The sequence below is a fragment of the Camelus bactrianus genome, chromosome 9, assembly GCF_048773025.1.
Source record: "Camelus bactrianus isolate YW-2024 breed Bactrian camel chromosome 9, ASM4877302v1, whole genome shotgun sequence".
NCBI classification, from domain to species: Eukaryota; Metazoa; Chordata; class Mammalia; order Artiodactyla; family Camelidae; genus Camelus; species Camelus bactrianus.
In genome coordinates, this window is record NC_133547.1 from 1,593,314 (window position 1) to 1,664,267 (window position 70,954).

At 48.8% G+C, this 70,954-nt stretch overlaps 1 protein-coding gene across 23 annotated transcripts; it reads left to right on the forward strand.

Annotated features, from left to right (window-relative positions):
• The first annotated feature begins 19,837 nt into the window (after nucleotides 1-19,837).
• PEG3 (paternally expressed 3) lies at nucleotides 19,838-46,286 on the forward strand. 23 transcript variants are annotated; one of them, XM_074368959.1, is made up of 11 exons: nucleotides 19,839-20,011; nucleotides 22,788-25,909; nucleotides 31,419-31,494; nucleotides 32,112-32,174; nucleotides 34,095-34,260; nucleotides 34,626-34,712; nucleotides 35,443-35,601; nucleotides 35,684-35,793; nucleotides 37,199-37,301; nucleotides 38,067-38,159; nucleotides 38,293-46,286. In XM_074368959.1, exons 4-11 carry the CDS (start codon nucleotides 32,124-32,126, stop codon nucleotides 42,759-42,761), a joined length of 5,238 nt encoding a protein of 1,745 aa, XP_074225060.1. In that variant the 5' UTR covers nucleotides 19,839-20,011; nucleotides 22,788-25,909; nucleotides 31,419-31,494; nucleotides 32,112-32,123; the 3' UTR covers nucleotides 42,762-46,286. The 23 variants fall into 23 exon arrangements, with proteins under 23 accessions (XP_074225055.1, XP_074225056.1, XP_074225057.1 ...); XM_074368945.1 differs by having other exon boundaries at nucleotides 22,788-22,857; nucleotides 24,286-24,329; nucleotides 25,023-32,174; XM_074368960.1 differs by having other exon boundaries at nucleotides 22,788-22,857.
• The last annotated feature ends 24,668 nt before the right edge of the window (nucleotides 46,287-70,954 follow it).

Genomic DNA, 70,954 nt, shown 5'->3' on the forward strand with positions numbered 1-70,954 from the left:
TGGGACCAAGTCAAACTTAAAAGACTTTGCACAGCAAAGGAAATCATAAACAAACCAAAAAGACAACCTATGGACTGGGAGAAAATATTTGCAAATGATGCAACTGACAAGGGCTTGACTTCTAAAACATACACACAGCTCACTGAATTCAATATAGAAAAAACCTGAATAATCCAATCAAAAATGGGCAGAAGACCTAAAGAAACATTTCTCCAATGAAGACACACAGATGGCCAACAGGCACATGAAAAGATGCTCAATATTGCTAATTATCAGAGAAATGCAAATGAAAACTACAATGAGGCACCACCTCACACCATTCAGAATGGCCATCATTCAAAACTCCACAAAGAGTAAATGCTGCAGAGAATGTGAAGAAGAGGGAGCCCCCTACACTGTTGGTGGGAATGTAAACTGGGGCATCCACTATGGAAAACAGTATGGAGTTTCCTTTAAAAACTTAAAATGGAGTTACCATATGATTCAGCAATCCCACTCCTGGACATACATCCATAAAACTCTAATTTGAAAAGATACATGCACCCCAATACCCCAATATTCACAGCAGCACTGTTTACAAAAGCAAAGACATGGAAGCAACCTAAATGTCCATCGACAGATGAATGAATAAAGATGTGGTGTGTATTCATATATATATATATAAATGGAACATTACTCATCCATAAAAAAGAATGAAATATTGCCATTTTTAGCAACATGGATGGACCTAGAAATTATCTTACTAAGTGAAGTAAGTCAGACAGAGAAAGACAAATATTATATGATATCATTTATATGTGGAATCTAAAAATTAATACAAATTAATTTATTTACAAAACAGAAACAGTCTCCCAGACAAAGAAAACAAATTTATGGTTACCAAAGGGGAAAGGGCAAGAGGGATTAATTAGGAGTCTGGGATTAACAAATATATACGATTATATACAAAGTAGATAAACAACAAAGTCCTATTGTACAGCACAGGGAACTATATTCAGTATCTTGTAATAGCCTATAATGGAAAAGAATCTGAAAAAGAATATGTTTGAATATTTGAATCATTTTGCTGCACACCTGACACCAACACAATATCGTAAACTGACTCTACTTCAGTAAAAAAGGCTATGGAGAATGGACTCGAGGGAGTAAGATGCCAGGGAGACAGGACGTGACTGCAGGGACCTGAGCTGAGGTGGAGTGGCCTTCACTGTACTGGAAACAGTGAGATCAGGTCTGAGGAAGGAGCTATGTCAGGAGGCAGAACTGGCAGGGCTGGCGGTGGATGGGATCTGTCAGGTGTGGAGACGGGACTGACAAGGACAACACCCAAGTTGCTGCCTTGGCCCCTGAGAAGAATTACAGTCAGTGCATGGGGCAGTGAGTCCCCTGGAAGACCAAGATCATGTTTAAAGGTGCATTTCTGGGCAGCGGACTTCTAGCAGGAGGTGAGGTCAATTGTGTCTGTTCTCTGGGAAGAAAGAGGTTAACTCCTGAAAGCAGGGCTGGCTACATAGTTTGTAGGACCTAGTGCAAGATGAAAATTGTCCAAAAAAACATGAAAAAGTATGCATTGAGGGTATTAAAATATAATGCTTCTTCCTTCCTTCCATGCTCTCACTCATGACATGTTCTTGTATTTTCCCTTTGCTGATTGACGCTGTGCCCCCTTGGGTACAGGGGTAGTTACAAGGTGAGTGTAGACCCTCCCAAGCAGTTGGGAGCCCCCTCCACAATTCAGATGTGCATGCAAAGTCCACTGGCTGTTCGGTTCCTATTCTATGCTCTCCAAGGAACCTCCTGATTTACCTTTATTTTGAAGTGGTCAACAAACCCACAATCTTCCAGTCCCTACAAAGAATTTCTTCTCACTGCTCCCTTTGTAAATCACTAGCAACAGCGGCTGATGTTTACTGAGAGCTCCTTTGTGCTAAGCACAGGACATACATTATCTCATCTAAGCATCAGAAGAGACAATGGGAGGCTCTAACTCTCTTGCTTTATTCCTTAATTGGCAGACAAGATGGTCATAGTCCAGGGACACATCTAGTTTGGCATCCCAGCAAAGATAATACCCTTCCTTATAGCCCTCAGGGAAAAGTTCCAGGTAAGTCTCTGAATGGCTTATCTGCAGACATAATGCTCATGCCTGAACCAATCACTGTGGGCTAAGCAATAGAATAGACTGACTGACCAGACCTGAGTCAAACACTAACCAGTTTCCCATAGAAAAGAAAGCTTCTGTGGCAAGAAGCACAGGGAAGGAGTATTGGGCAGAAGAGTAAGAGATGCCTGCAATACTATAAATTATGTTTTTAAATGTAGATGAGACCAACTGGCATTTTCAGTTAATTAGGCCAATAAATTCTCCTTTTCATTTAAGTCAATTTTAGTTGAATACCCTGTTTGTTGTAACTGAAGAACACTGATTGATTTGTTTACATATATTACCTCTCTTTCCACCAGAAGTAAACTCCATGAGTTTTGTCTTTTTGCCTAAAACAGTGCCTGGCACCAGAATAGGTACTCAGAAAATATTCACTGTGTTTGTGATTATCTGTCTAGTATCTGACCTTATTCCTACCAGGATCGTTTCCATGCAGCACAACATTTTATTTTGCTTTTTAAACTCACCTTGTAACCCCAAGACTCTAATATATGTCTCACATATAATGGGCTCTCAGAATATAGTGAGGAATGAACAAATAAATAACAAAATAACAAAAGAAAGAAAGAAAGAACAGAAGAACAAAAACAACAAATGTTGGCAAGGATATGGAGAAAAGGGAACCTTCGTACACTGTTGGTGGGAATGTAAATTGGTGCTGCTACTGTGGACAACAGTATGGAGGTTTCTCAAAAAACCAAAAACAGAACTACCTCTAAACGTTCTCAGAAACAATGAACATTTACATATGTGTAAATTTTAAAAATATGTGCAGTATGTTGTGTATATGTATTTACATGCAATACATTGTATATGTGCAGTCAAATTATAAAAATCCTACCTAATAAAACTGAAAAAAAAAAAAAAAAAGAAAGAAAAAAGAACTACCACTTGACCCAGCAATTCCACTCCTGGGTATATAACCGAAAAAAACAAAAATACTAATTCAAAAAAGATACATGTACCCCAATATTCACAGCAGCCTTATTTACAAATGCCAAGATATGGAAGCAACTTAAGTGTCCATAAACAGATAAATGGATACAGAAGATATGAGATATATCTATATCTATAGATAGATAAGATAGATACACAATTGAGTACTACTCAGCCATAAAAAAATGAAACTTTGCCATTTGCAACAACATGGATGGTCTTAGAGGGTATTATACTAAGTGAAATAAGTCAGACAAAGACTGTATGATCACTTATATGTGGAATCTAAAAAATACAACAAACTAATGAATATAACAAAAAAGAAGCAGAGTCACAAATATAGAGAACAAACTAGTGGTTACCAGTGGGAAGAGGGAGGAGAGAGGGGCAATACAGGGGTAGGGGATTAAGAGGTCCAAACTATCCTGCATAAAATAAGCTACAAGGATATATTATATGACCCAGGGAATATAGCCAATATTTTATAATAACTATCAATGGAGTATAACCTTTAAAATTGTGAGTAACTATATTGTACACTTATAACTTATATAATATTGTACACCAACAAGACTTCAATAAAAAGATCATAAAAATAAACAAATGAATAAATGTCTCTGCTGCTGGACTCTAAGAACAGGAAGGTAGAGACCATAAATGTTTTGATAGCAATTGTATCTTCAGGATCTAGCGATGTCAGACACATAGAAAGCCACCTTCCCTCCGATCATTATTAGTTGAATGATAATCTAAGTGAATTATTAAGTAGTAAGCACACATAATGTTAATGTCACCAGTGCTTGCAGCAGCTCCTGAACTGATAACCTGTGACTCCGTGAAGTCTGCAGAGGCATTCCATTCAAGGACAAATTTTAACACAAACAAGTCTTGCATAAATCACTAAAGGAAGCATCTTTAGGGCTTCGGGCAGTCCTCCCCATCCTCCAGCCAGGTTAGGCTGACGTCACTGCTTCCAGCTAGTTCCCCTTCAAGAGCTCTTAGCTCTCCTTAGCTACAGAGGCTGGTTCAGTCTGTTACCATGGAAACTGCAGCTGGAGTGAGGAAAGAGAGGGAGCCTAAGGAATGAGAAAAGGCTGAAAATTTCAAGCTCAGGAGGCAGACGGTGTGTGAAATCAAAAAACCAGACCAGGACACAAAAATATTCTCAATAGATATTTTTGGAGTGACTGAATGAAAATGTGGGAACTTGAACAAGTGACCACCTATCTCTGAGCCTCTTTCCTCCTTAGTAAAAGAAAAATTATAATCCTACTGCGTAAGACGTTTCAATTAAGATAATGGGAATACAATCCTCAGCACAGGACTAGGCTCTATAAATCAAAGTATCTCAAGCATAGTCTTCAGTTCTGCTTTATAATTGTTTGGAGGTACTTATTTATACCTTCCCTTGCCTTCTTTTTAAGAGGAATGAGATCATCTTCCCTCCGCACCTTAACACATCCCCTTCTCACTAAGGTGGACTGATAAAACATAGGAAACTCGTTATGCGACAAGTTCATGCTAAAAAAGTATTTGTTGCTTACGTGAAACTCGGATTTAACTGGACTATCCTGTACTTTATTTGCTAACTCAGGAAACCCTACTTCTCACTCTAGGCTATACTGTGAAGATGAATAGCTGGTTTTATCAGCCTATGTAGTTTACTTACTCTTCGTGCAGCACGCGTGCCCTTTTATGTGCCCTCTAAATAACTTCAGCCATTTGAGAAATATTCTTTGAGCCCCTATTCTGTGCCAGGCACGGTTTAGATGCAATGGATACTTATACGCACAAACGCCTGCCCTCAGACTTTTCACTCTAGTCATGGAGTCTTTTCCCATGACATTATGAAATCTATCCAAAACATGATCTAATTGAATCCTAAAACTGAAATTTATTTTTAAAGGATCAACCCATTGCTTAGATCATGACGTAAAAGTAACAAGTCCGAAAACACACTTCACCAAGCTCTGCAGCAGACGGTTGGGTACACCTGGCGGATGTCTCACATCTGCCGTTGCCCCTCATCTGCTTCCGGTTCCCCGCGAGCTCCTGAAGGCAAGGCTGGTCTCCATCTACCGATGGTTTCCCAGGCGCCCTTGCGCAGGGGGCCCGCACGGCGCGCCTGCGCACTAAGTACGCACTCATTGACCAGGAAAATGCGTCTTCCGGCGCTGTCCCTATCTTTCTCCGTGAGCCTTAGAGACCTGCGACCCTAAGGCCGTAGTACATAGAGGTCATGGTTCTACTGACTGTTCTCGGCTGAGGGGCCTGGCGACTACTCCACAGCCACGGAGGAATAACGGAAACGGCGACGGTCCGGCTTGGGCCTAACGGGCAGGCCGGTGCCGGGGCGCATGCGCAGATAGCTCGGCCCCGGCGCCATCTTGGGCCGTCGCGAGCCGCTCTCACCGTTGGCGTTGGGGCCTGCGAGGTCGGCAGGTTGGCGTCAAGGGGCCGCGCGGGACGCGAGCTTTCCCTCCCTTGCGGCGACTTTGCCGGCGTCCCCGGTGACCACACAACCCCGGTTGCCTGGCGCTGTGCGCCCCGCCGGGCTGTTTCTCGGCCGGGCCCTCCAGCCTCCCCAGCCTCGCCGCCGGGGTCTTCTGAAAAGCCAGGAGCCTTCCAGGAACAGCTGCTGAAGACCGCGGCCCGCTGTCTCCGCCCCTTCCGCTCTAGTGTTTTCTCTGCATTTGGGATTTCCAGTGATTCCCACCGGCTTGAGTAAGAGGACGCTCGTGAGACCGCAGCACGGAGTCTAGGAAATGGCTTTCCATAAGAATCGGTTGTTGGACTATCCAGGCTCTTGTCTTTTAAACAGCTTTACTGAGGTGTGAATTTACGTACGTTAAAGCTTACCCATTGTAAATGTACAACTCGATGGGGTTTTGGCTTTTTTTTTTTTTTTTAAAGCACTTTTGTGGAGTTGTGCAGTCCTCACCACAATGCCTCCAGAGTTCCTTCAGATCCGTTTGCAGTTGGTGGTGGCTCCCAGCACGAAGCAGCCATCCACGAGTCTACTTTATGTCTCTTTAGATTTCCCTTTTCTGGACTTTTCGTGAAAATTCAGTTGTACAATACGTGATATTTTGCGGCTGGCTTCTTATACTAAGCATAAGGCTTTTGAGGTTCATCCACGGTATGGCGTTTAGCAGGAGTTCGGTCTCGTCCCTTTAGAAGGAGGATGGTTTGGGTTCAAAACTGCTGTGCTGTGATTTTAGGTGAATTGTGAAGACTGCTGGCTGTGGTCGGGCACAGGAGGAATGCCGCTGCCCCCATAACCACCACCATAAGTTTGGCTCGGTTTTGTCTGTATCTGTTTTCCCCAGGTCGAGCATGTTTAGTTAGGATTTTCAGATTTACTACCATGGAATCATAGGGTGTCCATTAAGGATGCTACCATAGTTTACTGCCTGCCTTGGCTTTGGAGCAAGGTCTTCTAACTTGTTAGTCGTGAGACTCTGAATAACCATTCAACCTCTCTGTCTCAGTTTGCAGGGAACAATCATTCCTAGGTCAGATGAATAGTGATTGCCCTGGTACACAGTCCAGCTGAAAATGTCAGCTATCCTTATCTTGCAGGGATTCTTTTTGGGAGGAGAGATGGTGGTCAAGAGATGGATGCTGTTGCAACCTCCTGGGCTAGGGTATAAAATTTGTTGAGAAGCCTGTTTTTTGACTTAGATCAATTTGTGGCACATAATTATTTGCTCCCTGGGAGTTGGTAGGAATTTCATACCCTCCCCTCCAAGATTATTTTGATAGTTTTGGTACTTTATATTTATAATCTCAGGAAACTGTGAATTTCCTCAGTATTTGCAGATTTATTAGCTTAAAATTAAATGATGTGGTATTAAGAGTGTAGTCTCTGAAGGCAGAAGCTAGCATTAGAGACCTAAGCTCTTACCAGCTTTGGTGCCTTGGGCAATGTGTTTAACCTCCCGAGGCCCCATTTCATCCACAGAATTGAATAACAATGGCACCCTACTTTTCCTGGTTGTCAGGAGGATTAAATGGAAATCTTTTATTTAGCACAGCACCTGGAATCATAGGGAAAGTCCTATAACTGTCAGCTGTCATTATTTTCATCATGCGGAGTTCTTTCCAATTAAAACAATTTAGAGATTGTAAACCTCTGTGAACCAGTCAATTAAAAGGAACTGGGAAGCCCTCCACTGTTTTCTAGGCCTTGGAACACACTGTGGAACAGAGAAATTTGTTCCTTGAAAGTTGGAAGGAAGTTTCCATTCCTATTCCAGTTGCCCTTTAAAGACATGCTTTTTCTTCCTTTTGGGGAGTACTTTTATATACCCCCTCTCCACTTCACTAAGAGTTTTAAATTTAATACTAAAGAATGGGGGTCTGTAAACCTTTTCCGTAAAGGGCCAAGTAGTAAATACTTCAGGTTTTGTGGGCCACGTGGTGTCTTTCAGAATTACTCAGGTGAGCCACTGTAGCATGAGAGCAGCCACAGATAGTATGTACACGTGGATGTGGCTGTGTCCGATAAAACTTTATGGATGTTGAAATTTGGATTTCAGATACTTCTCATGTGTCATGAAGTATTAATTTGATTTTTTTCCCAACCACTAACCACTTCTTAATTCAAGTATTTTGTTTGTGTACTGTACAGAACCAGCAGGCCAGATCTGGCCTGAAGGCTGTAGTTCGCTGACCCCTACTACTGAGTTTGATGACACAGTGACTCGTAGTGTGATATGGAGTCAGAAGGACTTGGTTCTGATATGTACTAACTGGATGTATTTGGGCAAGTTACCCAGCACGCTGAGCCTCATGTTCTTCATCTTGCAAACAGGTATTACACTAGCATACCTACCTGCTCAGGTGCTTAGGTTGAGACAACACATGTGAACGGTCTTGCATAATGTTGGGAGTCTAGTGAATCATATGTTAGTTATCTTACATTCTTTTTTGAGAACTAGTCAAATAGAACAAGCTCTAGAGGGTGGAACTAGATGACCTGGGTCTAAATCCTGGCTACTTATTAGCCATGTGACTTTGGGCTGATGATCCAACCTCTGTATGCCTTCCTTTCCTCATTCCTGAAATAGGGATTATAATAGTACCTACTTCAGACAGTTGTCTTGAAGATCAGGAGGCTAACACTTTATAAAGTGCTTAGGAAAATTCCTGGCACATGTAAGTTCTCAATTAATGTTAGCTGTTATTTCACAATAAGGTAAATTTGGGGGTTAAAAACTCCTATGCTGTTTTATTAAAACGAAGGACTTTTGTCTCTTTTCCCTAAAGTGGTACACTTTACAAGGCACAGGATTTGTTCCTTGGAAGTGAGACTAAAGTTGCTGGTAAATGGCAGGGGCTTAGAGCACTTTTTGAAGAAAGTACTCCCTCGACATTTGCCAAGTTTTTATTATCTGTCTTCCTTTCAAGAATGATCCATTTCATTATGGCTTTCAAATTTAATAGCCTAGAAATGTACCCAGTGGTGGTTGAGAGCTCAGGCGTCTGACAGATCTGGGTTTGATTCCTGACTCTGTCATCTACTAGCATGTAACCTGGGACAAGATACCTCTCAAAGCTTGCTTCTGATCTCTGAAACTCGGGTAATAATAGTATCTACCTCATAGAGTTGTTACAAAGATTAAACATACTAATGCACATGAAGTGCTTGGTGCCAGGCCTTGGCCACTGTAAAAAGTTTAATAAATGATAGCTATTACTTTTATTGTCCTCCAGGGCACTCTTAAAATTAGACCCGTTTGAGATGGAAAACCATTTGCTAGGTTTTTAAGTGGACAGCCTTCTCTCTTACTCTAGGTTTGAAATGCTTAATATAGGAATTTTCTGTTCTTAGGAGTTTGCCCTTGTGAACCTGTTAGCTCTCAGCTTCTGTTTTCTCAAAAAAGGGGGAAGATCTTCTGAAGATTTCTTGAACTTCTTCGAGATTTTCACTGTATTTGCGTAGGACTGTGTTGGGAGGTGGTAAGCAGTGGAGACATAAAGACCTAGGTTTGAATCCTGGCTTTGTCAGCCAGTTACATTATGAGCTTGAGTAAATGACATCCTCTCTGAGCTACGGATTTCTCACTTATAAAGCAAGTATGTTACTTCCAGTTTCGTAAGATTATTGCGGGAGAATTCACACAGATACATATTTTTAAAAACGTAGACGTAATTCATACACCATATAATTCACCCCCTTGAAGTGTGCAATTCATTGGTGTCTTATATAGTCACAGAGTTCTGCAACCTTCAGCACAGTCAGTTTTAGAACATTTTCATCACCCTATAAAAAGAGACCCTCAGTCTCCATTCCCCTCTTCCCCAGTGCTAGGTAGCCATTGATCTACTTTCTGTCTCCCTTGGCCTACTCTGGACATTTCACATAAATGGAATCATGCAGTATGTGGGCTTTTGTGACTGGCTTCTTTCACTTAGCACCATGTTTTCAGAGTTCATCCATGTGGTATGTGTATCAGTACTTCACCCTTTTTTATTTCTAAATGTTCTGCTGTATGGATATACCACATTTGATTTATCCATTCATCAAGGAATGGGTCCCTCAAATGATAGGCATCTGGGTTGTTTCCGTTTTCTGGTTGCTATGGTAGTGCCAGTGTTCATCACCTTGGCTTTCACTTAATGTGTCTTGGAGATCATTCCATAAGATAGACCTCATTCTGTGTTACGGGTATGGAATTTTTTATTATATGTAATAGGGAGAATTTGTAAAAATTTGTATCTGTTGTCTCCTGCTGTTTTTCTGCTTCATGATTCATGTTTTACTTTTATCTCAATGATTGTCTTTTTCCTGTTCTCTTTAGATCTATTGTTTGTGGGCCTTTGGCAGAACCAACCAGATAAGAGTGCATGTTCTCTCCTGGCCTGATGATCTGCACCGTGGAAGCCACATCACCTCTCCATAACATTCCAGCCACATCTGGAGCTGTTGACATGTGAGTACATGTGGAAATCATGCCATTTTTCAGAAGACTTGTGTGAGATTGGAGTGCTGGCTGGTCACTCCTCGGGGGAATTGGTGTACCATGCTAGAGGTTGTGACTGTCAGGGATCTCCAGTCAGTCATATGGCCTACAGGGCCTTGCAAGGTCTGACTTCTCTCTCCGTCCATTGTCTTTCGCCAGTCTATATTCTAGTTCCATGGTTCTCTGTGCTCCCTCTGCCTCCTAACCTTGGTATGTACTGTTAATTAGGCATGGAATGTCCTTCCTTGGCATCTGGTCCAGGTCAGACTCTTATTATACGTGATTATAGCACAGTGTATCTTCATCACATTTAGTGTTTGTCACTCATATTACTTGTGTGGCTATTTCACAGTTGTTTGGTGTATACCCCACGATGGCAGAGACGACATCTCCTCTATTTATCCCTATGTCCCTAGTGTCTGGATGTATTGGATAATACCTGTAAAGGTCTCGTTTTGCCAGGGTTAGAGCTTCATGGTTGGCAAACCAATTTGAGAAAAAAGTATGTGAATAACCCTGTATTTTTTAAGCAAGTATTTTGATTAGCATGTGATAACTTGATTTCTGAGTCCTGCTTTCTATGAGAGAAGGTGCTCAGTGCCCTCTTGGACAGGGACATGTGAGCAGAACATTGGATAGGTGAGCCTTCCTGGCATACGGGAACTCTGAACCTTAACTCCATCTGCCAGACTTGACAGTGTTTTTCTTTTATAACATCAGATTTGTGACAGAGTTGTCCTTGGCCTATCTTTAATCTCACATGTAATTAACTTTTTTTTTTAATAGTTGAATTTAGAAGCAGTTTTTGTGATAGAGTTGGTTGCCTTTAATATGGCTTTCTGTTGTCTTGAAATTCCTTGAGAGGGTCAAAAAAATAAAGTAAGTTTACCCTTAAAGAAAATTGGTTAGATTTGCATTACTGAGGAACTGTATACAAATATGTAACTAAGATAATTAACCTTTCCAGCACTGAATGTATATGCAAGAGTACTAAATACTGAAGAACTGATTTATTTTGTGAAGTGGTATTTATTTTAAACTGACGATTCATGCAGCAGACCACCTCTGTGGGGAAAAGTTCCAGAGTCAGAGCTCTAGCAGACCTCCCCAGAACACCTACTCAGCATCTCCACTTGCTTGAATATAAGCATTTCAAATGTAACATATCCAAGAGACAGCTCTCGATTTTCTGCTTTTCCCCTGCCCAAACCTGTGACTCAAAGACTCACTAAATAACACTTCCACCTACTCAGTTGCTCAAACCAGAAATGTAGGAATCCTTTATGATACCTTTTTCTTTGCCACACATACATAGATTATCAGCAAGGTTTCTCCCTTTTGTCTTGTAAATACCTCTTGTATTTGTTCCCGTCTCCCCATTTCCGCTGCTGCCATGCTAGTTCAGAGCACGGTCATCCTGCCTAGACAGCTGCCTCCTAACTGGTCTTCCTGCTTCCTCTCCTCCCTATCGCTAGTTGCCAGTTCCCCACACAGCACCGTCAGTCACCTGGCAGTGGATCAGGTCAGACCTCATGTAAAAGTCTTCAGTGGCTCCCAGTCACATTTAGGATTAAATTCAAGATGTCTTGGCCTACAGTTCCTAAAGAGCTGGCTCTTGCACACCTGTACAACCTCACTTCGTGCCCCTCTACCCCATTCTTGCTATCCTCCGGCCATTCTGGTGTCTTTTCTCCTTTTTTTCCTTGATGGTCTTTGCTGCTATTTTGTCTGTCCAGAATGTTCTTCCCTTGCTCTTCTCAGGGCTGGCTCTTTCTCACTAATTTAGTTTTAGCTTCTTTTCCTCAGAGAAGCCTTCGCTGACTCCTCTATTTAACTACCATGCAAACACCCCTTCTACCCCCTCATTTCAGCATCCTAGTTTTTTTCTTCAAAACCCTCACCACAATTTTTAAAGATTTATTTTGTCAACTTAATGTATATATCTTCCCAGCTACACTGAAGCTCAAGACATATTTATCAAATAAATGAATTAGGACAGGGGCTATTTCAGTTTTATTTGCAATGAACCATAAACCTGGCCTAGCATTGGACCTTATATGTAGTAGGCACTCAAGTATTTGTTGAAAGAACAGATGAATAAACATTTATTGAGAGACTTCTGTGTATTAAGCTCTGTGCTAATCCATGGGATCATAACACTCAGCTAGCCCAGTCTGTTATATACTTATTGTAACCTCAAACTTTTTGGTCTCAAGACCCACTGACACTCTTGAAAATGATTGAGAACTCCAAATAACTTTTGTTTATATGGATTATACCTATCAATATATGTAGTTTTAGAAATTAAAACAAAATTTTAAATGCATATTAATTAATTTAAAAATAGGTAGTAAGTCCATTACATGTTAATATAAGCAACATTGTTTAAATTAAAAAATAACTTAATTCCCAGAACAAAAGATTACCGAGAAGAGTGGCATTGTTTTCCATCTTTGCAGATCTCTTTAACATCTGGCTTAAATGAAAACAGCTACAGTCCTCGCTGCTTTGCATTCAGTCTGTCATGATACCACATGTCATGTAGCCTCAGGAAAACACCATTGTACACATGGGAAAGAAGTGAGAGCTACTGCTGTAGATAATTTAGAAGATAGTACTTTTGAATGAGATGGTGTTACGTGTTTTTGTGTTCACACTTAAGACCATCCTCTTCTTTAATATAAACTGGCAGTGATAGAGATACATCGGAAATCTGTATGGATCAAAAACTGAACAGAGAAACAAGGATTTGTGGGCCTTGAAGACATAAACCTGCTACATTTCTGATCTTTAAATAGGCAGAGGTAGCTAACAGTTTGACTGCTGTGGAGTAAAGAGGTCCAGAAGCACCCTATGCATACTGCCGTGCCAGGCTCATTTGTCAGACGGGCTGGGGCGAGATTCTCCTGACATGAACTGAGACTGAATAAAACCAGTAATGGTTACACAGGACCCAGCATATATTGTGAGCAGTGGCAGGAGGTAAAAACACAGCCATGCAGAGTGGACCCAACTTAAGCTTAAATTTTTCTCATTGACTAATATACACCTTTATCAGATGACACAGAGCCCCCAGCTAACAATATAAGACTTATCTCAGGAATAAGTTTCTCAGGGGCAAGGGAGAGACCCCCCCCCCCCAAAAAAAAAGCTAGATGTGGTGGGGGACAGGGAGATATCCCATAAGAGAAATGCTCAGAAACTAAAATTAAAAAGCACTGAGTTAAACTTAGGAAAACTTACAGTAAGCAAGATAACAAAATCAACAGTCAGGATAAGAATTGATTACTGACAAAAATGCAATTCTAACAGTTTCAATGTGACTTTAAGATTCCTGAGAGATAAAGAATAGTATTCATAAATGTTCACCCATTTGAGAAAGGTGGATATAAAAAAGTACTGATTAAAAATCTTAGACATAAAAAAATACATAGCCATTGTAAACCACAGAAAGGGAAACACTATACTGGATGCAGTTAGAGGAATTACTCAGAAAGCAACCCCCAAAAATAAGAAAAATAAAGAAGATAAATGGAAGGTAGATTAAGAAAGGCCAATAATCTCTAATACGCAGAGAAGAAAAGAGAGCTGGAATGGCAGAAAGGCTATATTGGCCAAGATATACCAGCCAAGAATTCTCCAGAATGGAATAAAGATTTTCACACAAGCCCTGAGCAGGATAAACAAAAATAAATTCACACATAACATCACTGAAAAGCTACAGAGGGAAAAACCAATGTTATTAGGAACATTTAGATGATAGCAGACCTCGTCATCAGCAGTGTTAGATGTCAGGAGACAGTGGGATCATATCTGCAGAATATAGAGAGACGATAAGGGTCATCTTAGAATTCCATATCTAGATAAACTGTCATTCAAAATACCTTTTAAAGCCATTTTTAGAAATACAAATGGCTAGGTAGACTACCTTGTACACTGAAAGGCTTATTTAAGGATTTATTACAGTGAGAAAAAAATGAACCTAGATGGAGTAAAATTAAGGAACAAGAATGAGTGAATAAATTCTCAAAATATCAGTAAATATAATTAATCATTGACTGTAAAAATTGTGTTTTGGGTTTGTTTAAAAAAGGTATAGCTAATTCTAGACAAGAACCAGGAAAGTGGAAATAGGAAATTCAGTGAATTGCTAAGGTATGAGAAGACCCTTCATTATTTTATACTCTGCTAAGAAATATGTACTTGTATATTAATTGGGAATTTAAAGACAGTGAAGTAACTGAAATATAATTGAAAGCTTTCAAATTAGCAAAGGGAAAAAAGAGAAGTAAAGAAAACTTGATCAACTTAGTAGAAGGCAGGAAAGGAGAAAATAAGAGGCAAAGGAAAAGGCACATGTAACAAATATATCAGAAATTTAAGATGTGAACAGATTAGCTCCCCTGTTAAAGGCAGATAGCTAGGTTAATTTCCTTGATATCTGATTTGGAGGAAATCATGGACTTGTTTCTACCTAAAAACATGGCCTTGGATATATAAAGCAAAAACTAAAAGAATTACCAAGAGCAATGTATAAAATCAAAGGCATAATGGGAGGTTTTATTATAATGATTTAGAACTGATATATCAAGCAGACAGAAAATTAGTAAGAATACTGAAAATGAAAAAAACACACAATAAGCCTGATCCAATAAACACAAATAGAAATTGGTCCCTGATAATTAGAGATGCTCATTCTTCTCTGACACATCGAAAAATTAAAATTGATTATATCCTAAGATCACAATCGAAGTTTTAACAAATCTCAAATAATAATATATAGGACATATCATTTGGCTATAATGCAGTTAAATTAGATATCTATAATCAAAAGATTTTTAAAGACCTTGGAAACCTAAACACATTCCTTCATGTGACTAAGAGGAAATCTAACTGAAACAATGGAATACAGTACCAAACAACAATGTTATAGCCTTAAATGTATCTGTTAAAAATTAGGAAAGATTGAAGGTAAAGGAATTAAATATGCAAGTCAGGATGCTAGGAAAAAGAAACCCAAATAAGGAAGGAAATAATAAAGAACAGAGATTAGTTAAATGGAAAAGAAGAGAATATGGTCAGAAGCGCTTTAAAATACGTAAAATTGTCAAATCTTTAATGAATCTGATGAAAACAAGAATAAATGATATTAGTAATGGAAAAGGCATAATTAACAGCGAGGAAGAGATTGAAAATCAAAAGAATACTGTGAATTGTTATATGCTAATTAATTTAAGTGAATTGGACAATTTTCTTGTAAAATGTAAATGACCAAAATTGACTCAAGACAGCAGAAGTATAAGTACAAAACTAAGGAAACTAAGTCCAAACTATTCCATGCAAAAAGACATCAGATTTAGGTAATATTACAGTGACATATTAAACTTAAAAAAATCAGAGAATCTTTATTTTTTGTGAACTGTCTTAGAGACTATAAACAACAAGATAACAATCCAAATCATTTTATATGGCTAGTATAACCTTGATATCGAAAACAAAGTATAATAAAGAAATTAGATGCAAAAACCAAAAGTAAAATATAACCCCGAAGTATCCCGCTGCATGTGTATACAAATCAAACCCTCAATCATGATCGAATAGGGATTAGGAATGCAACATGTTTCAACATCAAAATTTGCCGTAATTCTCCACGTTAACAGATTAGTAAAATAATAAAGTATAATCTTCCCAATAGATATTAAAAAGTCATTGTATAAAAATTAAACTTACCCATGATGAAGTTTTTAGGAAACTAGAACTTGAGGGAATTTCCTTAACCCCCAGTAAAGAGGCTCTACAAAAAAGATTGTTGTGGACATTTTCACTTCATGGTGAAAGGTAAGCATCCCCTTTCAAGTGCAGAATAAAGACTTACTCCAGTCACCCCAGAGGTCCTATCGAATGCATTATGATCATGAAATGAGATATAATTGTCAATCAAAATTTAAAAATCGTCATTAATAAAGATGTTAATATTTCAAAAAACAGGAAGATCTGTAGAGAAACTATTAGAACCAACAAGAAGAGTGCAGCACACTCACTGGATAAGACAAATCAACATATAAAAAGCAATAGCAGACAATTCTCAAAAACTCATAACCCAAGGCAAATCATGAGAAAATATCAGACAGACTCAAAATGAGAGCTATTCTAAAAAATAGACTAGCACTCCTCAAAACTGCCTAAGTCATGATAAACAAGGAAATACTGAGAAATACTGAGACAATTCCATAGCCTGGAATTGTCTAAGGAGACATAAAAACTACATGTAATGTGGTGTTCTGGATGGGATCCTGGGACAGAAGGAAAATATTTATGTAAAGTCTGTAGTTTAATTAATAGTTTTGTACTAATGTTAATTTCTTCATTTGACAATGTACCAAAATTAGATAAGATGTGAACATCAGGGGAAACTACGGAAGGAATGTTTACCCTATCTTTGCAAATTTTCTGTAAGTATGAATTTATTTTTAAAAAAAGGAGCTATACACTGTGGTAACTCAAAAAATAATCAGTTAGATAAGTAATAGGGAAAAAGACCTCCTAAAGTCAAATAAGACATTTATGGGAAAAAAATTACATTATATTGTAGATGGCCATAGAAGACATGAATAAATGAGTGGTATAGACCATACGCAAAGATGGGAGGTCTTGATAAAATGTTTTCATTTTTCTTTAAATTTCTCTATAGATTCAGTAAAATGTCAGTCAAGGGCTAAGAATAGCCAAAGACACTTTTGCAAAACAAGGTAAAGCAGTTGTCCTTTCAGATAATCAAGGCATTGCAAAGCTGTAATAAATAATATTATATATTAATGCACACAAATAGATGGGCCAGTGGGGCCGACTAGAGAGTTTAGGAAAAGGTTCACTCGTATACAGAAACATGATATATATCAGGAGAAAAATTAGATCACTACTGTAGAACATATGCAAAAATAAACATAAAAAAACTAAAACTTAAGGCTATTAGAAGATCTATGACTTGAGTGTGGGGAGGGATTTCTTAAGGTATAAAAAACAGAAATCTGAAGGAAAAGTTTATTAAATTTTACATCACAGATATTTAACATTCTTCATGACAAAAGATATTGATGCCTTTTAACCTTGTTCATGGTGTATGGATTTTAGACTTAAACTGAAGTGTGTTTGGGGTTGTGAATAGGAGGTAATTCAAGCTGCAACTTGATGTCTTACTTGCGGTTAAAGAAGATCATCACCCTGGATGCTGTCTGGGGAACAGTGGAGGTGGAGGGTTTGGAGTGGAAGCAGGTAGTCAAGTGAGTAGGTTAATAGCTAGGGGAAATCATGGTAATTAGGACTATCATGTAGAGGAAAACATGGGACAAATTTGGGATGTGTCTTGGATGTAGAGTCAGCAGGACTTGTTAATGAATTGAATGTTGGTGGTAAGGAAAAGGGGAATTAAGAACAATTGCAAGATTTTTGGCTGCCATGACTGGTGCTGTTTATAGAAACAGGGAGAAGGGAAATTACTATTTGTTTAAATGTTTTGAGTTGCCTATTAGACATCCCGTTGGAGTAGTCAGCTATTAAGCAGACGGTTGGATATATGAGACTGGGCTTTTGTAGAGCATTTTGTGGCAGAGGATTTAAATTTGGGATCTATTGGCATGCAGGTGGTACTTAAACCATGCATCTAGTTGAGACTGCTACCTAGGGAGTGGGTATTGATGGGGAAGTCTAGTGACCAAGTTCTGAGCATTGAGAGGTTGAACAGAGCAGAAGCCAGCTAAGAGGATGGAGAAGAGCCATTGACGTGGGAGGGAACCAGGGTAGTGTATTGTCACTGTAAATCTGAGAGTGTGGGGGTTTGTTTTAATGAGGATGTTGAATGTTATTGAAAGATGGAGTGAGACTAAGAACAACAAGTCTCGCGGCCATAAAGGAACTGCTGAAATTGCTGAGCAGTTTCAGGGTTGTGGAAAGGATGAAGGCCCGTGGGGCATGGTGAGGGGAGAGAATGCGGTAAGGCTGTGGAGTCAGTGACTGAAGACCACTCTATCAAGAGGGTAGCAGAAGGGAGTGCTGAGAATTGGGGTAGTAGCTGGAGGAGCTCTGAGAGTGTTTGGTATCCGATGGGAATGAATGACCTGGGATCCAGAGAAAAACCTGTATTGCAGATAGAGGCCCGTGAGAAGGCAAGGGGATGAGGCCCATAGAATGTGTTGAAATCAGCTTCCAGTCCTTAACCAGTTGGTGAGCTCCCAAACACCTCTGTGGGACCCTGGGCACCTACAGGGTGTACCAGCTCCCCAGGGGATCCTAATGTATGGCCAGACGTGAAAATCTCTGACCTAAGGGTAGTACATAAACCACATTCACTTTCAGTGGTGCCTCTAGAATTTCTATAGAGGCTCCTGGGAAATGCGGTTCAAAGGTGCATAGCGAATACAATGTTTTCATTTTGGTTTTATGTTTATGTGGCACTCCTGGGTGAGAAGAGACTGTTGAAGACTTGGGGAGTTTAAAACACCTCCCACCCCACCCCAAACCAATAGCTTCTTAATGTACCAAGCAACCATTGATTTATAAATATTTATACTTTCTAAGTATAAATATAAAAATTAATTTTGGGTATCATAGTCTATGTGTTCTGAAGTAACCTGCTTTTTGAAATTAGCTGTTTCTTATGACTCTTTTCCTTTAAAATTAAAATCTAACGTTTTTATTGGACACATAAAACTGTATGGCTTTCCCGGAATACAGTCTAATTCTTCTGCAGAGCACATTTTTCTAATCATAAATGATGCTCTGTGAATATGCTTGCATAGAAGCTTTTCCGCATCTCTGCTTATTTTCTTTGCTTTAGTTCTTTAGAGAGTGGAATGCTTGGATCAAAGGGTACATTTTCCTAATTCATTGATTTTACTGCTGAGAAAGAAATGCGTGTCTGACAGGGAGATCCAGGCAGTGTGGTCTGGGGAAGGGGCAAGTCCCTCCCCTAGGGTCCCGGGTTGCCGGGCCCGGAGGTGTCCCCTGCGTGTGTGCGCGTCCCTCACGAACGACCGCGGGCACTTACCGGGCCGCCCCGCGGGCTCCAGCCCGCGCGTCTCGCTGGCTCCGCGGGGTCGCCGGCCGCGTCCTGCCGCGCGGTCTCCTCCCGCATCCGCGCCCCACGGCCCGGCCTGAGGAGAGCGCCGGCCGATCGCGCGTGTCCGCGCTCTCGCTGTGGCGCTCCTGCGAGAGTCGGGTCGTGATTTTGGTCCCGGAGGTCTGTCAGCCGTTTGTACCTTCCTGTGAGTTGCCGGTTTTCTCCCTCTTTGCCCACCTTCCTGCCTTGGCCAGGTCTTTACCGTTTCGGCCTCCAGGAGCTCTCCGTTTATTAGGGAAGTTACCCCGCGCCTTTCGTGTGTCCCGGGCGAAAAGTCTCGTCTCCTCGTTTGTCTGTAGACTTCGATGTACATGTTTTTGCCTGCCGAATTTTCATTTTTGACAAATGTATGGGTTTTCTTTTCTTTTTCTTCAGCGGTTTTGCGTTTGGGAGTCGTTAGTGGGCCTTCTTTGTTTGGGGGTCACACACCCTCCCCCCCTTTTCCAGACCCCTCCTCAGGGCCCCTCGCGTTGGCTCAGTTGACGTCAACCTCCTGCCTTCGCGCCAAGCCGTCGCCCCGGCAACTGCAGCCTGATTGGCAGGGCTCGGGGGCGGGGCGAAGGCCCCGCGGCGCGCAGTGCGGCCGCTCATTGGCCCGCGCTGGGTCCCGCCTCTGCGGAGAGCCTGACAAGGAGTCGCGGGCGGGGGCTCTTTGCAGACGCTGGGAGCCGCGGAAGGACGAGGTCGGAGCGGAGGAGGGGACATGTCCACCCTGGGCTGGTGGCGCCGCCGGGCGCCCGGGGCCGTGCACTAGACAGTGCGCGTGGGCTGCGCCGCCGCTGCCGAGCTGTTGGCCTGGGGCGGGGTGGTGCTGTGAGGTGTGGTGAGGTGAGTCCTGCCGCCCCAGCCTCGCACCTCCGCGTCTGGACGCTGCGTGGGCCGGATCGCCGCAGGTCTGGGACCCTGGTCAGCTGGCGGGGGCTGCCGCTCTTGCCGCAGCCGCGCTTGCCGCAGCCGCGCCATCTTGAGTGGCCGGCCGGGGTCTGGGGTGGGGGCTGCCGCGCCACCTCCCCTATGGTAGTGAGGGACTGGACAGCCGGCTGCGGCGCTGGACCTGGGCAGGGGGCGGGCCGGCCACGGGCTCCTGTCAATGAAATCCGCTGGGGTGGGTGCCGGAGAAGTGGCGGGCCCACCCTGATGGGTGTGGGTGGGCTCTGGGCGCCCCCCCGCTTTCTTTGGCTCGGTCTAGGGGCTGCAGAGGACACCCTATCCCACCGGGTCCCTTACTGTACAGCCCCCCTCCGGCCTCCCTTGCATCCTCGCCAGTCTTTGGGGGCGGCACTTATTTGCCGCAGTGGCGGTGGGAGGAGCTATGGGCCTTGAGGGGCGGGGCTGAGGGCTGTCGTGCCTGCCGCGTATTTTCTCTGGGCATTGATGTGCTGTGGGCCCCGCCCACCCTGGCGCCATCTTCGATGTGGGCAGCTAAGATTGGCCGCGCAGGCGCCATGTGGGTTGGGGCGGGGCCAAGGGCAGTCGTGACTGCCGGGCACTTTGGGCTGTGATGGTCTGATAGAGCTCCGCCCACCTCTGCGCCATCTTTGATGCGGGCAGCTGAAGCTTGGCTGGCGGGCCGCAGGGGTGCGGCCGAGAGCTGTGGTGCGCTGTGTTCTTTGCAGTGATTGAAGGCTGAAGGTTCTGGCCACCCTGACTAGTGTGGGTTCTGAACTCAGACTTGTGAGACTGGGCCACGGCGGTGGTTGGGGGGCTGTTTTGTCGGCTGGGTCCATGTGGCCTAGAGTTTGCCTGCTGTCGTTGTGGAGCTGTTTGTCCTGAGGGTCAAGGCTACAGGCTGTTTCTCCTTGGCTGGGTCTGGGGGCTGCAGAGGGGCAGCCCTTCCCCTGTTGTCTTCCTGGGCTGCTTTCACCCTGGGGTGTGTCTGGCTCCATCTTTTGGGCAGAGGTGCAGCCAAGCTGTGCTGCGCAGGTGCCCTGTCTAGAGGCTGAGGAGGTGGGGCCACGGACCCACTTTGGGGACGACAGTGCTGCAGACTCTGCCCATTCTGACACTGTGTTGGCCGACAGGTGGAGCCGTCATGAATGACGGCAGGGCTGCAGGGGGCGGACCGAGGTAGGAGCTGTGGAGCCCTGCCTTCTCCAGTGCTCAGCTTGACAGGTGGCTCTGAGGCGTACTGCGCAGGCGTAGTCTCGAAAGAGGGTGGGGCTGCAAGGGGCGGGCCGAGGGAGGGGCTGCAGACCTTGCCCACTCTAGCGCTCTGTTGACTGACAGGGGGCGTCCGCTGCAAACTGCGCAGGCTCCATGTTGAATGCCAGTGGGGCAGGCTGCAGGGGGCGGGCCTGAGGGTGGGCTTTGTGTTTTGAATGATTAAACGGGGATTGCAGACTGTTGCCCATATAGCGCTTTGTGCGTTGTCTGCCAGGTGTCTGCCAAGGCTCCATATTGAATGACAGAGGGGCTGGCAGCGGGGGGCGGGCCCAAGGGTGGGGACTGCGTGTCCTGAGTGACTGGCAGCGCTGCAGACCCTAGTGCTACATTTGTGGGCCAGTAGGTGGCAGCCGAGGTGTACTGCGCTGGCGCCGTCATCAACCCCAGTGGAGCTGCAGGGGGTGGGTCTGAGGGCGGGTCGCAGAGTCCCGCCCACCTTTGCCTGCTGCACATGCGCCATCGTGAGTGACAGCAGGGCTGTTGGGTGGGCCGAGGGGCTGTGGTATCCTGGGAGACGCAGCCCGCCCCAGCCGTCTCCGCTGGTCACTGCGCAGGCGCCAGGGTGGCATTGGTGGGCTTGCCTCCGCGGCACGTCTCGGCTGCCGCGTGAGGTGGCGGCCGATGCCGTGATTTCCTCTGATGGGCGCAGAGCCTACTCCCGGGACCGTGGGGCCGAGGTCCGGCCGCGCACAACCAGGTCATGTAGGAGGAAACTGGGAATGGCAGTAGATTTGGGGAAAGCGGGTAGCAGTTTGCGCTGTGAGGGGCGTGGCGTGGGAACTGAGGGGCGGCGGAGGGGTGGGGTGGGCTGCTCTCACCGTCCCCTCGCCCCCCTGGCCTGCTCCGGCTGCCCACTGAAAAGCCCCCACGCTGTTTTTTTTTTTTTTTTAAGTGATTCAACTGGATTTCTCCCTTCCGAGTATGTGGTGGGAGAAACCTAATTATACACCCTCAATGATTGATAGTATTAGCATAAACCAGCACCACATCGTGAAGGTACCTTCCCAGGGCCTCTGACAGACTGCATGCACTCTCTGAGGCACAGTGGGACGTGAAACAGGGAGGGAATCCGTGGGGGGGCATGTTGGTAACCTCTGACATGCTGTGTAAGGTTCCGTGAGGATACCATTATCTAATGGTAATGATAACAGCATTAAGGTCCTGTCATGCTACCTGTTTTTTCAGTGTCTTGATTTGCGCACCCATTGATAAAACTTCATTGGGAAAAGGCTGTGATTACAGCCCTGGGTCCAACATATGCTTCAGGGAGCAGTGTCTGTGGCCCTTCCATCCTGGGAGGGGAAGCTGTTTTTTCCTGGTCCCACTTGACCTCTGCCACTGTAGGAGGTAAAAATGCAACTGTTGTGGGTTCCCTTCCAGCCTGAGAATCCAGTCATTGGAAAGTAAATTGAGTGTCTCACATTTTCTTTTCCTTCCTCAGCTCTACTCTTCCCTGAGACGACTGGCAAGAGGAAGAGTGACAAGTGTGGACGCTGGGTGGCTGAGCCCAGGTGAGCTGTGTTCAGTTCTCACAGCGCCATGCCCATGCTTGGAGTGAACACATCCTTCCTCACCCTGACGCTTCCTGCTGCACATATGTGCCACGTGGCCACACAAGCACGGTTTGTGCTCTCTGAAACCCCTTGGGCTCTTCTGGTGGACTGCATGTTCGCCAGAAATCCCCCTTGACCTCATGCTGTCCTTTTCAGTGTCCTAGCTCTTCCCAACACTCACTGCTTCAGGCTTGTCTTTTCTTTCTTAACGGGTGATCCAAGAAGCACGAGAGATTCATCAATTCATCTATCAAGCATGGCTCCAAGTGAGACATTGGAAAAATAATTGTGTGATTCATGCCTTAAAAGAGTACATTCACTACAGTTAACTTACTCTGAGAGAAGCTATCTGGGGTCTCCCTGAGAAAGTGAGGGGCATCGAGGCTGAGCCCTAAAGGGTGGTGGATGGTAGTGTGTTGTGAGAAAAGTAGCCCTAAGGGGGCAGGAGGTCCAGGTGCCTAGAACAAAGGAAAGAAAGAGTGGTGTTTGAGGTGGGATGAAAGGAGAGCAGGGCTGCACTGTGAAAGGCTTTGCAATCAGTGGTGAGTATTTGCGCTTAATCTGAAGTCTTACGGGAAGCCATCAAGGTATTTAACAGCGGAAGTAACATACTAACCAGATTTGTGTTTTTAAAATGTCATCTGTAGGGTTCAGAAGGGGAGGGTGGAAGACCACCTTGGGTCTGGGTGAGAGAGGGTGATGCGGATTAGGGTCACAGAAGGGGGATAAGTGAATTGGATGGATTTGAGAGAGGTACTGAAGACAGGGACTAAAAAGGGCTTTTCTTCTTTGTTTTTGGTTTGCCGACTATTTCAGACCAGACTCAGTGAATCATATTATGCAGGGAAGTGAGCAAAATAGCCAAATATTGCTCATTCCATCAGCAAGCATTGATATTATGCCTGATCTGGGACAGGATCACACTAGACTTTGGGTCTCTGGAAGTGAGTGATGTAATCCCTGGCCCCAGTGTCTATTGATTGAGAACTCCAGTTAAATGGAGGGTAAGAAAGCATGCTTATCAAAAGATGTGGCTCTGCTGATGGTGTATTACCACCCAGGGAAAGACTAACTTGCTGTCCCAGTGGCCCTGGGGATGGGTTGGTTTATCCCTGGCCTCAGTGAATGCTCCAGGGATCCAGTGTCTGGTGCTCAGAAACCCTGCTTCACCTAAAGACCCCTCCTGTGTTGGAGATCCACGTTAACAAAGCTCAGGAGGTTTGTATAGGCCGTAACGACTTACTGGTTTATGTCGAAAAATAGTGTGACTGAACTATGTCGTTACTGTTTTCTCAGTTTGGATATATTGATTCATGGTGGGAGATCACTGCAGCAGGGACCCAGATACTCAAAAGGGTGTGTGATCAGCAAATTCTCTCCCTGTAGGCAGACCTACATGGGAAACGAGACCATAGTAAGAAGGTTGCTTGGTGAGTACGGATTTAAAATGAGAGGATATGGACAAGCGTTGATAACACTGGCCTGTATGGCAGCCTGGTGATACTGCCTGGCTGCAGGGAGGCTCTTGCTGGGGTTACCAGGACACCAGCAGCCCCCCGTCTGCAGCGCCCGCCCTCCCCAGGCTCCATTCAGGTTAGGTCTGACCAAAGTGTCATGCTCCCTCCTCTACATGGTTATAGATGGACTTCCCTTTTCATGCCCTCCCCCCTTTAAAAAAATCTGATCAGTCAATTATTGATATGAAAATATGGTCAGATATGTCATACTGGCTCAGAAGACATTTTGTCTGTTTAACTTACCTGTCTTTCAAAATTTGGGGGGAAATCCTTTGAGAATGGACAACGATAAGGAAATCTTGCTGCAGAGTGGTAAGTGCTAAGTTTATGTGATGGAGGGAAGCCCAGGGCGATGTGGCAATTATCTGAGAGGAGCCACTAACAGACCGAGGGTGGAAGTCGTGGCTGGTGTGGCAGGGGAGTGGTCATGTCCTCCATGCTCCCGTTCCTGTACAAAATTCTCACCCAGACAGCCCCTGTTGTCCGTAACGGTGTACCTGTTCATAGTTGATTGGGCCAGGCCGGACACCTCAGCCTAGGGCAGAGGTTCTCAAAGTGCAGCTCCTGGAGGGCTTGCTGGAATCCCTCTTTCCTGGTGAACCACAGGCCTCCTACATCAGCCCCTGGAAAGGAGGGTGCATTTTTCAAGCTTGAGAAGCACTGTCCTAGGAGTCGAGCCATGGTTGCACTCACGGTCTCAGAGTTCAGGTGAGTTAGGCACAGACAGTGCAGTCGGGCGGTGTTGGACGCTTACCCTGGGCGGCGAGGCCGGACTGGGCTAGGCCAGCGTCTTACTCCCCGCGCGTGCTGCCGTGGAGAATGTCGGTCTGCAGAAAGAGGCAGGGGAACGGCGCAAACCAGAAGAGAGGAGCCCGCGCACCCTGCTGTCCCTGAGAAATGGAGAAACTAACTTCCTCGGTTCCTGACCTTAAAGTTCTCAATTCCAGCCCCTGTAATGAGGTAGGTAGAACGAGTGAGGGGCTGAGTCTAGGGGCACCGTGAGGTGGGGCCGAAGGAAGTAAGCGGAAGCCGGACTGAAGAGCTTTCTCTCCTCCCCACGAGCTGCTCTCCCCTGAGGGGCTGTGGGAGCCTGAGGCCGCGCGCCTCCTTGGCTTCTCCGCACACGTCCCCACCGCATTTCCAGCCGCCTGTGTTCTTAGATGGGTTCTTCCCTGTTGAACGCTTGGCCCGTTGACCTTTTGACACCACAGATCCCCTACTTACGGCAGGGATGCCTGATGAATTCCTTCTTTGTTTCAAATAAATTAATTGTGAGGTCATGCTTTTGTTTTCTATGTGTTTTTATGAAATAGGAGTAGAGTGCTGTAAAACGTTCGAAGAATGGCATGAACACCTCTACACAGAGCATGCTGGCGACTCTTGACCAGCAGGCGGCCCCAGCTCACGTGCGAAGCTTACCCTGCATCCGGGGCTTACAGCGCGCGCCTCTTGTACATAGATGTGCAGCGTACTGAAGGGCAGACCTTGAGAGGGTGAGGAAGAGCTGGCACCCTGTCAGCCCCTCTGCCCAGTGTGGAGGTGGAGGCATTTTACTTAACTGGCTCCCGTCATTTGCCTGTCTCCTCTCCTCCCCTCCCCCGCTTGGAATTGGTGGCCTCCCTTGGCCCCTAGGACCAGAGTCAGGCTGGGTCCCTGCACGTCCCCACCTTCACCCCTGTTGTCCGAGTGTAGTCAGACGTTTTAAAATCCTGCCCTTGGCTACTGCTTGACTCATGCTAGGATTCCTGCTCCAGAGAGAGCACAGAGGGAGATGGGGAAGCTTTAGGAACTAGGGTGTGTGAGAACCCACCTCCAAGCCTGGAGTCAAAAGTGACAGGTTTGCTGCCTAGCCAGAGTTGAGTTGGAGCTGTGGGACAGAGAGGATAGCAGGCGGGGAGGTCAGGGGCTGGGCGTGGAGCCCAGCACGGGTGCACTGGTCTGCGATGGTGTGGAGGGACTGGGGCCCTCTGGGAGGGGACGGCAGGGGAGGGGTGCTGATGAGCAGTGACGGCAGAAAGGAAAGACAAACAGCTACCGAACCTCATGTTCAGTTTTTTTTTTTTCTGATTGTGAACTTAAGATAACACTGAATAGAAATGCAGAATGAAGTATCTTTTGTTAATTATTTTTTTCTGATTTTCCACACTTTATGAATAGTCTTCATAGAAGTTTACATGGAAGTTATCTTCTGGTTTGGTTTGTATGTGTTTCCACACATTAAAGTATTGAGTACCTGTGTGGTTTTTTTCTTTTTCTTTTCTGTTTTAGCGTAAATGAGATTATGCCCAATTCATCAGCACCTCAAACTCAGGCTACAAGAGTGAAGTATGCAGGGTGTTAGGCAATATTTAGTTGTGGGGAAGGGTGTGTGGTCACCGTGGAGGGCTTGCCTTCCCTTCCTCCTCTTTATTTGGAAAACCTTTCTTTAGTGTTTAATATGCTTGCTTGCCTTGAGATAAATCACTGCTGTGCTTAGATGGTCTCCTGTCTCGCTCTTTTTAATTTGTAGCAGGGCTCCTGGAGCCCCCTTCCCCCCCAATCCGTCACACAGAGCTGTCTGCCCTAATGGGACATTATCCTTGTGTTCCTGGAATAGCTCTCGTGGTCAGGGGCTATTGTTTAGACTTCTCTAGACTGGATTTAGCTGTTTTTGCATCTCAGTGTTTATTGAGCACCTCTATGTGCCAGTCCTGTGAAGATAAACAGACTGGTGAGAAGGGCGCCCACTCTCTTGGGCTGGCACGTCCCAGTGATGGGTGGGTGCTGTGGTGGGCTGGCCTCCACGCCTCCTTTGGGCGTCAGGCGAGCCTGAGCCCACAGAGGATGCCTTCCTGCTGCTCCCCTCAACTCCAGCCACCTCCAAACAGGGATCTTCTGTTTCCTTCAGTGGTGGGTGTGGCTGTTGCCATGGAGGCAGCCACTGGCCTGGGGGAGTGGGGGGCGAAGTGGGTAGAGCAGTTCCGCTTTTGATTGGCCGGAGGCACTGTCACTGGAGGAGTTCACCTGGGAGCTGGGTCTTCCCAAGGGTGAGGTGAGTATGGGGCCCTGGCAGGTACTGACTCAGCACCTGGCCTGACTCTTGGTTGCCCTTCTGGCAGCGGGCAGAGGACAGAGTGAGTCAGGGGTGAGGGTTGGGTCACTTGGCCAGGAGGGCACCTAAGCTCCTCTCAGGGGGCCCACCTGGTAACCAGTCAGGTCACCCCATGGAAGGGTGACCAGTGTCCCTGAGTTTGCCTCTAGGACGGCCATGACATAACAGCACATCAGCAGGCGTGTACTCCGCGGTGAAGTGGTGTCACCTGCCATCGCTTACTGCTGCAGCTTTTTCATTTTCATTTTAGCTTTTACAAACCGGAAATTAGAGGTGCATTCAAGGACTCAGTTGTGGTGGGCAGCTGACTTTTTAGCTTTTTATTTTGCCTCATACTTTACATGCTTGACTACCTTTGCCTGTAAGTGGAGACTTGCTGGTTCAAAAGGAATAGGCATTTTTAATGTTTTAAAAATATATGCCGAATTAACATCCAGAAATAGGGTTCACACTTGTACCAGCCAGCCTCTCACCACCACTGATTTTTATTTTTGAAGTAGCTGCCCACTTGGTAGGCCAAAAAAGTATTCACTGTAATATTGTACATTTTTTTGATTTCTGATGTGGATATTGGCTCTTACCACTGATTTTATGAACTGTGTATTCATGTTCTTTATATTCATGTTGAGCCACTTTTTTCTTACTGCTTTCTAAGAGCCTTTTACATTTCAAATGTTGTCATCTGTGTTGCAAGATATTTTCCCCCTCTTTTTCTGGTTTGTTTTTATTTTGGCTGGTGTTTATAGCACACAAAACTTGTACCCATCTTTATTTTCACATCTGCTGCGTGGTGGTGTGTCAGTGGTCTCTACCGTCGGAATTCTGCTCAAGCACTCTCCTGACTGTCCTTGTTCTTTTGTTCTTTGCTGCTGTAGACAGTGCTTCTGTGAATGCACCTGTGAACTGTGTCTTGTGCTCATGGGCAGATGGGTCTTATCAGTTAGAGTTCAGAGTGGAGTTGCTGGGACAAGGAATGGCATTGCATTTCTCTGCTAATAGTTGCTGGAGTTCTGGGGTATTTCAACTTGCAGCTGCAATTTCTCTGAGTATCTCTTGGGTTCGAGAAGTTTCAGCTTGATTCTTTGGGGTTTTCAAATTGTTTGTCATATCTGCAGATGGCCAGTTTAGGGTGTGGCCTTGGGCCGAGTCAGGGGCGGGCGGGCGGGGCAGGGAGGAGCCCTCAGTGTTGGGAATTAGCGTGCCTGCGCCCGCCCAGCCTCTGGGTCACGGCTGGGTAGCGCAGTCTCTGAAGGCCCCCGCTCATGCCTTTGCCTCGTGTTTTGTTTTACCTTTGAATTTGCTTTTTTGACTAGGTGATACATACTCATGGTAAAAATAAGTAAATAAACACAAAAGGCGGAAGGAGACTATGCAGGGAAAAAGTAAGTTTCCCTTAGCTGGCCTCCAGCTCCCTTCTCCAGAGGCAGTCACGGTTCGTCACTATCAATAGCCTCTTCTCATATAGCCTTCCAGAAACCACCTGTTTAAGTAAATGCACCTGTTTTTACGGTTGCTTAGAATGCTGTACACATAGCACAGGGAACTATATTCAGTACCTTGTGATAGCCTGTAATGAGAACACGAAAAGGAGTGTATGCAAAAAGCTGGATAACTCTGCTACACACCAGAAATTAGCACTACGTTGTAAATGACTGCACTTCAGTAAAAAAAGAACAGTACTATACACGTGTCCCATTCTGTGCTTAACTACCCTGGAGAGCATCTCATGTCCATTTATTTACAGTTGCCTCGTTATCTTAAAGGGTTTCAGAATCCTAACGTGAACATACCACATTCTGTCCATTATGTGTGTGTTCTTGTACGCATGTCATCATGTATCTCTGAGACAGAGTCGTAGAAGTAGAACTAATAGGACAGGGTATATACATTTTTTATTTTGATAAGGAGCCAAATTGCCCTTCATAAAATTCGCATTGCCACAAGCAGTCTATGCGTATGTCAGTGTTCTCTTCACACGGACATATGTGTTGTCTGTCTTTATGATTGTTCTATTCTTTCTTACTCTCAAATGAGTTTTCTCTGCCATTGCGGGAAAGGAGTAGGTAGGGCCTGATTTTTTCTTTTGTTTTCTTTTTAAGGGTTTCCTGTTAAAAGTCTTTCCTTTTTCAACGCCCTTGGTGACCAAGGGCTGTTTTCTTGGCCTGGTCAGAAAATCCTGAGCATGTTTAACAAAGATCATATTTGTGTAGTCCTGAATTTCTTGAGAAGAGTGAGTGAGTTTCTGGCATAGAAGCCGGCTTCAGCCTTGTGGCAGGGTACTCGTGGTTGTTCAAATGGTCACGTGATTGAGGAGCAGGAAGTCCTCCATCTCCTTCCTGCGCTCTGAAAGGGTTTTTATAGCATGGTAAATACTTTGCTCGTTGAAATTTTATGAGACGTTAACTCCTTCAATCATTTCATCTTTTTAAATTTCTTCCCTGGATTATCCTCTGCTTCCTGAGATAGGCTTGCCAAATATTTATATTTTCTTAGAAAAATTGTTGATTCCCTAACAGATTTTTTGAAGCCTACAGTTCTTATGTAGAGTCTTCTCCTTTATGCTTCAAATACATGCCTATTGGGAAGAAAAATCAATGTGGTAGAGAAGTATGTATACAAAAGTCAAAGTTGCCCCTAATATCTCCTAATTTTATTATCAGGTTAGAAGACCCTATCCCTGCTCCAGAGTCATCAGAATTAATCTTTTGTTTATTTTATTTTGATTTTAGTTTTAGCATTTTCGTGCACGGTACGCCCCTTTTTCCCCCAAGTGAAATGATTGGCTGGTTTTCCCGTTGCTGGTGTTATGCATTGAAGTAATCCACACATTCCCTGCTTTTTAAGAGCTGCTTTTTGTAGACTGCTGAGTACTTAATTATGTACATGTAGGAAACGTACTGTGACCTTGGAAGTGTCAGTCTTTTGTCATAAGGTGCAGGTGTTTTCTGATTGTTGCTTTATTGCTCTGGCTTTGATGATCTAGACAAGAGCATCACTTGTTACTTTCACGTCGTCTTTCTGCCTTTAGGCACCACACTAGAAAAGAACTTCTTTAACCCTGAGATTATATTAAAATATTTCTTTTTGTGTATGGTTTGTTGACCTTTTGGTGTATGAACTTTCAAAATGTTGATCCAAATGAAATTCTTCTAGGTCAACTTAGAACCATGTCAACTTCCCCAACATTAATACTCTTTGAAATTCTATTAGAATGGTATAGGTTAACTTGGGGCAGTGTTTAGAGCCTTAATATGCTAGAGCCGTGCATCTCCTGTGACTACCCTGTGTCTCTCCAGGTTCTGCCTTTTCTGTTGCAGTGTAGTGTATAATTTTATTCCTGTGGGTGCCATTTTCTCTCATTAAATCTTTTTTTATTTTTATAATGGAGTTTTTCCTGTTTTTTTCAAGCTTGTTATTGACACATACTTAGATTAGATAGTCTGTTATCAGTGGGTTTCTTATTAAATTATTATAAGGTCTGTTTTCTTTGATTTGCAGTGTCTGAGTGGACAGTCTTACAACAGAGTGATCGTTCTGTACCTCTCCTTGTGCCTCCCGTTGGCCCCCCCACCCCCGGAGCTGGCGGGCACTCTGTAGGTTGATGTGCGGTAGTAACAGTGTAAAGACGTTTGCGTCTGCTCTCATAGATGAGTGTGGTCTGCAGTTTGTTAGTGCTTTCTTGGTTTTCTGAATTACTCTGGTTTCATCAAGAAAATTTGAAAGCTTTCTATTTTCTGTCTCTGGCTGGTTCATATGACATGCGATTGGCCTTTTCTTGAAGGTGATATATAAGGCCTCACCCCTGATGCTGTCTCAGTCTACAGCCATTTGGAGAATGTTTCCTGACACTCTTTACATTTCTGCAGTTCTGTTTATTTGTCCTTGTATTTCTTTCTTTAAAATATCTGCAGGTGCCTGCATTTGGACTCTTTTCCTGTGGATAGCTGCCTGTTCTGAAGTTCCAGAAAGGACCCCATTCCCAAACAGGTGATTTGCTATCAAAGGGTGTCCTGTGGCCACTGAGAGGTGGGGCTGCTGTCAGACAGGGGTAGGGGCCGAAGTCTCCTCTTGAGTCTGATGCCACAGGGCAGGCTTGGCACTCTGTGCCCCTTACCGTGCGGGCATGCTGGCCTTGGAGGACCATGCTTGTGTCAGGGCAGTCCCTCCTCACCAGGTCCTTGGTAAAATTGACTGTTCTCTTGTCCAGAATGTCACACCAGTTCTCCAGAGCTCGGACGCTTGCCATTTTCCTTCCCCTGCTTTGGAACCCTTGTGCCTGGCAGGGTGTTACGTGTCCTCTCTGTTGTCTGGGAGGGCAGGGCAGGCCAGGAGTGGGGAGTCGCAGAGGTGCCAAGGTCAAGGTGATGGAGGTGTGTTTGAGTTGGTTAATGCTGAAGCCCTGGAGGCCCATGGGGGAGGCAGGGGAGGGCTATTTGCAGGGAGCGGAGTGGAAACCCATCACTGAGGAGGGAGTTTTCCACATTTATGCCCAAATGATGACGGCTGCTTTAAGACTGAATAATGAAACACCTTTTGTTTTCTCTTTAGACGTTAAACAAAAATTTTTTTTTAAACTTACTGGTTTTCCTTTTAAAACAAAAAAGAATTTTTGCTGCATGTGGTTTTGTTCTTCTCTGGAAGTAAAGCCAGAAGTACAAAACTGTCAGGTAAGTTCATTCACCCAAACCTAGATTTCTTTCCCACGTTTGCCTACTTTCTTGCACCAGCTGTGGCTGACCGCTAGTAAAAAGCCTGCATTATAAAACCTACATGCAAGTAAGATGGTTTAGGTGAAGGGAAACGGGTGGCCTTAATTGGTTACGTTAAAGAGAAAAAGGTGGAAAATCAGGTTTTATACTCAGTCTAAAAAGTTTTCTTAAAAAGAGAGGGGGCAGCTAATAAGGACAGCTAAGGAAGCAATACAAGGACTGTCCGAGTAGAAAGCTGGTTCTTTAGAGACGCCCTGGATCCCTGACAAGACTGATTAAGGCGGAAGGCTGTGGGGGGGGCGGTGTCAGGAGGCCCCTTCTCTGGGAGTAGCAGGTGTTCGCCGCCTGTGCAGGCTTCTGTGGATTTAGCCCCGTTGTAGGAGCTTCCCGTGCCCCCACCAGCGTGGTTGTCAGGGCACGGCGGTGGGGGGGGGGGTGGCGGGGAACAGCGGGCAGGGGCAGGCGAGGGCCGCTGCACGCCAGGGTGCGCGCCAGGGCACAGGGTCGAGGGAGCCTGGTGGCCCCCTCCCCAGAGACGACACTGTGCTCCTGCATTCGGGTGGTAAGAGTGCACAGCCGTGCCTAAAACCAGCTCTGAAGTGGGTTTGCGCTTGTCGTTTTCCACACGCTCTGTCGGTGTTGCTGTGTGACTTTGTGTCAGGCCCTGGGGGTTGGTGATGGCAAGGTCAATCTCTGCCCTTCACCAGCTTTTACGTGGGGGCTCAGGCAGGTTCACTGTTTGAACCTAAATGCACTAAGTGCTCGCTCACCGACAGAGGGAGTGAGCGTCAGCAAAGGTACCTGAGGGCATGGTGTTAGCTGTCCAGCCACTCTGGCCCGTAGAACTTTCCTGATGAGGGGGATGTTCTGTGCTGTCCAGGAGGGTAGCCCCTGGCCCTTGGAATGTGACTGGTGCCGCTGAGGTGCTGAACTTCAGTTTCATTGTTTTTAACTTAACCAGCCACAGTTCATACAGCAATGCAGGTGCAGAGAAATTAATGCGGGCGCTTAGAATCACATTACCCAGAGCTGAGCACTTTTAACACTTCTGTGTGGCCTCTATCTTCCACATGCTGTATACTATTTTAACAGTTGTGTTAGGGGAAGAAATGCTCAGAAATGGCAGGGTTGGCCCGGCACCCCTCTGCCCTCTTTCCATTTTTGCCAAGTTAAAAATGGACATCCCGTTCTAGTAATGGCCAGTGCCCTGGGCTCTTCCCCTGTGCCATGCACTGGGTAGTTAGGCCTTTTAGGTATATCAGCTTATTTAAGTCTCACGGTTCTAGAGGGGGTGTTGTTTCCATTTTGCGGTGGTAGGGACAGACTGCAGGACGTTGACTGTTGCCCGGGGTCATAAACCCAGTTAGCGGCAGAGCGCACTCCTCACGCGGGTCTGTGTGGTGCTTGTAACCCCCGTGCATGTGTCTGTGGTGGTGGGGTTCACGCGTCTCCCCCGCCCTTGGCCTGCTCGCAGAGCGCTGTTGCTGCCCCGTGTGGAGCAGCCCCACACTGCTGCCTGGTCCTTGACTTCTGGGACATGTGTACATCTCCTTACGATCCACAGGTCCTTGAGTACTGGCTGTCCCAGACTGCCGCATCTTTCCTGTTGACTCATATTTGGTTCCTCCAGGGAGAATTTTCCTTAGAAAAATGCTGCCTCCAAAATACTTGTCCGCCACCAAGCCCAGGAGGTCCTGGGCCCCAGACCTGCGTGGGCTGGACGGCGCCTTGTCTGGGGAGCCGGACGCCGCCCTAGGAGAAGGCGCCGCTGACTCTGAGTTCTTTCATCAGAGGTTTCGGAACTTCCTCTACGTGGAGTTTGCTGGGCCTCGGAAGACCCTGCTCAAACTCCGAAACCTCTGCCTCGATTGGTTGCAGCCGGAGACTCGCACCAAGGAGGAGATTATCGAGCTCCTGGTCCTTGAGCAGTACCTGACCATCCTTCCAGAAAAGATCAAGCCTTGGGTGCGGGCAAAAAAGCCGGAGAACTGCGAGAAGCTCGTCTCTCTGCTGGAAAATTACAAGGAGATGTACGAGCCGGAAGGTGAGGGTGAGATGGAAGTCGCAGCCACTGGTGGGCTGGGCCCGACTCTTCTTCTGTCGGGGCATCCTGGAACAGCTTGTGAGTGTGCCGGCCCCCGCCGCGGGACGCCAGGTGCCCCTTCCCACTAGCCGGGACAGTGGACCAGAGCTGTGCCTTTCATGGGACCTGCATCCAGAGGTGGGGTGGGAGGGGTGGTCGCAGCGTGTCCCCGCCCAGCAGTGGCTGGGAGGGAGGGACGAGCGTTGGACTCCCAGCGTGGAGTGGAGGTGGGATGCAGCTGCGGGACCGGCGGGGGTGAGTGGGTGGACCCCACTCGAGCCCGTTGAGGGGACACAGTTGTTCAGTCGGTGTCCGTGTCCTCTCAGATGACAGCAGCAGTGATGTCCACAGTGACAGCAGCATGAGCCGGAACGCAGCAGAGTCTCCGCCCCGCGCTGCCTACTCCTTCCGCGGTGAGTAGCCCGCTTGGGCCGGGCCTGGCTGGTGCCCGCTCTCCCTGCGGGGCTGCCTCCTGCAGAGATGCATGCGTGCGGACACTGTTCCGCCTTCCCTGGCACAGACCTGAGGGTGATGTGCATTAAGGGATGATGTAATGAGACATTTGACGTCAGAGCAGACACGTGTACGGAGTGGAATACATCTTATTTTTAATGATGAGAGAAAATATTTAAAGCCACTTGAAATCTGCAGTCAGCTGTCTCAGGCTGTGCCCACAGCCTCCCCAGGAGGGACAGAGTTCATCACCTCTTTGCCACTAAAGTGTCTGTACTCGCTAACGTTTTGTTAAAGTGAGCTTTCTGCAGGAGCACTGCTTTCGGGGCGGGCATGTGTTTTGTTTCTTTGGAGTAACGTGCACATTGAGATTGGTTGGGCTAAGCCAGACGGTAGAGGGTCTGAAGTCCGTTCTCCTGAGCGCGGACTTGGCCATGAAGGAGCTGGAAACCGGAAGTTTCTGGGGGGACCTCGCTCCTCAGCTAAGCTTCAGAACCCACCTTGAAGCAAGGCCCGCTTGGGCAAGGCCTCAGAGGCAGCGCTCCAGCTCCAGGGTACCAAGCTGCCCTTGAGACCTCAGCGCGGGGTCCATTCTTGGGGGAAGGGCATGGGCAGCCTTCCCTCCCAAAGGGGCCTGTGTTCGCATGAGGTGGGGACATGTGTGTTAAAGCACTTGTTTGGCTTTCTCAGGTGACCGAGACCGGGACTGGGACCAGGACTGGGACCGAGACCGAGACCAGGACTGGGACCTGGAGCAGGACCGGGTGCGGGACCGGGAGCACCGCAGGGGCAGAAGCAGGGACCTGGAGTCTCGAGGCCGCTGGCCGTACGCCAGGAACCCCAGAAGCAGTACGTCAGCCACCCTGACTGCTCCCAACGTGTGCCAGGTCGGCCCGGCCTCGCCGCTTCACGACACCCTTTCTCTGCCCAGGGTTTCCTCAGCGGGATCTCTCCCTGCCCCTGACGGAGCAGAGCACGCTTGCCGAGGAGGGAGAGCACAGGCGCAGGGACTCCCTGCTGGACTGCGAAGCCGGGCCCCAGGTACGCTTGGGCTTCCTCTCGTCCGGGGGCCGTGCTTGTCACGCAGCGATGTTTCCTTCTTTCTCAGGGGGATGCGGCCGTCTGCCCCTAGAACCCCACCGGGCTGGGGAGGCAGCCCCAGCTGCTCCCTGAGAGGAGCCCAGGCCTCCCCAGGGGTGGCCAGCGGCCGGGGTCAGAGGACCGCTTTCCCACTCGGCGTTTGTGTCACGTGGTCGGTCGGCCACGTGGGCTGTTTCCTGCTGGGCAGGGAAGCACCAGGATCCTGGAGGTCTTTCTGGCCTCACTGGGGAGACCGCAGAGCAGACTGGCAGGAGAGAGCTGAGAGGAGTGAGCTTTGAAGCCCAGCTCTGCTACCTGATGGCTGTGCAGCCTCAGTTTCCTCATCTGTGAAATGGGTTTGGTGGTCGCCTCCCCAGAGCTGTAGTGAGGAGAAAGTGATTCTCCCGTGTAGGTACAAAGCGCCTAGCATGGTGCCCGTTGGGCACACGGTCGGTGCCGCAGCTGTGCAGGTGCGTTCAAGGCAGTGTGCCCCGGAGGTGGGTGCAGGGAAGGACATGGGGTTTGAGCTGACTCCAGGAGCAGGGTCACCTGTGACATGGCAGTGGGGAGGGGGGCCAGGGAAGGAGGAGCCAGGGCACTGAGTCTGTAGGTCCCAGGGCTGCCAGTCTTGTAGCAGGCACACGGGTGGTCTCCATAGAGGAGGTGCGCACGCCTGGCCGTTCAGCCCAGCCTGAGGGAGGAGTCGGGTGAGCGGAGTGTTACAGAGGCTTGACTTGAGCTTGAAGGGAAATGCCTTGAAGGCAGTGACGCATGACATCTGAGGGAGAGGAGCAGTTGGCCAGGCGAAGCCTGCAGGTCAGGGCATCCCTGGCCTTCGGGAGAGCCCTGGCCCCGAGATGTGTTGATGGTGGCTCCTGGGGTGGGGCTTTTAAGGGGGGTCAGGTGACGGAGGGCCTTACGTTACTCTTGGTTGTCTGGGACTTGAGCCCACGGCAGCCCCGCGTTGGACAGCGGCAGTGGACACAGGACACCGCGGGCTGGGGCTGGGGGAGGCCTTGTTGCACTCCTGGCCAGCGTCTGTGCCACATACGCCGTGCGAGGCTGATGCCTCTGCAGGCCAGAGCCCTCCCAGCTCTCGAGGCCCAGCCACGGCCCCGCCCACCCTGAGCTGTCCCTCGGCCAAACCCACGTAGCGCTGGTTCTCTGCACCCAGTTTACCGTTCACCGTCCTCTGGTTGTTTCCCCAAGGTGGATGCGAAGCAGGTCCCAGGTAGACCCTGGCCTGGGTCACTCGGAGCCCCCAGCGCTGTGAGCGCTTCCTGCGCCCGATGTGTGTGTAGCTCCCGTGCTACCCGCGGGCCCCAAGGGAGCAGCTCTGCTGAGAGGTCTGCATCTGCTGTTACAGGATGCAGTGTCGTACCAGGATGTGGTGGACCTCGCCGAGGACCGGCAGCCGCAGAACCCGGTCCAGGACAACATGGAGAACTACAGGAAGCTGCTCTCGCTGGGTGAGCCGCTGCCAGCTGTCCTCTCAGTCTGTGTGAGCGCTTTCGGGCGTGGAGGGCGGTGGGAGCCTTGGGCCGATTCCAGCCAGGCCAGGCACAGACACTAAGATCTGTGTTTTCACAAACCAGTCTGGCTTTGGATGAAGAATGCATTGTACAGGGTGGGGGGACACAGGGAGACACAGTGGAGGTGGACACAGGACACAGCGGGTGGGGAAGGAGGCTTGGTCACACTTCTGGCCCCAAGAATTGCTCTTTCCAGAGTGGTGACCATGGAGACTTTAATTACGCATTGAGAACAGGGTCTTGAGTTCCTGTTTGGATTCCCCAGGGGACATCTGGCTCAGGTCCTAGGAGGCAGCTGGCTCTGCAGGAGAGCGAGCTGTGCAAGAGAGTCGTGTCAGGCAGCGGAGCCTTGAGGAGCTCCCATGTTTGGAGAGCAGGTAGGGAAGACGGTCAGGAGGCAAGAGAACCATGAAGGCCAGTGAGAAAGAGGATCTAGATCTACGAGATAGTCACGGGAAGGGGAGGACTGAAAGGGGTGCACTGCATTCAGGGACGCTCGGAGGAGGGCTGCATGCAGGTTTCTCAGTGATGTCAGGAGAGCCTGCGGCCTGGGTGGTTAGGAAGCGAGACTGCAGACAGAGGACATCTGGAGCATTGGACGTGGGCCGCCTCACACTTCGGGCTAAGAGAAGGCAGACCTGCCTCAGTTACGTTGATGAATTGTGGCCCCAGTGTGAGATGTTGTGTTCTCCCTGTGAACAGGGGTTCAGCTTGCCGAAGACGATGGCCACTCACACATGACCCAGGGCCATTCCTCGAGGTCAAAGAGAAGTGCCTACCCAAGCAGCAGCCGAGGTGAGCCCGTGTGTGTGTGCGTGCGACACACGGTGCCGCACACCGGTGAGCAGACACCCAGACACTTCACACTGCAGTCACACCATCGTGGAGCCTCACTGTTGCTTTGCACTTACATTGGGTTTCTTTTCAGGTCTGAAAACTATGCCTGAAACCAAAAAGTCCACCCACCGGCGGGGGATCTGTGAAGATGAGTCTTCCCACGGGGTGATCATGGAGAAGTTCATCAGGGACGTTCCGCGCAGCCCCAAGTCGGGCAGGGCAAGGGGGCCTGGTGATCGGGTGCAGAGGTTCTCCAGAAGGGCAGACAGTGGTTGGAAGGACGTTCCATTCAGCAAGAGGGAGTCGGTGATCCAGGAGAGGGGCTATGAAGGGAGTGCCTTTGGGGGAGGAGGCTTTAATTTTAACTCAAACCTTGTTTCCAGAAAGAGGGTTCTTGAAAGAAAAAGGCGCTATCATTTTGACACAGACGGGAAGGGCTCAGTTCACAACCAGAAAGGCTGTGCGAGGAAGAGGCCCTTTGAGTGCAGTGAGGTGAGGAGAGCTGTGAGCATGAGCAGCCTGAGCGCGCCCCCGCTCCCCGACTCGCAGCCCTTTGACCTCGGGGCGATGCCCTACGTGTGTGATGAGTGCGGGAGGCCTTTCAGCGTGATTTCCGAGTTTGTCGAGCATCAGATCATGCACACCAGAGAGAGTCTGTATGAGTATGGCGAGTCCTTTCTGCATAGCGTGGCCGTCAGCGAGGTTCGCAGGAGGCAGGTGGGAGGGAAGCGCTTTGAGTGTAAGGAGTGCGGGGAGACCTTCAACAAGAGCGCCGCCCTGGCCGAGCATCGGCAGGGCCACTCGCGGGGGCGCCTGGCGGGGGGCGCGGACGAGGAGTGCGAGGAGCCCTTCATGGCCAGCCCGACCTTCCGCGAGCTGCAGAAGATCTATGGCAAGGACAAGTTCTACGAGTGCAGGGTGTGCGGGGAGACCTTCCTCCACAGCTCGGCCCTGGTGGAGCACCAGCAGGTCCACGGCCGCGGGGGCAGAGAGGATGGGCGCCGTGAGGCCCGTCGGCCCGTCCCGGCGCTTGGCGAGCTCCCGAAGACGCGCGGCTCGGAGAGGCGGTATGAGTGCAGGGTGTGCGGGGAGGCCTTCCTCCATGGCGCAGCCCTGAGGGGGCACCAGAGGGCCCACGCGCACAGCCCGCTCTCAAGTCAGGGCAGGGGGCGCGAGGAGGCCTTCACCCCTGGTCCGTCCCTGAAGAAACGTCAGAAAACCTACTCAAGAGAGAAGCCCTACGACTTTAAAGATCCCGGGGAGGCCTTTAAAAGGCAAAGCCCAGGCCTCACTGAGCTTCAGAAAATCCATTCTCGAAAGAACCTCTACGAAGGCAGGGGGTGCCCGAAGTCTGCCATTCACAGTGCGCCCTTCCCGGAGCCGCAGAAGAGTCACACCATAACGAGGCCGCCCGAGGACGAGGAGGCCGGGAGTGCGTTCGCCGTCAGCGCCAGCCCTGCGGACAGGCAGGAAGCCCTGTGCCGTGCGAGAAAGCCGTATGAGAGGTCTGTCATTCACAGCTTATCCTTTGCGGGAGCTCAGAAGAGCCACAGCGCGGCGGGGCCCGCCACGCCGGAAGTGGTCCCAGAGTCCCCCCTGCAAGGCTCAGGTGTCATCCGGCGTCCAAAGGTCCTGGCTAGAGAGGGCATCACTGAAAGAAAGAGACACGAGACGTCCGTTATCCACAGCTTAGCCACCTTCAGGCCTCCCAGAAGCTGCAGTGGCAGCGAAGTCACTGGACGTGACGAGAGGGGGGAGTCCTCCGCTTACCTTCCAGACCTCCGTGGTCAGCAGCAGAAGACTCCTGCCAGAGAGAACCCTTACAGAGGGAGCAAGACGCCCAGCTTCACGGAGTCCGTCATCCACAGCGTGTCCCATAGTGAACCGCGGACGAGTCTGGCTGGAGAGGGATCCAGTGGATTTAAGAAGGATGGCGAACCGTCTGGTCCCAGCTCAGGTGTCCGTGAACATCAGAAGGCTCGTGCTAAGAAGAAAAACATTGAGCAGAGGAATTATGAGACCTCTGTAATCCACTCCCTGCGTTTTGGTGACCCTCAAACGTTTCGCCCTAGAGAGAAATTTTATGAATGTCCAGAGTGTGGAGAGTCCTTTGTTCGTAGCTCCGACCTCACTGAGCATCAGAAGATACATGACAGAAAAAAGCCCTCTGGAAGTAAAAGCTACATGCGGTCTGTCATCCGCACCTTAGCCTCCACTGACCCTCAGACCAGTTACGCTGACCAGCCAGCTCAGACCAGTTACGCTGACCAGCCAGCTCAGACCAGTTGTGCTGACCAGCCGGCTCAGACCAGTTACGCTGAACCACCAGCTCAGACCAGTTACGCTGACCAGCCGGCTCAAGCCAGTTATGCTGACCAGCCGGCTCAGACCAGTTACGCTGACCAGCCGGCTCAGACCAGTTACGCAGACCAGCCGGCTCAAGCCAGTTACGCTGACCAGCCAGCTCAGACCAGTTACGCTGACCAGCCGGCTCAGACCAGTTACGCTGAACCGCCGGCTCAGACCAGTTACGCTGAACCACCAGCTCAGACCAGTTACGCTGAACCACCAGCTCAAGCCAGTTACGCTGACCAGCCGGCTCAGACCAGTTACACTGACCAGCCGGCTCAGACCAGTTGTGCTGACCAGCCGGCTCAAGCTAGTTATGCAGACCAGCCGGCTCAGACCAGTTACGCAGACCAGCCGGCTCAAGCCAGTTACGCAGACCAGCCGGCTCAAGCCAGTTACACTGACCAGCCGGCTCAAGCCAGTTACGCAGACCAGCCGGCTCAAGCCAGTTACGCTGACCAGCCGGCTCAGACCAGTTACGCTGAACCACCAGCTCAGACCAGTTACACAGACCAGCTGGCTCAGACCAGTTACGCTGACCAGCCAGCTCAGACCAGTTATGTGGACCAGCCCATGCGCAATGAATGTAAGGACTGTGGGGAGTGCTTTGCCACCACTGAAGACCTTGGCGCGCATCAGAAAATCTACGCCCAAGAGAAATTCCACAGCGGGAAGCTGTTTGGAGACTCTGTCATTCAGGGTGTCAGCCTCGATGGACCTCAGCAGGAGGAGCCTCGGCAGGACGAGCCAGAGGAGCCAGAGGAACCAGATGATGAGCAGGAGGAGGCTGAAGACTCCATCTATGGCTGCAAGGACTGTGGGCTGGGCTTCGCGGACCGCGCAGACCTCAGGGACCACCAGAGAGTCCACGGTCGAGAGTATGTGGTCGACAGTCGTGAGCACACGCGCTCCGTGAGCCACGCCCACCCCTTCGGCGAGCTCCAGAAGGACTACCTTGGGGAGCAGCTGTATGAGTGCCCGGCCTGTGGGGAGTCTTTCGTTCACAGCTCGTTCCTTTTCGAGCATCAGAGGGTCCACGAGCAAGATCAGTTTTACGGACGCCAGAGGTATGATGAGCCCTTTGTGCAGCCCTTGGTGATCAGCCCCCCGAGGCCTCGGGTCCCACAGAAGAGTCCTCCTGCCGGGCTGTCCCTGCAGTGCCAGGTGTGCGGGCGAGACTTCATCCACGGCTCCGTCCTGAGCCAGCACGTGAGCGTGCACACCGCGGAGGGCCTGCCGGAGCGCGGCCAGCGCAGCAGGGGCGCCGTCGGTGCAGGCTCAGCCCTCGCTGAGCTGCAGAGAGACCCGGCCGAGGAGAGGCGCTACCAGTGTGAGACCTGTGGGGAGTCCTTCCCCAGCCCGTCCGACCTGCGGGAGCACGTGAAGGCTCACGAGAGCGAGGAGCCCTATGACTACGGTGCCGCCTTCGTCCACACCTCCTTCCTCACCGAGCCTCCCAAGGGAGACTCTCCCTTCTACGAGTGCAAGGACTGCGGGAAGTCCTTTCTGCACAGCACAGTCCTCACGAAGCATCAGAAGCTCCATGCGGAGGAAGAAGAAGCAGCTGCAGCAGCCCAGGAAGTTGAGGCCAATGTGCTCGTGCCCCGGGAGGTTCTGCGGATCCAGGGCTCAAATGTGGAGGCTGCCGAGCCTGAGGTGGAGGCCGCAGAGCCGGAGGTGGAAGCTGCTGAGCCCAATGTGGAGGCCGCTGAACCCAACGGGGAGGCTGAGGGGCCAGACGGGGAGGCCGCAGAGCCGAACGGGGAGGCCGAGCAGCCCAATGGGGAGGCCGAGCAGCCCAATGGGGACGCTGACGAACCAGATGGTGCGGGGATTGAAGACCCGGAGGAGAGGGCAGAAGAGCCAGAGGGAGACGCGGATGAGCCCGACGGGGCCGGGGTCGAGGACCCGGAAGAGGAAGTCGAGGACCCAGAGATTCAGGTGGAAGAGCCCTACTATGACTGCAGGGAGTGCGGGGAGACCTTCACTTCTAGCGTGGCCTATGGGGAGCACCTGAAAACCCACGCCAGGGTGATCATATTTGAGGCCGGGAACGTCTGCGGGGAAAGCTCACACTACACCGAACATGCCAGCACCAGCACCGGTGACAGCGGCAGGGCCGATGACAAGCACTTCACGTGTGACGTCTGCGGGCAGGTCTTTGGCGACCGCTTGTCCCTGGCCAGGCACCAGAATACCCACACTGGCTGAGGCCACGGGCCAGGGCAGAAACCTTCACCTAGGACTGGACCTTACTAAACCACAGAGCACTGGAACCAACCCACGGTGATGTCAGTGGGGAGCTTCCCTTGGCGTGTACACACCTGACTGAACATGAGACAACTCAGCCCGAAAAGAAACTGAAGGTGGAGACCGTTCGGTCTCAGCTCTTCCCCATCCAGCCTGGCGTACGCGTGTGGGGAAGCCGTCCCACACACCTTACCTTTCATTTGAGTGATCACATTGAGGGAAGACCCGAGGGCTTTTCAAGGCTACGGAAATTGCCCCATTTGTAAATGACACTCCTCTAACCTATGTGTAGTGTTTCCTGAGATGTATATAAAATAGCAAATCATAGCAAAACAGTAATCACGTGTACTTGGATTCGCTGTGACACACAGTGACAGTTTACTTGAAGAGGTACCTGACCTGGTACTCTCTGAGGTTTGTTTTTTTTTTTTTTGTTTAAGGTTTTTTTTTTTTTTCTGGAAGAGGAAGAGAGCACCAAATTAGAATACATTTGTAAGCATCTTAGATTCTTAGAAAGATTTACTGTGCATTATTTGAACCGCATCAGTATCTGTGAGTAATTGACTGTTGTTCCTGTAGAGGTGCAGGCATGAGAGAGAAGGTGTCTTTGACACTTTGCTGTTTGAAAAGGGAAATACTTGCATCGCCCTTTTCAGCCACTCCGTCTACACCGACGCTTTGGAACTTAACGCTGTGTAAGCCTTTACTGTTTGTGGATTGGCCTTTTGTAACCCCAAACCGATCGGTTGCCACCTTGTACTTTGCAGTGAGTGGTTCTCGTGCAAAAATATTACAAGTTTTGTTACTTCTTTTTTTTAACCAACTTGACGTGTGTTCAGTAGTGAATTCACAAAAGCTGACGCTTTTCCCTGTAAATCTTACGTCTTTGCCTTTAAAGAGTGGGTTGCAACCATCACTAGATCACGATCGTGCCTAATGAGGGTTGAGAACCGCAGGGAGAAGCTCGGCGTTGTAAGTGAGGATGCAGGCTGCCGCTCTCATCACTTCCTCCGCGCGCTTCCTGCCTTAAGTGGCCGTAGAACGCGGCTTCGTCCGCGTGTCCTGCCGCGAGTCCGTCCGCGCCCCGCGTGCCCCGGGGCTGGCACCCTTAGAGCTCTCTAGCGTTGAACTGAACTCTCGTCTTCACCTGTCTGACCCTCAACCCCTGCCTAACTTGCATTAAAAAAAAAAAAAAACTTTCTTTACAGTCAACTCAAGCTTAACGTGGACTCAGGTTCCCCAGCAGCCTTAATCCGTCTCGTGCCGTCCGCCCCTTCCTAACGCGCGTGTCTCAGCGGCCCGGCGGGGCTGCGTGTCTGCCCCCGCCTCCCCTGTGATCCAGGTTGCCCTCACGGCTCGTGGCTTCGCGTGTCCTGCGCTGGACCGTCCTCGCCGTTCGCTTCCCCTCCCCTCGCGTAAGTGGCGATTAAGAAATTTTTTGGCTTTGAGTTGGCTGGGAAAAAAAAAAATTTTAATTTAAAAAAAAAAAACTTAAAAGAGGATCTTATCTTGTAAATTAAGTGAGCAAAAATTTACGAGCAGATCATTTGGGCGAGCAAAATTAAAACGCCTGCTGGGGTAATGTGTCTGAATCTCACTCTCCTGGACCCGCAAGGTTAGGGCTCAGGTGGAGCGGGTCTGAGCTGGAGGGAGGGAGGGAAGGCGGGCCAAACTCGAAGGAGCGGGGAGGTGAGAGCAGGAGGGGGAGGCAGTACGCCAAAGAAGGGAGTCCTCCTGCGGCGCCAGACAGGAGGGTGAGGAAGTGGACAGAAGGGACCCGAAGGCCGGGTGGGAGAATGACTGGGCAGTTTGGAAGAAGGGGCCTTTTTCGTGGCGTGGTGTAGGCGAGGCCAGCTGCATAAACAGACCCGAGGTTGGAATCGACACCCCTGAAAACGGAGGGGCCGTGAGGGGCTTCGTCGGAGGCGAGGAGGACCCTTGAGGTGGGAGCCAGTCTGGGCGTCGTTAGGGTGAACGTGGGTTCCTCGCTGTGGGCACTGGTATTCGTGGGTGGAACCTCTTCAGAAGGCGACTTGCCAGATGTCAGGGTGTCCGTTCCAACCTTAGGTCCGTGGGAATTAGGAACAACTTGTAAATGCCAAAAATAGGAGAACAATTAAGTGAAGGCATCCGTGGACTCTTCCGCAGCTGTTTAAAAGTGATAATCATGAAGAGTGATGTAGCAGCATGGAAATATATTTACGGAATACGAAGTGGAGAAAACAGGACACAGAATTATATTTATACTACAGTTATAACTGTTAAAAATGCTTATAGTCAAAGGCTGTTGTGCTGCTGCTGTTGTAGGCTTCTAGGTGAGCATTATTTTCTTAAACTTCTTCAATGTTCTTTATGGTAGTGTTACTAAAAGCTTATAGTCACGTTTCCATTGTGAACATAATTTGAACTCATTATCAGACACTTGGAAAACACAGAAAAGTGGAGGAAAGAAGAATCCATATTCCCACCATCCAAAGAGATACACTCTTCGAGCCCTTGTTTATTCCCGTTTCTGCGCCCAGGCTTATAACTGTGTCAGAACGTGTCTTCGGAACGGCTGTTGCCTTTGCGGAACTGTGGCTCAGCACTTCCATCTTAGTGTCTTCAGACCCTTACAGTAGTGCCCTGGTAACAGAGTTTATTATGTTTGTTTTCATGACAAGCATAATACGTACCCAGAGGAAAAATTGGAAAATACAAAATAAAGTTAAAAAGAAAAAGCAAGTCACCGATATTTCCGACACCCAACGACCGCGGTTAACATCCTGGCCTGCTTCCTCCGTCTTGTTTCAGAGCACAAGCTTGTGATTGCGACAGTGTTAGATGTGTGCGCATAAAGTCTAAAATGAGAAAAATGAGGAAGTAATTAAGAGTGTGTCATTGTGGGATTATGGTTAAATATTTTGTCTCAAATTCCTTGAATGATCTTTCGTGTTTCGGTATTAAGTCTTCTGTATGTGTTTTTCCATTACAAGTACAGTACATGCTCATGGCAAACTCTCTGGGAAGGTTCAGTAAAAGCAGAGGAAAGAAATTCACCCATATTCCCGACCCCCAGCAGTCACTCCTGTTAACACCTTGACCTGTGCACCAGTCAGATTATTGGGGTGCTGGTGATGAGTGTGCATGGGGGAAAGACGGGGAGAAATACGGGGAACAGTTGAGAAATGGTTGTGTGGCCATGGTGGGGTGGCGGTTAAGTATTCTGTCTCGGTTTCCTGAACGGTCTTTATCATAGTGTTTCAGTAACCTGCCTTCATTATGTGTGTCTCCGTTATAAACACAGCATGTGTTCATTATAGAAACGTGGACATTACAGAAGTGTAGGAGAGAAACTCACCCGTATTTTCATCATCCAAAGGCTGTGGTTAACATCGTGACATACTTCATCTTGTTTCTGTGCACAGGTTTTTGGTTTGTCAATATGGTTGTGGTCGTTCTATCTGTAATAGTGTCAACAATAAAAATAAAGTTAAAAATAAATAATCTTCAGCCTCTTCTTTTGTGCATTTTAAGTGTTTGGGGTTGTTAAAAAATCCAAAAGCTTAGTCTCTCCTTAGGCCTTTAAGTTTGGCTTAGAAATCTTCCTCCATGTTTAATTATTGCATATTTCAACAATTACTTCTTTTTTGAATATTTTTTCTTTCTTTTTGTATCTCCTTGTTTGTTTGTTTGTTCTTTAATGGAGGCACTGGGGATTGAACCCAGGACCTCATGCGTGCTAAGCATGCACTCTGCCACTGAGCTATACCCTCCCCCTTCGACAGTTTCTTCTAAGGGATCTTTTAGTACTACATGATTCTGCATTTTTAACTGCACTAAAAAAATTAAAACGTACATTCCAATAGTGTTTTTAAACTTTTTTGTTGTTGGTATTCTTTTTAAAAAAATTTTTTAACACCTTTATTGTGATATGATTCCTGTACAATAAACTACACATATTTTAAACTAGTTAACCACAAGTATATTTCAGTTACTTAAGTCTCCATTTTATTTTTTTATTTCATTCAAATGAGAGATTCTCTCAAAGACAAACAAGAATGACCCCTTAACATAAAAAATGTTAATATTATGGTTTGGAATCTGTTTAAGGTGTCGGCCCCTAACTCTTCCCTGAGGTTAAAATGGTTGTCCCTTGTGGCATCTGCCTGCGGTCACAGCTTCGAGGGTCCTTCTGTGATAAGGGGCGTCTGCCTAGGTCAGGGTGAGAGGGTCAGCGCTCTTTGAAGACTTTAGTGTGAAAGGAAGCAGAGAAGGGAGTGGAGTGAGGGTCATGGGGTGGCCCGACCAGCACCTACCCTCTTGGGGAGTGCTTCTCTCCACCCGCACCTCGGCTAGGAGTGGGGACTGTGTGCACCCCTGCCGCCACGGGGGTTCTCTGAGGTTTGGTGCTCGTGGTTCCCAGTTCCAGTCAGACCAGACCCAGACCCAGACCAGGGCTGCCAGGTGGTCACATAGGCTGGGGCTGGGTGTGCCGCTGAACAAACAGCCCGGAAGAGCCTTGTGCCAGAGGGGAGCTTGGTTCCTGGTGCTTCACCCACCCCAGTGCCCAGTGGATTCTGGCTGAACTGCCCCTCTCTGGGCTCCCTAAGAACTCCGGCGTCCTCAAAATAACCCTCCTCTCACACGAGCTGGCTGTGTTCTTGGTGTGGGTTTCACTGTTTCCACCAGCCCCGAATCCTGTCTCCTTTCTGGGAGCCACTGAGTCTGGAGGGAATGCCGCGGTGCCCGGCCCTTCCCTGGTGCCCGGCAGGGGCCCTGAGCCGAAGTCGTTCCCGCGGCCTCCCTCCTGCTGCCCAGACCCCCAGCACCGCTCTGGGAACTGTTCTTCCTGAGGCCTGGCTGTCTGGTTCTTCCTTTGATTCTCTGAGCCCCCCTTACCCTTCCAGGCTCTTCCTCACCTGCTTTACCTGGCCACAGTTGGTTAGTTATGACCCTGAAGAGCCCTAACAGATACAGAAGTGAAGACCAGAGAGTGGGTTGGATACTAAACCCTTAGGGAAATTGGGATGCTTCGGATTCAGCACTGGGCCTTGGGACAGGACACAAGGAGACCAGGGCGCATGGCAGTAAAACGCCCGGTCCGGAGTCACCTGCTTCCCCGCATGAAGAGCTTCATAGCCGCGGTCACAGACAAATCCGAAGACCATGAAGAGTGTCAAGGTCAGAGGTACAGGAGGGCTTCCACAGACACCCTGATCCTGCAGGTCACTGGCTACAGTCGGCTAAATCTGTACTCCTGCCCTGTTCCCAATATGAAAAGCTTGGGCAGAAACAGACTCACAGGCATAGAGAACAAACTTACGGTTCCTGGGGGGGCAAAGGGGGTAGGAGGGATAAATTGGGAGTTCGAGATTTGCAGATACAAACTATTGTATATAAAATAGGTAAACAAGTTTCTTCTGTACAGCACAGGGAACTATATTCAGTATCTTGTAACCTATAATGAAAAAAATATGAAAAGGAATGTATGTGTGTATATGGATGACTGAAACATGATGCTGGACACCAGGAACTGACACAACATTGTAAACTGACTATACTTCAATTAAAAAGAATGCAAAAAAAAGAAAAAACATATTTGGCAACCTAGGGAAACAGGATTCCAACTATTGGAATGGTGGTGTCTGAGAGACTTGGAAATTTTGAAGCCATTCTGAAGCTCTAGACCCTCTAAAACACTCCTCATGTCACCACTTCCCTCCCAAGAGTAAGTTGGGGTGAGGGTAGGGGAGCTACCTGTGGGAGGGGCAGCTGCTTGAAATGCTCTCTGATGTCTGTCCACAGCAATGGGTAAAACCTAAGTATTGACAAGGGATCACTTCTTGAAAGGAAGTGTGCCTGGGAGAGGAGTCCTGACACAGATTCGTAGGTGTGATGCCCCCACGAAAGGATTTATATAACAAAATAAGCCAAAGTTTAGGTCTGAAAGAGGTGGCCTAGGGCCACCATTCTGGAGTCACAACCTCCTTGAGTCTGTCTCATAGACAGACGACGTCAGGGACCTTGAGGAAGGACTCCATTACACAGAACACTTCTGTTTTACACAGATAATCCACCTGTTGATAAAGAAACAAACCCTCCAAGAACCAGGGGATGTTTCACCCAAACAGACACTAATCCTTGGGGATTCAGTGGAGAACACAGCAGGGTGAAGAGACATTAAGATACAATGTGCTGTCTGCAGACAAGCCAGCTCCTGAGAACTGGGCTCTGCATGTTCTAACTTCCAAAGTCTTCACCTGGATTAAGTCACTCCTCCCCGGGAAGGCATGAGTGAGAAGGAAGCCAGGACTGGTGCTAGATCCATCCTCCAACCAGCCAGATATCTGGGGACAAGTGGGTCACACCAAGCCGCTTTCATCATAAAGAGGGCAGTGTCTTATCCTCCGTGGAATCGTAACGTGTTCTGGATTTAGATTTTTTTCCTTCCCTCCCCACCAGTCTCTTCTCAACATGTTTGGGCTTACTGTGTGCTTCATACACCACTTAGGTACCATATGTAACAGTCATCCATCAGAATAATGCTGTGTAACAAGCAGCCACAAGACCTCAGTGATGCACAGTAAGTGTTTATTTCCCCAAAGTCTCAGATCATCTCAGGATTGGCTAGGTGGCTCTGCTTATCTTGGCCTGTTCACATGCCTGGGGCCAGCCTGCCGCCAGCTACGTAGGCTAGTTACAGCTGAGGGTGGGAGACGCCCATCCTCCTGAGACTAGTGGACTACCTCCAAGTGGTGGTGGCAGAAGTGCAAGAGGACAAGTGGACATACACAAGGCCTCTTGGAGCCTAGACTTAGAACTAATTTGCTGTCTCTTTCACCTCGTTCTGTTGGCCAAAACAAGTCACTTGGGGTGGAGAATATACTCCACCTTTAGGAGAGGAATTCTAAAGTCACATAACTGAACTGAAAAATTCCTTCATGGGGTTCAAAAGCAGACTTGATGAAGCCGAGGAAAGAATCAGCAAACCTGAAGGCAAGTGATTCAAAATTATTTGGTCAACAAAGCTACATTAATCAAAACAGCATGACACTGGCCTGAAAACAGACAAAAAGATCAATGGAACAGAATAGAGAGCCTAGAAATAAACCCACACACTTCTGGTCAATTAGCACATGACAAAGGAGGCGGGAGTGTGCAGTGGAGAAAGGCAATCTCTTCAGTAAGTGGTGCAGGGGCAGCTGGGCAGCTACATGCCAAAGAATGAGATTAGAACATTCCCAAACACCCCCTACAAAAGTAACCTAAAAATGGATTAAAGACCTAAATGTAAGGTTAGAAACCATAAAACTCCCCAAAGAAAGCGTAGGCAAGAACCCTCTGATATAAATCATAGCACTATTCCTTTGGATCTGTCTCCTAAGGCAGAGGAAACAAATGCAAAAATAAACAAGTGGGACCTAATTGCACTTCAAAGCTTTTGCACAGCAAAGGAAATCATCGACAAAATGAAAAGACAACCTACTGAATGGGAGGAAATATTTGCAAACATTATGACTGATAAGGGGTTAATACCCAAAATATATAAACAGCTCATACAACTCAACATCAAAAAAAGAAAAAAGGAAAAAAAAAAAAAAAGCCCAAAGAACCTAATATAAAAGTGGGCAGAAGACCTGAGTAGACATTTTCCCAAAGAAGACACACACAGATGGCCAACAGGCACACGAAAAGCTGCTCAACATCACTTACCTTCAGGGAGATGTAAATCAAAATCACAATAGCTACCACCTCACACCTGCCAGAATGGCCATCATCAAAAAGCCCCAAATAACAAATGCTGGTGAGGATGTGGAGAAAAGGGACTCCTGGTACACTGTTGGTGGGATTGTAAACTGGTGTAGCCTCTGTGGAAAACAATATAGGGGCTCCTCAAAAAGCTAAAAATAGAGAACTACAATATGATCTAGCAATTCCATTCCTGGGTATATATCTAGAAAAAACCCCCACTAATTTGAAAAGATACATGCACCCCAATGTTCATAGCAGCATTATTTACAGTTGCCAAGACGTGGAAGTGACCGTGAGCACCCTTCATATAAATGGATAAAGAAGATGTGGCATATATAAACAATGGACTATTACTCTGCCGTAAAAAAAGAATGAGATTCTGTCATTTGTAACAACATGGAAGGACCTAGAGAGAGAGTGTCATTGCCGTGGAAGGTGACATCCACAGGTTTTGGGGATTAGGATGTGGACATCTTTGGGGAACTGTTATTCTACCTAATCACTCCCGCCCCCTGGTAAGGGGAAGGATGCTGCCAGCTTTGTTTCCTGGAGTAAGTAAAGGAGGAGCTGTCCTTCTGAATGGGCTTCCTAAGGGCAAACATCACCCAGACTCCTGGTTAAGAGCACCCACCCTCGAGCCAAACTGAATCTGAGTCCGAATCCCAGCTTCCCATGTTCTAGCCGCCTCTTACCAGCTCTGTGCTTGCATTTCCTGCAAAACAGAAATAAAAAAAGAAATAATAATATCTATCCAGGACCAGCTGCATAATCTGGGGGGCCCACTACAAAATTAAAATGTGGAGTCCCGTGTTCAGAAATTAAGAATTTCAGACATGCACAGCAGAGCATTAAATTTACCTGAGGACGTATCTCCAACCTCATCCCCCACTCCTGGGGGTGGGGTGTTCTGGGTCTTGGGCTTTGCCGGGGATGAGGCTGCTGTCACTGAGCCCAGGCTTTCCTTTCCTCTCACCCTCTCAAACAAGCAGGGGCAGGGAGTCCCAGTGGTCTGCAGCTACCATCCAACTGACCCACAAGAGAGGAAATGGGAGTCACTCCCCACCGCACCTCTGGGCACAGTCCTCCTGGGTGAGAGGAGCAGACCTTTCTAGGGAGTGGCCAGATCCGGGGAAGGGTAGGGGAGCCCTCCCAGACTGAACGCCCAGAAGCCTTCCTAGGGTCACCTGTTTCTGCCCTGGGTTCCGGCCATCACACATCACACACGTCCTCATCTCTGGGCCTTTGCACTGGCTGTTCCCTCTGCCTGGAACACGTCTCCTCCAGATAGCAATAAATCTTGTGTCTTGGACTCCTTCAGAGCTTTGCTCAAATAACTTTTGGAGATACTTTCCTTGGCCATCCCGAAGTTGCAGCGCTTCCCAGATACACCCCACCTACTACATACCCCCAGCTGTTTGGTATTTCTCCACAGCACTACTTCCCATTATTTGATTCACCACTTACCCTACCTATTTTTTATTGTCTGTCTTTTCCATTAGGAAGGAAGTGCCACCAGGTCAGGGATTTGTGTCTATTTGATTTTGTACTATATCCTCTGCACCTAGATTGGTGCCTGGCATACATAGTAGGTACTCAGTAAGTGTCAGTTAAAAGAGCAGTCAGCTACTTCGGCTCTGAATCCAGAGTTCCTGGGATCGGACCCCAGCGTTGCCCACTGGCCAACTGTTGCCTCCGGCACGTATTTTAAATCTCCCGACCTCAGTGTCCTCAGTAGTAAAATGGGACTGTTTTTGTGATTCACGGAAGCATGAGTTACCCTGGCTGATCCTCCACAAATGGGGAGTCATTTTCACTGTTATTACCGCAGCTACACCCCTAGACACCACCTGTGTGAGTTTCTCTTTATTTTTTCCAGCTTTATAGAGAGATAATCGACAAATTAAAACTATATATATTTAAGGTGTACAACGTGATGTTTTGATATCCATGTGCATTGTGAAATGATTATCACACTCAAGATAAACAACATACCCATCGCCTCATATGGTTACTTTTTTTTTTTTTTTTTTTTTGCAAGAGATCTACTCTTTCACAAATTTCAAGTATACAATACAGTATTATTCACTAAAGCCACCAAGCTGTGCATTAGAACTCCAGGACTTACCCATCCTGCACAACTGAAACTGCATACCTCTTGTGTTTTTAAAAAAATTTTTAACACCTTTATTGTGGTCTGGTTCCTGTACAGTAAACTACACATATTTCAAATGTACAACTTGATGAATTTTGATAGATGTCTACACCCATGAAACCACCACCACTATCAAGACAGCTATTTCCATCAATCCCCAAGAGGTGCAATATTTGAATTTCCAATTTATCCCTTCTCACCCCCTTACCACCTGATAATCATTAAGTTTGTTCTCTATGTCTGTGAGTCTGTTTTCTGTTTTGTAGATAAGTTCATTTGAGTCCTTTTTTTTTTTTTTTTTTTAGGTTCCACATATAAGTGATATCATATGGCATTTTTCTTTCCCTTTCTGGCTTACTTCACTTAAAATGACAATCTCCAGGTCCATCCATGTTGCTGCAAATGGAATTATTTTATTCTTTTTTATGGCTGAGTAGTCTTCCATTATATATATGTGCCACATCTTCTTTATCCTGTCATGTGTTGATGAGCATTTAGTTTGTTTCCATGTCTTGGCTATTGTGAATAGTGCTGCTATGAACATTAGGGTGCATGTGTCTTTTTGAATTACATTTTTCTCTGGGTGTATGCCCAGGAGTGGGGTTGCTGGATCATATAGTAAGTCTATTTTTAGTTTTTTGAGGAGTCTCCATACTGTTATCCGCAATGGCTGCACCAAATTACATTTCCACTAACACAGTGTAGGAGGGTTCCTTTTTCTCCACACTCTCTCCAGCATTTATCATTTATAGACTTTTTAATGATGGCCATGCTGACTAGTGTGAGGTGATACCTCATTGCACAGAACTTTTTACACTTTGGCCAACATCCTCTCACTTCCCACACCTACCAGCCACTGGCAACCATCATTCTACTCTCTGTTTCTAAGAGTTTGACTTCCTTAGATTCCACGGATAAGTGAGATCACGTAGTATTATCCCCGCGTTGTTTTCCATAATAGCTGTATTAATTTGCATTCCCACCAACAGTATAAGAATTTGAACCCTTTTCTCCACATCCCCACCAACACTAGTTATCTTTTGTCTTTTCGATAATAGCCATCCTAAGTTATACCTAAGGGTATAACTCAAGTGGCAGAGCGCATGCTTAGCATGCATGAAGTCCTGGGTTCAATCCCCAGTACCTCCTCTAAAAATAAATAAATAAACCCAATTACCTCCCCCCTGCCCCCTCCCCCCCGAAATAATAGAAGCAGCATAAACTTGTGATCGTGTTGGATGCGTTTTTCTCTTTTTCGCTTTTCATTGGGTGCTGCTTGCTCTTGGTTGCCAAAGGCTGTGGAGGAATGCTGGAAGTTTTGGGGCGGTGGTCACTAGGGGACTCCTCTGCGACTCTGCCCCCTGGCAAGGGGATGAGGTGCAGAATTTGAAGTCCGCCCCTGGCCTAACGGTCCCTCCCTCTGCAGGAGCCCCAGTGCTGGGGAGAAAGGAGCGGGGCTTACCACCTACTCCCCTCACCTCTGCCGCTCCGGTGTCCCTGGACCGCCCCTTCGGTCTCGGGACTACATTTCCCAGCGGCGCTCGCGCGCCCCCGGGGCTGCAGCTCCTTAGCGGACACGGGGCGGCCGGCGCGAGGCCTTCGGGGACTGGTAGTTCGGTGGGCGGCGCTCGGAGCGCTTTGGTCCGGGTTTGAATCCCGCCCACCCTCATTCGGCTCCTCGGGAAGGCAGGCAGCGCGCCCCGCGGTGAGTTTGCCGCGGGAGGGGACGGGCGGCCGGCTGGGGGCCGCGGGGCGCGGGGAAGAGTGGGGGTTGGGGGGGAGGGGGTCTGCACCTGCCCGTCGCGAGTGGGGAGAGGCGCGGAGGGAGCGGGGGCGGCCCGGCTGTGCGCTAAAGGCGATGACAGCCGCAGGTCCTCGCCCCCAGCCCCCCGCCTGTCTTGTGTCTGCGAGGGTCAGGGGTCTGGGGGTGGGTGTGAGTGGGTGATGGGCTCGGCAGGAGGGAGTGTGGCAGTGGAAGTGCGTGGCCTTGTACGTCCCAGGGCGGGAGATTCTGCGGGATCCCGCACATCCAGACTTCTGTCAGACGGCCTGAGTGTGGCAGGTCTGACAGGTGGAGTTCGCGGGTCCCTAGGTGTGTGTGTCTGTGGGTGTGTGATTGCTGCAGAGTCCGCTTGTGTGTCTGAATCTGGGCAGCTCACGTCTTAACTATGAGAGGGGCATGCTAATCTGATGGGGTGGCAGGTGGAATGAGGGGGACCCCCGGACACTGGAGAGGCCACCTGGGAGTTAGGAGGGCCAGTTATGCACTTGGCGGGCTGGGGCATGGATGAATGATTTGGAAGGAACATCTGAAGCAATTTGAGGCGCTTTGGAGCTGGGGGAGCTCCTTGGAAGGCATTTGAGTGTTCACAGGGGACACATATGAAGTTTCCCAAATGAGAAGGTATTTGGAAAATGGTTTTTGAGCCTCCAGTGATTCTAGGGGCAAGTGCTCAGCTGTGGGTGGGGACTGGGAGCCTGACTGGTGCCCACACCGGAAAGGGGGCAACCTCTGGGGGACGGTCCCTGGGTGAGACTGAGGGTGGGCCTTGGTGTCAACCAGATGCGATCATGTGTCTGGGGGGTGATTTTGAGTTTTTAAAGCTACGTCTGCAGATGTGTTTGTGTCTTTCTGCCCAGTGTCCCAAGTGTTTATCTGAAAATATCTATCTTTCTACAAGGTTGTGGGTGTGTGTGTGTCTGTGAGTGTGTGTGTGTGTCTGTGTAGGTTACCTGTAGTTTGAAGTTGTGTGAATCTGAATCTGCACATTTGCACGTGTGCGGGGGCAAGAGGGTTTTATTGTTTCAGAAAGGCCTGCAAGGCTGAGGGGGTGTCTCTGACTTTCCAGGTGTGTGTGTGTGTGTGTGTGTGTGTGTGTGTGTGTGTGTGTCTGGGTGTGTGTGTGTGTCGGTGTGCATGTCTGGGTGTGTGTCTGGGTGTGTCTATGTGTGTCTGTGTGTGTGTCAATGTGTGTGTCAATGTGTGTGTGTGTGAGTGTGTCTGTGTGTGTGTCTGTGTGTGTGTGTGATGCTGAGCTTGTAGACAGATTTCCACATGTTAATGTGTCTGATCTGCTGGTAGGTCTCAATGTTTTCAGGGAGGCCCACAGGGCCGAAGGACTGATTCTGAGATTGAAAGTAAGCCATCATGAGTAGAAATTTGGGGGGAGTCCAAGAGGGGAGTCACAGTTCACACCTGGGTGGGGGAAGCCTCAGCAGGGATGGGTCCCCAGGTGAGACAGGATGGGCCCTGGGGTGTCAGGTGGAGGTGGTCTGAGTGTCCCATAGCGGGCCATTTGCGCTTTAAGTCTGCAGGTGTTTGTGTCCTGAGTGTGTGTGCACCTGGGTGTGTGTAGTATTTGAAGCTCTGCGTATCTGCACATTTGTGTGTGTGTGTGTGTGTGTGTGTGTATGCTTTGCTGACCCTGTGAATGTGTTACTGCCCGTTTGTGTGTGTTTGAGGGTCAACAAGTGGGTCTTAATTTGTACATAAGGATTCTGAGGCCAAGGGGGTGGCTCTGAGTTTCTGAGAGTATCCCATTGTGCGTGGGAGTAGGGGGTCACTTCGTGGGAGAGAGTCATTGTGTCTGACACGCCCCACCCCCCAGCCACCCCTGACGGGTCCCCAGGCCCCTGTGCTTCTGAAGCGTGAGCCTCTGTGCCTTTCCCTGGAAGCGCTGGACTGGACAGTGGGGAGGTGTCATGGGGGACGGGACGGAGTCTGAGACCAGGTAGGCGCACATCAGTGGCAGGGACAGTGGTAAGCGGAGGCCGGGGGCTTTCCTGCAGGAAGAAACCCCCCTGGCTCCCCCTCCCTAATAACACAGCTGCATCAGCGCCGTGACGCGCGCCGGTGGTGGCACAGGCCGTCTCCGCCACCTGACTCGCGTTCGGAGGCGGGGGCGGGGGCGGGGGCGCGCGGCTCGGAGCGGCCCCGCCGCGTCGGGCCCCGCGAGTGTGTGCACAGCGTCCCCGGGCGTGTCGGGAGCCGGTCCTGCGCGGCGCCGCGGCCGAGCACCGAGTAAGGCGGCGCCTGCCCGGGGGCCCGGGGCGGGCGCGGGGCGGCGGGGCCCGCCGGGCTGTGCGGGCGCGTCCGGGGCGGCGGGGCGCGGGAGCCCTGGGGCCGACGGGGCGCGCGGCGGGGCCCCTCGGGGAAGCCGCGTCCCCCCCCCTCCCCCCCGAGGGCGGCCGGCGTCCGAGGGGCCGGGTCCGGGTCCGAGGATTTCTCGGGCCGGGGGGAGGAGCGGAGACTGGAGGGGACGCAGGGGGCTGGGGCTGTCCTGAGAAGGGACTGCGGGGACTCCCTCCACGGCTCTGAGTCTGGTCCCCAGGTTTTAGGAGGTAGGAGGGGCAGACCTGGGGACCTTGTAGTTTGATGGATAAAGCAGGAGGTGAAGGGAGGGGAGCTGCGGGACACTGGAGGGCTCCTCTGGGGACCCGGGGGCCAGCCACGACGTTTGGAGGGTGGGGAGTCTCTCCCAGGCTTTTGCAGGCTCAAAGGAAGCTTAAGATTTGCTTAAGAGGAGACTTGGCAGAGGGCTATGGAGCCTGCCGGGTTGGTGCGCACCTGTGCGTGGTTGTGGGGGGGCGGGGAACCCGCCGGGGCTGCACATCTTAGACGGACAGACTCTGGGGGATGGATCCTGGTGACACCAGGATGGCCCTGGGTGTCAGCCAGAGGGAAGCTGTTGGAGAGGGTGACTTGTGTTTTCAGGTTGTACATCTGCAGGGGTGTGTGTGTGTGTGTGTGTGTCTGTGTCTGTCTGTCTGTCTGTCTCAGTTTTTTTCAAGGGCTGAAAGGGTGTCTCAATTTTAGAAGTGTGTCTTGGACAGTTGCAGTGTGTGTGTGAGTCTCTGAGGGGCTCACCAAGTTCTAGGCAAGGGGGGTCACTGGGTGTCGGTGCCAGCCCCGATTTTCCAACCCCCCTTGAACAGGCAGCCAGGCCCTGGTGCCCCAGCTGCTCTGAAGCATGCAGCTCTGTGACCTGGGGGTCTTCTCTAAGGATCTCTCTTCCCGGGAAGACCTGGCCCTGACAGGGGCCTGGACCGGGGGTTAGGGACAGTGGGGGAACAGGTGCGAGGTGAGAGGCCAAGTTGGAAGGTCCCAGCAGAGACGGTGGTGCAGGGAAGATGGAGCTGGGAGAGGAGGGGAAGGAAGAGGGCCCTCCCCACCAATATCAATAAAATCAGAACCAACACAGAAACTGTCTCAGACCCTGTTTTCATCACTTGATGTGTATTTAATCGTATTTCATCCTCCTGTTTAATCATTCATTGTCCTCATTTTCATGCAGGGGGAAGCTGACAGCAGAAGAGGTTAAATAACCCCTGAACCAGGGGTTGACAGATAATATGAAGGATTTGTACTTAGATTTGAATTTCAGGGAAATAATTACGTTTTAGCATGAGTGCGTCCCAGGTATTTCATGGGACTTGCCTACACCTCAACATAATAGAGTAAATGAGCAAAAATGATTTTTTTTAGGTAGACATGTCCCAAGAAATGTTTAGGACCTACTTATATTAAAAAATGATTTGTGTATTTCAAACTCGATTTTCAGTTTACTGTGTATTTACTGTAATGTTCTTAATTTAAATCTGGTGGACCTGATCCTGGCCGTCCCTCAGCTAGTGACCAGCAGGCTGGAATCCCCCAGCCCACACCCCCAGACACACTGGCCAAAGTCCTGCCCAGGATGAGGCTGGGGTGGACTCGGGGTCCCAGGACCCCACAGTTGAACCTGCTACTAAGCACCATGAATTCAGAGCTGGCCCCTCCCAGGGGCTGTGGAGAGGGGTCCACGGACCGGCCCCCTCGTCTTCACAGCAGCCCTGAGAAGCAGCCACTGGGCATCCTGCTCCAGCATGGGGCCCCGCGGTCAGGGAGGTGAGGTCCAGGACTGGGCCACCTGGTCAGCTGCCTTGTAGCCGAAGGACAGCACTGAGGTACGGCAATGAGAATGCTGGTCATGGGCTGCACTTAATGAGCACCTGCTGTGTGCCAGACACCAGAGGATGATCTGATACTTAATTGAGTGACTGCACCTTCAGGCTCCCAGCACTTTGTGTCATAATTTTTCTATTCTTTTCTTAAAGGGACATGAGCCCCAGACCCATGATCCCCACTGTCGTCCTTGCCGGGCGCCATGCCTAACACTCTCCCCTAATCACACTGTGGGCCCTGGAAGCAACTCATGGAGGGAGGCATTTCCAGCACTTCCCCTTGGCTGTCGGGGACCTGAAGACGTGGGGAGGGGACCCAGCTGACCCATTCCGCCCAGCTCCTGAGAACGGTAGTGGGATTCACACCCGGGCCCCGTGGGTCCACAGACAGGTGCTAACTTTTCCTGTCTCCTGCCCATAGGGAGGACCAGTGCTGTCACGATGCTGCCTCTGAGCACCATCCAGGGCGAGGACACTGATCAGGTGAAGACCACACCACCGGAGAAAGGAGGTGAGACACACATGGGGTGAAAAACTGTGTCGGTGGGAGTTGGGAGGGACTCCAAGGCACAGCTGATCCCAGCCCTGTATATCTCCCACTGGCTCCCCCTGGGGAGGGAGGGCCCTGAGGGGCACCTAGAGTAGAACATCCCCCACATTTCATGTCATGTCAGTGAGTCCTGTCACTCCCCTTCTCACACCCTGCAGGAGTGTCTCCTGGGAGCTGGAAGCAATCTGGGATCCTTTCTGTGGCCTTGACACCCTTGTTGTCTTAATCCAGCTCCTTCTCTCACTGACTGACATTCCTTGAATGTTCACTGTGGGTGTACGGGACATAATTAACACATGTCTGTGGGCAGTGCTGTGCAACCTCCAGCAAGTGTCCTAACCTCTCTGAGCCTTGTTTTTTTTCATCTTTAAAGTTGGATGAAGGTAGTAACCATCTCCGAGAGTCATTATGAACAACCAAATAAGCTACTTTGTATAAAATACTTAAAAAAGCGCCTGGCACAGAGCAAGGACTCAACACATGTTACCTCTTGTCAATGGTTTCATGGTGAAGATTTTATTATTATTGAGTTTCTCAAGCCTCAGACAGCAAGATGGCCTCATGTCTCTTTGCTCCTCCCTCAGCCCTGCCTCTTGACAACTCTGATGAGCCTGCAAACAATACCTCCAACAAGGAGGGAAAGATGTCAGCCAAACTCCTGCCGATCTGCCCCCTGGTAAGCCTGCGTGTTTTCTCCCTTTGGCAGAGGACCCTGGGCTCCCAGAGGCCAGCACATGCACCACCCTCTCTGCCCAGCGGAGACCCTTTGTTGGCTGAGTGCTCCTTGTACTGTTGAGGCTATGGTCCCATCTCCTGGGGGATGGTTTTCCTTGGGGATGCTTCCTGGTCCTCCTGCCTCCTCTTTCCGAATTCCTGCCTCTGCTCTTGTGTCACCTCCTCCAGGAAGCTTCCCCTGAACACTTCATATCCATCCCTTTCTAACCCTTTCCCTTGCTGAATTTTCTTCAGAGTAATTATTGCTACCTGCGCGCATACTTCGTAACTATTCGTTCATCATCTGTCTTCCCTACTAGACTAGTTCTCTCAGGGCAGGAACCCTCTGTGTCTTGTTCAACAACACATCCGCCCTGTGTAAGGCACGGTAGACACTGTATACACACGAGCTGAATAGATGGGGGAAGGAATTAGGGATGGTCCTGCTGAGGCAGGCAGCTGTGGTGTGTCCACCTGTTCCCATTCCCCCTTTTCTGCTAACATACTTGATTTTTCCTGGGGGACCACCTGTCTTCCCTGCACTTCGGATGGATCTGAGCTCATCCTCAAACCAGCTCTGGGTACACTGTTGACCAGTCAGAGCAGGCAATGCCGGAGTCCCTGGGATTGGTTCCAGACTGGTCATGGGCCTCAGCTTTGGCCAAAGAGAACTGATCCTGAGGGGGCAGTTATTAATATTCCATTATACAGAAGTGTAGACTGAGGCAGGGGAAGGTCAGGTCTCTTGCCCAAGGATCCCCAGCTGTACGTGGCCAGGTGGGCTGGCCCATGAGCCCACGTGCTCAGCGCCCACACTGAGGGGAGTGGACTGTCCCCAGGGCACTAATGTCCTCCTCTTTCTTCTCTGTTCTCTCTCCTTTAAGCCAACTGTTTGCTTCGCCTATTACTTGGAAACGGATGACTCTGACTCTGATTCTCAGTCTCTTCCTGAACCTCTGAAACCTGATTCTGATTGCACCTCCCCTTCCAAGCCGGGTGCTGAGTATGAGGAGATCCAGACCTGGGAGTGTCCCCTGTGCTGCCTCAGCGTTCTCTGCCTTTCCTAATTCCTGACCCTCTGCTTCCTGCTCCACACTGCAGGCCCCCAATCATGCATGCTGGCCTGCTGTGATGCAAAATTCCAAAATACAGCTGCTTAAATAAGCCAGAATTGATCTCTCTCTCCTGGTGATGGTCTGTTTGTAAACCTTGCAGGGCAGAGGTGGCGTTGGGAGCTGGGGTTCTCCGATCCTGGTGCTCTGTGCACATGGTGACGTGGGCTCACCCCACATTCAGTCCACATTCTTGCTTATGAGAAGGGGGATGAGGGAAGGGGAGACACACTTTGGTCCTTCAAAGGGCAACTCCTACAGGACGGCTATATCACTTTTCCTCGAACCTCATTGGTCAGATCAGAGTCACATGACCACATCTAGCGCCAAGAGATGCCGGGAGGTGTAGTCCTGGCTGAACAACCATGTGCTCACCCAAACTTCCATCATTATCCCGAAGGAGGGTGGATGTTCTCTCCACCACCGACCTGGTCCATTACAGAACTTTACCCCCAGCGCCAGGCTGTGATGGGTACATGAGTGAATGTGTTTACTCTTCAACACTGCATCTCCCACCCACTGACTAGGAGCCCCTCCATTTTTAAACAAATTATTAGAATAACAAACATTTCTTGGGCACTGACCATGCGGTAGGCACCTAGCTTATTTCTTTACACTTTTTGATTCATGTCACGCTCACAACCATGTGATGGGTTCCGTTATTTTCTCTGTTTCTGAGATAAGAGAGCAGAGGCACAGAGAGGGCATGTCACTTGCTTCAGGTCACACAGTTCAGAAGTAGCCAAGCCGAGACTCAGACACAGGCAGTCTGGCTCCAGAGTCTGTGTCCTTGCCCATCATGTGGACACTGGGAGATTCTCGGATGGTCCTACATCCATGAGTGAAGGAGTCTCTTCCAATGTTCATGGCCAACAGGCATGTGTGAAAGTGCCCAACGTCACTCAACAGCAGAGAAATGGAAATGAAGCCACAGTGAGATGTCACCCCACGCCTGTCACAATGGCTATCATCAGAAAGACCACTAGGAACAAATGTTGGAGAGAATGTGGAGAAAAGGGACCACCTGTACACTGTTGGTGGAATATAAATTGATGCAGCCACTATGGAAAACAGTAGGAAGATTCCTCAAAAGCTAAAAATAGAACTGCCATAGGATCCAGCAATCCCACTCCTGGGTATTCATTCGTTGAAAACAGAAACACTGTTAAGAAAAGATTCAAATACCCCAATGTTCATTGCAGCATTATTTACAATAGCCAAGATATGGAAGCAACCTAAGTGTCTATCCCAGATGAATGGATAAAGAAGATGTGATACAAACACGCGCACACGCACACACACACTGGAATTCTACTCAGCCATAAAAAGAAGGAAATTCTGCCATTCGCAACAGTATAGATGGATCTGGAGGGTGTTAAGCTTAGTGAAATAAGTCAGACAGAGAGACACAATTACTGCACACTACTGCTTATATGTAGGATCTAAACTTTAAAACAAACATGAATAGAACAAAACAGAAACAGACTCATGGAGAATAAATTCGTGGTTTTGCAGCGGCGGGTGGGGAGCAAGAGAGGGGTAGGAGATTAGTAGATACAAACTAGTACGGGTTACTAAACAAGCAACAAGGACGTACTGTACAGTGCAGGGAGACAGAGCCGTTACTTTGTAACAAATTTCACTGGAGAATAATGTTCACCTGAAACTAATATAATGTTGTAAATCAATTACACTTCACTAAAAAAAAAAAAAGTGGCCCCAATACAAGTGTGAGAAGTGTAACTGCTTTCTCTAGAATAAATTTCTTAAGCCTCAGCCAATGAGAGCTTTGGAGGGAGGTCCACCCTGGTAAAGCAGCTGCACTGAACATCATAAACCCAACGACTGGAATTGTTTTTAACCTCTGCCTAGGATCATGCTTATGACAGAAAACCATTTCATTTACGTGCCAAAGTCCTCACAGTCAAGAAAACAGTATGAATGATCACACGGGTCAGGTCTGGCATGTTGGGATCACTGTGGACTTAACATCATCATCTTTTTGGGTCTGAGTGTGGTTTTTCCTTGGTTTGAGCATTGTTTTGAGGTGAGTTTGAGGTCAGCAGTCCTCTCCATAGGCCAGTCAGGTGCAGGGGCCCTTTCTAAGGGGTAAACATCAGTCCAAGAATCAGTTCCCTCCAGTGGCACTGCGTATGAGCTGGTTACAAGTACCGGATAAGGGTCCTTCCATCTAGGCTGGAGACAGTCCAAACGATGCCTTTTCCAGCTTGCGTAATCTCCTGGGCAGGTCACGGTGCATCTGATCTGCATCCAAAGACAGATTACAGTGAGCAGCTTCAGAATCAAACTGAGACAGTCTCTTTAATAATTCAATTAAACTTTACAACAATGTAACAAAGCCATCCAGGAGGTGACTCTTAGGCAATAAACACAAAACCTCGAAGTCCAATAATAACACTGGAACTTAGTATCCACTGAAATGTAATTTTTCTCCAAAGTTACCCTTGTTTCTAACAAATATAGCCCAATTAACACTAACGTGTTTGGAAAACAACTCTGCCTCCAATAAGCTTGGCCGATTCTTACACAAGTGTAATCAATCGTGTTTGATCTTTAGAATTGGCTTTGCTGGAACTCTTCATGAAGCTATTCAGACTGAACTTTTTGTAATGTTTAATTCTTTTCTTTTTTTAACCTTTTTAAATTGAAGTATAGTTAATTTACAATGTTGTATTATAGTAAAGTGATTCATATATATATATACACACAATACACATATATATGTGTGTGTATATATATGTATATATATATTGTTTTTCAGATTCTTTTCCATCAGAAGCTATTACAAGATACTGAATCTAGTTCCCTGTGCTCTACAGTAGGCCCTTGTTGTTTATTCTATATATAGTAGTGTGTATATGTTATCAAACTGAAATATAAAAAGGCCTCTCAAGGCCAGAAAAGCCACGCCAAGGACTCGCCGTCAGATTCCGAACACCTGCAATATCCACAGATTTGGGTGGTTTCCTCCTCCTCAACGTCTCCAACACGTCTTGAGATTTCTGCACATGCCAGGAGGTGTAATTCCTTATTTACCTGGTAAAGTTGCTGGGAACTCTGAAGCAAGGTACAGGTTATTTTCCCAAGGAGATTTAAGTCTCCATAAAGTTCACTTCAGTCCCTCAGAGCTTTCTGGTCATACCTGATTCTGTGTCTATGCTCAAATATGACCTGCCAGCCAAAGCAGTGTAGTATCACAAAAATTTCAGATTATGTCCTGTTATAAGGACAGTAGGTTCTTACGGAACTTATTCAAATAACTATACTTCCATAAAATAAGAATACTCATTAAAAGTTTCCAAATTCTGTAGAGAGAAAATATAAATGTTTCAATGCTGCTTACCAAAAAAATATAATTTACCAAGTTGCTGTAAGTCACAATTAGCTGCAGGGGAAAGGTCTCCTTATATTTGAAAAACAAAGATTAAAAGACAGTAATATTTCAGACAAAAAGTCATAAAAATTAAAACCACATTTATCTGTTCACTGACTCCTGTGTAACTAACCCTTGTTGAACTTCATCTTCTGTTAACAGTTTATGAAGCCATCAGATTTTCCACTAGAATTCTTTAATTTCTTACTCAGTCCAGTGGTATGATTTAAAAGTGATCAGAAATCTGTATTTGTCAAAAATACGTTTCAATGTAAATGAATCAAATGTAAATAAAGTTCAAAACAGTTTCTCAGCCTTGCCAACCACATTTTAGTGCCCAAATGTGGCCGGTGGCTGGCACACTGGACAACGCAGATACAGAACATTCCCATGGTCACGAAGGTTCTGTCTCAGGACTGGTTTAGATCTCTGAGGTTATCAGAATTTTCTCACAGCACAGCCCAGGGGAAGTTAGAATGGGGGGTGTGGCTGTGAGAGTCTGGGTGAGCACCGTCAAATGGGCCACCTGATAACTGGCTCTTGGAGACTCTCTGGGCTCCGTGCACGGTCCCCTGGGCACTTGGAGTCTCAGGGTTGGCCAGTGCCCCACCCACAGGACACATCCCTTCTGCTGGGGCAGCACAGCCAATTGGTCACTAATAAAGTTAGATAAATGCTAACATTTCCTGGGCACTCTCCACCTGTCAGCATGGTGCTGAGCACCTTACAGAGATGATCTCATTTATCTTCACCAAGTCCTATGAAGTAGAAATGAATGTCAGCCCCATTTTATAGATGAGAAAATGGAGGCTCATGAGACCTTTTTTAAAAAAAATTATTATTTCATTTTTGCATATAAATCAAGACTCTATTGCTATTTTCCTATTACATTGTTTCAACATCATGGGATTCAAATTTTCATATAGTGTATCTTTAAAAAATAAAGTATAGCTGTTTACATTTCTGTCCAAACCTCCCTTTTTCCAGAAGCGGCTTGGCTTTATCTGCTGCAGGAGCTGTAGAAGAAAACTCTCCAGGTCAGGGGTGGGCGCACTGCGGCCGGTGCAGCCCACAGCTGCTGCTGTAAAGAAGGGTTTGTTGGCACAGCCGCACCCACTCTTTAGGCCAAGTCTGGGCTGCTTTCATGCGAAGTCCAGTAGCTGCGACACAGACCAGGTCGCCCAGAAAGGCTAAGATATTTGCCATGAGACCCTTGACCAAAAAAAGTGACTGAGTCTGATTTGAATAGATGCCAAACTGAAATAAATATGAGTGAAAGTGTGAGAACGGTTAGCAAAAGAAGGGAAACCCTTGGACTATGTGACTGACTCACAGTGTAAAAGATGTGCTGTGTTTGGGTCCAGAGCACACGCTACCTACATGTGCTTGTAGGTGTGTGGTGTGTGTTTCTGCATCACCTAAGGAAAAGTTTAAGAAACAATGCGTACGCTTTTAACACACACACTGATTCTCCTTTGCTAAAACGTGCTGGTCATGATCTTTTAAATTGGTTTCGCAAATCATCTTGGGGTGCATCCCCACCTTGTCCCGCCCTCCCTGGGTGGCCAGGCACCATAGCAGATGGGCTCCTTTCTGAGAGGCTGGGAGTCAGAGGCCCCCAGCTGGGCTGTGGGTGGCACCTCCCTTGGAGAATTTACCAGAAGACAGGAGGTGATGTCACCACCGTGCTGAGCCTGAGCTTTGCACTTGCTGCAGGGGCAGCTTCTAGTGCAGACAGACCCAGGCCCTCTGGCTGGCTTTCATGCTCTCCAGAGCAGTTCCCGCATCCCTGGGAGGCCTGGCGCATCCCCAGATAGGCCAGGGGCCAGGGTAGCGAGCACAGGGTGAGGATCTCCAAGGACCTGGTGCAGCTTTAAAATGGAGCCATCTTCGCACTCTGTGTCTGAATCCTCCTAGAAATTATCTCAGGAGTAGGGCCGGGAGGTTTGGGGAGCAACACATGTGGCCAGATCTTCTTGTTTTTGTCTGTGAGACATCTGTGCTTGGGGAGGAGTGGGCAGGTGGAGGGGCTCCCTCTAGTTTAAGGAAGGATGTGTCTGTACATATTCCAAGAGATTTCTTTTGGTTGCAGTAATGGGAACCCAACAGCAGCAAAATGAATTTATTGACTCCTGCACCTGGGAGGTTCCTTGCATGATGTTCTCTTGAAATTTAGAGATTGGAATTGAGAAGCTGATGCAATGGGACTCCGTGGCTCACCTCTCATCCCTGCTTCCCTGGGAGGGACAGAAATGGGATGATAAGGGTTCATTTAGTTTGGATGTGTTAAGTTGGGTTATATCCAAGTAGATTTGGGAAGAGCTGAGAATGTACATTAAGTCTACAAATGCTTAATTGACCTTTGTGTCTGCCTTTTTTTCCCCAAATTGCCTTAATCGTCATGCATTCCCCCATGCCCAGGATTGTGGCACTGCCTAGTGTGTTCTGATCTGCAGGTCAAGTTTGGGACTTGATGGTCAATTAAGTTATTCATTCATGTATTCCAGAATCTTTTACTGACACCAGAAGCACAATCAAAGTATGAACAAACTGATCAAAAGTATTTTCAACACACATTACAGAGAAAAGATCAATATCCTTAATATGTAAAGAGCTCCTACAAATAGATAAGGAAAAGACCCCAGGACCCAATCAAAAACTGCCACAGTAATTGAAGAGAAAAATATAGGAAAGAAATAAAACTGTTTCTAACCACGTTCTCACGCAGCTCATGTACTAACTTGGCCTCTCCAAGTGCATTGTTGGAATCCCTCTTGGTACTCTTTGTACAGGGCAGTTGGTCAATATCTGTCCCAAACTGGAAATGCACATATACTTTGATGCAATCCTTTCAGTTCTAAAAACTGTGCTGATAAGCTTCCACTTGTGTGCAATCACACATTTTCAAGGAAGGTCATTCCAGTAGTGTTTGTAGAAAGAAAAAACCACAAGTCACCTAAATATCCACCCTTAAGAGACCAGTTAAACAAATTATGGTAAAGTCATGCAGAGGAATAGTCTACTGCTGTTAAAAAGAACGTGGCAGTTCTGGATATACTCATATGGCAAGATTTCCAAAATAGATTCATTTCTTAGCTAAAAAAAAGAAGACAAAAGAATGTGTATAGTAAGGTACCATTTATGTAAAAAAAATGGGTGTAGAGTGGCAGATAAAGTATATTTATTTATATACACTCATGCATATATGTATATAGTTAAACATATAAATTGAAAAGAAAATGAAGCTTATAAATAAATGAATAAACATTTATATCTGAAAGCATAGACAAGGTACTGGTTAACACCAGTGGCGATGCTCTAAGTAGGGAACGTGGCGGCAGGAGATCTGGAATGAAGGAGACCTACCCTTTTCTGTATGATGTTTATCCTGCTGGAGTTTTCACCACTCTTGTAGAAACCAGAACTTCTCTATATCCATTTCCACCTCTCCCAGGACAATAGAACCCTGAGATCTTGCTGGGATCCTGCTGCCTAAACTAAAGACAGCCCTTCTCAACTCTTGCAGAGCCCATTTGCTTAAGGTCCACCCCTGAGTCGTAGGGGCAAGGACCCTCGTTAACAGAGAGCCGAGGTGGGGGTGTGTTTCTGCACGTGTGCGCGCATCTGCAGGTGGGGCTCAACTGCTACCAGTGGACTTGGGAGGCTGAGGGGATCTCCTGGGGTTTGGGAAAGCACGTCGTTGTATCAGTAAGTCTGTGGGAGTCTGGGAGAGGAGTCACCGGGTTCCCGGGGGTCACTGTGTGCCTGATGGTTCTGCGGCGCCCAGCCCCCAGCCCGTCCCCACCCCGCCCCCCACCCCACCCCTCCCTGCCCCGGGGCCCTTGTGGCTCCCGGCTCAGGAGCAGGACTTGCGGCTCTTCCCTGCTCCTGGAAGAGCTGGTCCAGGCCCAGAGGCTAGGCTCGTTGGGGAGGCGGGGGTGGGGGGCAGCGAGGATCGCTATCTGAGGCCCAGTTGGAAGGCCCTGCTGCAGAGACACCGGTGCAGGGAAGCCGGGGTCCGAGAGAAGCTGGAGGACCAGGACCTGCAGTCCTCAGCCCCTCATAGCACTGACGTGCAGCCAGCACGGCAACTTTGCGTACTTCGTTTCGGGCACTGTTTCACTCCGTGGCCCTGGGTGTCTGTGTGGACAAGGGAGAGGCAGTGGCCATGAGCGACTCCTGTCGCGCCTTGGTCGTGCGCGGCCCCCCGACACGTTTCCAGGACCCCCTGCAGGACGCCAGGGACGGGCGCTGAGCCCGGCCGCCCCGCCCTTCCCCCCCCCCCCCCAGGCAGGGACGACGGCGCCGAGTCGGCGCCCGGGTGGGGCGGCCGGCCCCGCGGCCGCGGCGCTGAAGGGTCTGCGCCATCAGGGCGGGTGCGCAGTGCGGGGCGGGGGGCGGCGGGATGGCGCTGCGGGGTCGGCGCGGGGCGGGAGGAGGCGCCCAGCCGGGATGTGCGGGTGCGCTCGGGGCAATGGGGCGCAGGAGCTGCTGCCTGAGAGCCCCTGACACCCGATGGTGCGCGCGCCGTAGGGCCCCTTGAGAAGCCCGCGTCTCCCCTGAGGGCGGCCAGAGTCCTCAGACCCTTCCGAGCCGCGGGACGAGTCCGGGTCCGAGGATCTCTCGGACCACTGTAAGGCGAGAAGACTGGAGGGGACAGAGGAGGAGGCTCGGGCTCTCCGGATTAGGGCATGGCTGGGTCTCCTTCCAGGTCAAGTGGAAGAAGAACAGGGTCCTGGCCCCGAGATTTTAGGAGGTAGGAGGGACAGACCTGGGGATTTTGTTCCTTGATGGGGGAGGCAGGCGGTGTGGGGTGGGTGCTGCGGGACACTGGAGAGGTCAGTGGGGGATCGGGGACCAGTACGGAACTCGCCAAATACAACATAGGAAAACGATTTTCAGGGGAGTTCAGAGGGCAGTTGGTGGGACAGGGAGTGTCCCTCCGGAGGATTTGGGGGCACTGGAGGAAGCTTCCGCGAAGGGCACTTGGAAACGGGTTTTCGAGCCTCCAGTGATTGCGCGCCTGTGCCTGGTTGTGGGTGGGGGCTGGGAGCCTGCCAGGTGCGCACGTCTTGGAGGGGCAGCCTCTGGGGGATGGGCCTGGATGAGACTGAGGGTGGGCCTGGGTGTCAGCCAGACGCGATCATGTGTCTGGAGGGTGATTTTGAGTTTTTAAAGCTACGTCTGCAGATGTGTTTGTGTCTTTATGCCCAGTGTCCCAAGTGTTTATCTGAAAATATGTGTGTTTCTACAAGTTAGTGTGTATGTGTGTGTGTTTCTGTGTGTCTGCCTGGGTTGTCTGCTGCTTCAAGCTCTGTGAATCTGAATCTGTGTTTGTGTGTGTGTATTTGTGAGTGGGTCTTATTGTTTCTGGAAGGCCTCCAAACTGAGAGGGGTGTCTCTGATTTTCCAGGAATGTCTGTGACTGCAGTGTGTGCGTGTGTGTGTGTGCATGTCTGTGTGTGCGTGTGTGTGCATGTGTGTCTGTGTGTCTGTGTGTGTCTGGGTGTCTGCGTGCCTGGGTGGTGCTGAGCTTGCAGATAAATTTCTGCACGTTTTTCTGTCTGATCTGCTAGTAGGTCTCAATGTTTTCAAGCAGACCTACAAGGCTGCAGAACTGATTCTGAGATTTAAAGTAAGCCGTGGTGACTAGGAGCTGGGGAGGGGGGAGTCCAAGAAGGGAGTCATACTCGGTTTCTGAGTAGGGGAAGCCCCTGGGTGGCTAGGTCCCCAGGTGAGACAAGATGGGCCCTGGGGTGGCAGGTAGAGGTGGTCTGAGTGTCCCATAGGGGGCCCTTCACGCTTTCAGCCTGCAGTTGTGTCCTGAGTGTGTGCGCGCTTGGGTGTGTGTAGTATTTGAAGCTCTGCATATCTGCACATCAGGGGTGTGTGTGTGTGCACCTGCCTGGGTGTTGCTGACCCTGTGAATGTTACTGCCCATTTGTGTGTGTTTGAGGATCCACAAGTGGGTCTTAATTTGTACATAAGGACTCTGAGGCCAAGGGGGTGGTCTCGGAGTTTCTGAAAGTATCCCACTGTGCGCAAAAGTGATCCTGGGCACGGGGTCACCTTCCACCTGGGTGTCCTGTGTCTGATGACCCTGCAGGACCTGCCCCATCCCACAGCCCTCCCTGTGCTTCTGAAGTGTGAGCCTCTGTGTCTTTCCCTGGAAGCCCTGGACTGGACAGTGGGGGAGGGGCACAGGGGGACAGGACGGAATCTGAGGTCCAGCAGGGACACATTAGTGACAGACACAGTGGTGAGGGGAAGCGGGGGGGCTTTCTTAGAGGGAGAGGTTCCCCCCCCCCCCCCATGACACAATTGCATCAACACTCCGACGCCTGTGCTGGACTCAGAGGCTGTTCTAAGCACCTGACGTGTGCTGGGGGCTGTGGGTTGGGGGAGTTGTACATGTCGCTGAGCAACTCAGTCCCGTTTATTCACGCGACTTTGTCCACAGCGTCCTCAGGCAACTACGGAGCCAGCCCTGCGCGGGCGCCAAGGACAGGCACTTAGCAACACCGCGGGGTCCTCCCCGGGGACCCCGACAGAACC

Bases quoted from the DNA above. Each gene is read 5' to 3' on its own strand.
- PEG3 (XM_074368944.1), top strand. From the start codon at position 31,650: ATGCTTGTGTCAGGGCAGTCCCTCCTCACCAGGTCCTTGGTAAAATTG. The intron at 34,713-35,442 runs GTGAGTAGCCCG...TGGCTTTCTCAG, and splicing joins CGCTGCCTACTCCTTCCGCG to GTGACCGAGACCGGGACTGG. The intron at 38,160-38,292 runs GTGAGCCCGTGT...GTTTCTTTTCAG, and splicing joins CTACCCAAGCAGCAGCCGAG to GTCTGAAAACTATGCCTGAA.